The sequence below is a fragment of the Arachis hypogaea genome, chromosome 17 (genome assembly GCF_003086295.3).
Source record: "Arachis hypogaea cultivar Tifrunner chromosome 17, arahy.Tifrunner.gnm2.J5K5, whole genome shotgun sequence".
NCBI classification, from domain to species: domain Eukaryota; kingdom Viridiplantae; phylum Streptophyta; class Magnoliopsida; order Fabales; family Fabaceae; genus Arachis; species Arachis hypogaea.
The window spans coordinates 74,958,318-75,030,406 of NC_092052.1; the positions used below are offsets into that span (position 1 = coordinate 74,958,318).

Below are 72,089 nucleotides of genomic sequence, written 5' to 3' on the forward strand. Positions count from 1 at the left end.
TATTGCTTTAATTTACAATTATTTTAATTACTCATTATCAAAACTCAAACTTTCTGGAAACTCCTAGTTAATAAAATAGCACTCTTTCCTGCAACTCGTTGGGAGACGACCTGGGACTCATAATCCCAGTATTTCTATTTTGAAAATTTGTGACAACCCTTTTTAAATTGGTGAGGTGGATCTTAGCTGGTTAAGAGCTATACGTGCAATGCTGTTCTCTTATTTGAAATCTCTTAATTGGTTGACTTTTGCCACGCATCAATTTTTGGCGCCGTTGCCGGGGAGTTGCAATAGTATGCTAAATTATTAATTAGTGTACATATTTTTATTTTTATTTGCATATTTTATTTTTATTTCTATTACCATGAGCTACATGTCTTCCTCATTGAATGACGTGTTCATTGCCTGATCCGAGTTTAGTCCAATTTGATCCTGAAATTGAAAGAACTCTTTCACATATTAGACGAACTCGACGTCGGTTAGCCTCAGAGGGTGGTAAATTGATTATTATCGATTCACCAGTCTCATCTGAGGGTGAATCTAAACCGCCATCTGAGAGCGAGACAAGCTCATTTACTACTGATTCAGTTGATTCACGTGTAGGTGACATAGCAGAACCTAGGAGAATTACTCTCCAGGAAGCAGGAGTCCCGAACTTCACTCTGCAACTGTATCAAGTGCGTCATCCAAATATGCCTGCAGATTTTGAACTGAAGACTGCACTAATCAACTTGATGCCCAAGTTTCATGGCTTACCTGCTCAAGAGCCTATCAAGCACCTTAGGGATTTCCAGACAGCCTGTTCTACTGTTAGGCATCATGGTGCAGATGAAACTTCTATTCTGTTAACCGCTTTTCCGTTTTCTCTTGAGGGAAAGGCAAGAGAATGGTACTACACTCAACCGGAAGCGAATGTTACTAACTCGGATATGCTTAGAAGAGAATTTTTGGAAAAATACTTTCCAGCTGAAGTTACTGATAGATTGAGGAAAGAGATTTCAATGATTATTCAAGGTGAATCCGAGACTCTCTACGAATATTGGGAGCGCTTCAACAATCTCCTAAACGCATGTATCCATCACATGATTGATAGACTCATATTGATCAGCTACTTCACTCAAGGCATGAACCCCCAGGATAAGACTACACTAGAAGGTGCTAGTAATGGTTCTTTGAAAAAGTACAAAATCGCAGATGAAGCATGGCAGCTGATCAGTGACTTAGCTGAGTCCACCAGGAATCACAGACAGAGGCGCAACCATCCCAAGGCTGTTGCCAAAGTTTCTTCTAGCATTGAAACTACTGCTCTCATACAGAGTATATGTGAAATGACCAACCTACTAAAACAGAGGCAGTTGAATCAACAACAAGCACAACAAGCTCAGCCTCTCCCACCACAACAAGGCCAACAGTTGGTTCCACAAAGAGTATGCGGGATTTGTGCTGATTATAGTCATTATACTGATGAATGTCCGCAGCTCAAACAGGAAGATAACACTGTGGCAGCCACTCACAACTTCTATGACCGCCCGAATCAAGGATACAATCAACAAGGTGGCAACTATAACCATGGATGGCAGGACAACTCCAACCAAGGTTGGAGAGATAATTCTAACCATGGCTGGAGGGATAACTTTAACAGAGGAGGCAGAGACAGCAATGAAAACCAGAGGTGGAATAACAATAACAACAACAGACAGTAGAATCAGAACCAACCTTACAGGGCACCTCACCTAAGACAGTCCCAAAGACGCCAGCACAACCAACAACAGGTTTCTCAGACTACTTATTCCAATTCCTCATCAAATGATGAGATGCTCCGTTCTCTTGCGCAAGGACAACAAGACATGCAGGCACAACTGAATTCTACTTTGAATGGCTTGACTGCCACTTTACAAGCTCTCGTCTCCCGGATAAATTCATCACCTAATTCCACACATCAACCTTCAAGCTACAGTGGAATTCCTTCTCAACCACTGCCTAATCCCAAGGGTGGCATCAACGCCATTACTTTGAGGTCTGGAACCACATTACCGGAGAGGAACCATGAGGAGCCAAGCCCACAAGAACATGCCCCAGCAGAGGATGTGGTGGAAGTGGAAGATGCTGAAGAGGAAGAGGACGTACAAAACATAGTTGAAGAAGAAGAGGCTCAACCACAGAATGAAGCACCAAGAGATGCAGAAGCTGCAAATAGCGCCTTTCCTGTCCCATTTCCACAACTTGCAAGGAAGCCCAGAAAGCAGATAGAACTTGATCCCAAAATGGTAGAAATATTCAAAAAGGTCGAGGTAACTATTCCCCTTTTTGATGTTATTCAACAGGTGCCTAAATACGCAAAGTTTCTAAAGGATTTGTGCATACATAAAGATAAAATTAATGAATTGGAAACTATTCCTTTAGGTAGTTCTATATCTGCTTTAATAAGAGGTATACCTGAAAAATGTAGTGATCCAGGTCCATGTATGGTTTAACTGTACCATTGGAGGTGTGGTATTTTCTGACTGTATGTGTGATTTAGGAGTGTGTGTTAGTATAATGCCTTTGTCTATATATGATACTTTGAGGCTCCCTCCCTTAAAAAGGTCGGCAGCTCGTTTTGTGTTAGCAGATAAAAGGATTATTACAGTAGTTAGAATTGCTGAAGATGTATTAGTGAGCATTAAGGGGTTTACATTTCCCATTGACTTCTATATCCTGGAAATGCCCCCTAATGACTCAGGAAGACCATCATCAATCCTGCTTGGAAGACCATTCCTGAAGACTTCAAAGTTCAAGCTGGATGCATTCTCAGAAACTTACTCCTTTGAGATAGATGGCAAAACAGTGAGTTTTAGTTTAAATGAAGCTATGAAGCATCCTTCGGAAGATCATTCTATCTTCCAATGCGACATTATTAATGAAACTATAGCTGAAGTTCACCAGGAAGAATTAGAAGAGAATTACATGGAGCAAGGTCCAAGTGTGGGGACACTTTCTGAAAACAATGAGAACACTTTACCATTATCACTAGCCTCGGATGATCCAGAGCCCAGCTATGAGCAGAAATTAGAATTAAAGCCCCTTCCTCCACACCTCAAGTATGCTTACCTTGAGGACAAGCAGAAGTTTCCAGTTTTCATTTCAAAGGAACTCACTTCTCAACAAGAAGAACAGTTACTCAGTGTGCTGAGAAAACATAAGAAAGCAATTGGATGGAGCTTAGCGGATATAGTAGGCATCAGCCCTCAAGTTTGTTAGCACAGAATATTCTTAGAAGAGGGAGCAAAGCCTATTCGTTAACCTCAAAGAAGATTGAATCCCACCATCTTAGAAGTTGTCAAGAAAGAAGTGACCAGGCTACTTGAAGCAGATATCATTTACCCCATCTCAGATAGTGGTGTCCAAGAAGTCTGGAGTCACAACAGTAAGAAATGAGCACGGAGATCTCCTGACAACTAGAGTGCATAATTCATGGAGAGTTTGCATTGACTATAGGCGTCTCAACCAAGCCACTTGCAAGGATCATTGCCCCTTGCCATTCATTGATCAGATGCTTGATCGCCTGTCAGGTAAATCCCATTATTGTTTTTTAAATGGTTATTCAGGCTACTTTCAAATTCATATAGCTCCTGAAGATCAGAAAAAGACTACTTTTACATGTCCTTTTGGAACTTATGCTTACAAAAGAATTCCCTTTGGCTTATGCAATTGATGCGGAATTTCTAACCACAAACTAATCAGCAAGTGCACCGGGTCGTGCCAAGTAATACCTTACGTGAGTAAGGGTCGATCCCACGAGGATTGATGAATTAAGCAACAATAGTGTTTGATATGATTAGTTAGACAAGCAGAAAAGACTGTTTTGGTATTCAAAAAGCATTTATGAATTTCAGAAAGCAAGCAGCAAATGAGTTGTGAAATATATATGGGAAAACAGTTAAGGTTTCAGAGTTATCTATTTTCTGGATTGACTTTTCTTATTAACTAATTTTAATCATGTAAGATTTAATTCATAGCAAACTATTTGTGACTAGACCCTATTTCCTTAGACCTTCCCAGTCTCCTCTAAAATTCATCAACTGCCAATTCATTGGTCAATTAATTCCAATTAGAGGGTGATGATCAAATTCTAGTTTATATGCCACAAGAATCCTAATTATCCAAAAATAAAGGGATTATATGTCATGTATCCCATTAAATACAAACAATTAGAAATTCAGGATAATATGTTTTCAAGCTATTGTTCAAGTAAAGAGCTTTTCCAAGTTATACAAGAACTCAATTAGAACATGGGTCATACTTCCGTCCCACCCAAATTCATAAAATAAAGAATGAAAACAATTATTGAAATATAAATCAAAACATGAACTAAAATAGAAAAATAATATTACCAATCCATACAATAGATAGAGCTCCTAACCTTAACAGTGGAGGATTAGTTGCTCATGGTAGAATATTATGGAATACGGAATGTAAATTTGGAATAGGATGGGATTCTCCCCCAGGACCTCCTCCAAAGGAAGGAAAGTTTCTCCCTTTTATAACTAATCCTAATAAATTTAAAATCTAATTTTTAAAACTAAAATAATATCTTTTTCTAGAATTTAAATTTGAATTTAAATTCGAATTAATTTAAATAACCAAGTCTTCAATGGAAGGATAAGGACCACTTGTTTCGTCCATTCTGCAGCTTCTAATCTGTGTTTTCTGGGCTGAAAACTGGGTCAAAACAGCCCAGAAATTGCTCCCAGCATTTTTCTGCATTTTCTGCACGTGGCGCATGTCACGCGTATGCGTCAGTCATGCGTACGCGTCGATGGTCTTTTCTGTGAGTCACGCGGATGCGTCGGTCATGCGCACGCGTCGCTGAGCAAATCTTCAAATCAGGCGTACACATCAGTCTCACGCACGCGTCAGTCACGCGCACGCGTCGCCATGGAAAGCTCCAAATTCACGCGTACGCGTCAGTCACGCGTACGCGTCGCTCCTCGCTGCCATCTCCTTTGATTCTTGTGCTGCAGAAACTCCATCAAATTCTGCCGAATGCTACCTAAAATAAACAAAATTGTAAAAGACTCAAAGTAGCATCCATATTGGCTAAAAGATAATTAATTCTTTATTAAACTCAATAAATTAGATGCAATTTTACTAGGAAAAGATAGGAAAGATACTCACGCATCACGACACCAAACTTAAACTATTGCTTGTCCTCAAGCAACCAAAACTAATATAAGCTTAGGATGTGAATTTGCATGAGAATGAGAGTTCGATTAAGCCCATGTCTCTTCTTATAGTGGGGTTTACAACTGTAATCCTGAACAGTTTTGGCATCTCACTTTATCCTTTGAAGTTCAGAATGATTGGCATCCATAGGAACTCAGAATTCAGATAGTGTTATTGATTCTCCTAGTTCAGTATGTTGATTCTTGAACATAGCTACTTTATGAGTCTTGGTCGTGACCCTAAGCATTTTGTTTTCCAGTATTACCACCGGATACATAAATGCCACAGACACATAACTGGGTGAACCTTTTCAGATTGTGACTCAGCTTTACTAGAGTCCCCAGTTAGAGGTGCCCAGAGTTCTTAAGCACACTCGTTTTGCTTTGGACCACGACTTTAACTGCTCAGTCTCAAGCTTTTCACTTGACACCTTCACGCCACAAGCACATGGTTAGGGACAGCTTGATTTAGCCGCTTAGGCCAGGATTTTATTCATTTGGGCCCTCCTATCCATTAATGCTCAAAGCCTTGGATCCTTTGTACCCTTTGCCTTTTAGTTTAAAGGGTTATTGGCTTTTTCTGCTTACTTTTTCTCTTCTTTTTTTTTGTCATTTTTTTTGCAAGCTTCGTGTTTTTCACTGCTTTTTCTTGCTTCAAGAATCAATTTTATGATTTTTCAGATTATCAATAACATTTCTCTTTTTTCATCATTCTTTCAAGAGCCAACAATTTTAATATTCATAAACTTCACTATAAAAAATATGCACTGTTCAAGCATTCATTCAGAAAACAAAAAGTATTGCCACCACATCTAAGTAAATAAGACTACTCTTAAAATTAACTCAATTTCTCATGCAATACATCACTTCTGTATTTTTTATTTGAATTCAAGCTCAGTGAGTAATACATGAGACATCTTTTCAGAATTAAAGCAGTTAAGAGAAAACTAAACTAGACCTAGGATTCTAACTTATAAAGGATCATGCAACAAACAAAGCAAAAATAGCAGAAAACCGAAACATAATATAGAAAAAGGGGGTAGGAATAAAAAATGAAAGGAACTCAACCACCTTAGTTATTCTAGCGGCCGTTTTATTCTTCAAGTTGTGCTCCTCAGTGAAGATGATTTGTCTCCCTTTTGGTGCCATAGGAATAAACAGAAAACCCATAAGTGAAGCATCAACACCAAACTTAAAGGTTTGCTTGTCCTCAAGCAAAGAAGAACTGAAAACAAAAACAAATAGTAAGATGAAAGAAGAATAAAAGGATAAAAGAACAAGAGAGAATTAGGATTTGGGGGCTGGATGATTTGAAATCAGGCGGTGAGGTAGTTTAATTGGGCGTCGCATGCGACGGGGACGCGTAAGGCACGCGTAAGCGTGGATCGCATGAATTTCAAGTGACGCGTACGCGTCGGAGATGCGTATGCGTGGACGGCCAGGATGGAAAAACGATGCGAACGCATCAGGGACGCGTCCGTGTGGTGGGGCTTGTGCGCCCAGCACAGTTCCAGCCCCACACCAGGATAACTCTCTGGCCAAAACACCTTTTACGCCGATTTTACTCATCCACGTGTGCGCGTGCTTGACGCGTACGCGTGGAGTGCCAAAATTGCAAACGACGCGGACGCATCATAGACACGTATGCGTGAGCATATTTGTGCGCAAGACACCATTCCTACCACTCCTGCACAACTCTCTGTTCAATTTTATTTTTTTCACGAACACACACATGACGCGTACGCGTCAGCGATGCTTACGCGTCATGTGTTCATTTTTTTTTTAAACTTAAAATTGTCCGACCCTTTTCTAAGATAGCTGCATGATCTGAAAAATAGTAAAAACTTAGTAAAAATCAAATAAGTAATGAAAAGGAATAAAGCTAAGAATGAAAAGGAATGATCATACCACGGTGGGTTGTCTCCCACCTAGCACTTTTAGTTAAAGTCCTTAAGTTGGACATGTGGTGAGCTCCTTGTCATGGTGGCTTGTGCTTGTACTGATCTAGGAATCTCCACCAATGTTTGTAAATCCAATGGCCACCGTTATTCCAAACTAGGCGCATAACACCTTTAAGCAAGTTGAAGCAAAGTGACAAGGCCCCATGAGTGTTGATTGTGGGAATGAATTCCCGGGTCCCAAACCTTACTTTTATACCCGTCTCCTTGTGGATCACCATTGTTCCCACCGGGTGGCAAGTGATCTGAATTCTCACAGAAACATCTAAATAACCTTTTTGACCCATTCAATTGAGCTCTACACCGATCCTTGCACTTCAATTTAGAGTATGCAACCATATTGACCCTTGCTTGACAACTCTTACCACTAACCATCTTCCTCTTACTCTTAATGCCACAAAGAGCTCTAAGTTGACCATCCGTCTCCAGTAGCCCATATTCAAGTGGGAACGTAAAGGTTAAGGATAGGAATTTTACCCACTTGAATGTTGTATTGGATGGTGATGGCTTTGGGAGAGGTCTTGCAAGCTCCACTCCCTTGTGTTCTTCTTTGAATTCTTCCACTTCTTTGCAAGCTTCGTCAATTTCAACCTCTTCCTCTTGGTAGCTGTCTTCTAATTCAATCTCTTCTTCATTGCTTACCAAGGGCATGAGTGGTTGTGCATCTTCCTCCTTTGTGGGTGCATCTTCCTCCTTTGTTTTTGCATCTTCCTCTTCTTTCATGTGTGAGGATGGAAAGTTCTCTAGTTCACTGGAGTATGAACTCCTTTGATTGATTTCCTCACTTTTTTATATAGGATCTTGTATTATATCTCTTGGGAAGAAATTTGCTTGCTCCTCTTCCTATGGTTTGATAATCGACTGCACATGCTTCTCTACATTTTTGACACTTGTCTTTATATCATGTAAGAATTCTTTCATGAGAAGCTCAAGATCTGATGGTATTTGAGATGAATAAGGAGAAGGTGATGGTTCTTGATAAGTGTAAAATGAGGATGGTTCTTGGTATGAATAGGGAGATAGTGGCTCTTGATATGGGTAGAAAGATGATGGTTCTTGATATGGATAGAGAGGTGGTGGTTCTTGGTGTGGATATGAAGATGGTGGTTCTTGATATGAATATGGAGATGGTGGTTCTTGATAGTTGGAACATGGAGCATTGAAGTTTCTTTGGTTTTGACTTTGCCAACCAAAATTCGGGTGGTTCCTCCATTCACAATCATATGAATTACTACTTGGGTGGGAGTAGTAACCCATGTGATCTCTCTCTATTATTTTTCCTTAGCACAACACACCAAACAGAATTAAATGCACCATGTGGTAAACAGGAAAGTAAAGAAGACAGAACAGAATTCTAAAAATTAAAATAAGAAAAATTAAAATAAAACTAACTAGGAAACACCAAACTTAATTTCAGAAATTAAAAAAAATATTAGTGCTATTGTAAATATATATATATATATATATATATATATATATAAATTTTTTTATATTTTTATATTTTATATTTTTTTATTTTATATTTATTAAATAATAAAAAAAGGAAAGAAAACGAAACAGGGGAGGGGGTGCTAACGAAAGAACAAAGAAAGGAAATAAAATTTTTTTTACGGGAATTAAACAAAAATAAAAAATAAAAATTAATAATAATAAAATAAAACTAATTAAAATCAAAACGCCTAATCTAAGCAATCAAGCAACTAATAGTTGTTAATCACAGTCAATCCCCGGCAACGGCGCCAAAAACTTGATGTGGAATTTCTAACCACAAACTAATCGGCAAGTGCACTGGGTCGTGCCAAGTAATACCTTACGTGAGTAAGGTTCGATCCCACGAGGATTGATGAATTAAGCAACAATAGTGTTTGATATGATTAGTTAGACAAGAAGAAAAGAGTGTTTTGGTATTCAAAAAGCATTTATGAATTTCAGAAAGCAAGCAGCAAATGAGTTGTGAAATATATATGGGAAAACAGTTAAGGTTTCAGAGTTATCTATTTTCTGGATTGACTTTTCTTATTAACTAATTTTAATCATGTAAGATTTAATTCATAGCAAACTATTTGTGACTAGACCCTAATTCCTTAGACCTTCCTAGTCTCCTCTAAAATTCATCAACTGCCAATTCCTTGGTCAATTAATTTCAATTAGAGGGTGATGATCAAATTCTAGTTTATATGCCACAAGAATCCTAATTATCCAAAAATAAAGGGATTATATTTCACGTATCCCATTAAATACAAACAACTAGAAATTCAGGATAATATGTTTTCAAGCTATTGTTCAAGTAAAGAGCTTTTCCAAGTTTTCATTCTTTATTTTATGAATTTGGGTGGAACGGAAGTATGACCCATGTTTTAATTGAGTTCTTAACAGTGGAGGATTAGTTGCTCATGGTAGAATGTTATGAAATACGGAATGTAGATTTGGAATAGGATGGGATCCTCCCCCAGGACCTCCTCCAAAGGAAGGAAAGTTTTTCCCTTTTATAACTAATCCTAATAAATTTAAAATCTAATTTTTAAAATTAAAATAATATCTTTTCCTAGAATTCAAATTTGAATTTAAATTCGAATTAATTTAAATAATCATGTCTTCAATGGATGGATGGGGACCACTTGTTTCGTCCATTCTACAGCTTCTAATCTGTGTTTTCTGGGCTGAAAACTGGGTCAAAACAGCCCAGAAATCGCTCCGAGCATTTTTCTGCGTTTTCTGCACGTGGCGCATGTCACGCGTATGCGTCAGTCACGCGTATGCGTCGATGGTCTTTTCTGCGAGTCATGCAGACGCGTCGGTCACACGCACGCGTCGCTGAGAAAATCTTCAAATCACACGTACGCGTCAGTCACGCACACGCGTCGCTCCTCGCTGCCATCTCCTGTGATTCTTGTGCTGCAGAAACTCCATCAAATTCCGTCGAATGCTACCTAAAATAAACAAAATTGCAAAAGACTCAAAGTAGCATCTATATTGGCTCTAAGATAATTAATTCTTTATTAAACTCAATAAATTAGATGCAAATTTACTAGAAAAAGATAGGAAAGATGCTCACGCATCAGCAATGCACCAGCTACTTTCCAAAGATGCATTATGAGTCTTTTCTCTGACCTTGTTGAGAACTGTATGGAGATTTTTATGGGCGATTTTAGCATATATGGTGATTCATTTAGCCTTTGCTTGGATAGTTTATCTAGAGTGTTAGACAGGTGTGTTAGTACAAACCTTGTATTAAATTTTGAAAAATGTCACTTTATGGTAAAACAAGGAATTGTGCTAGGACATGTTGTGTCTAATACTGGCATTTCTGTAGATCCAGCAAAGGTTGATGTTATTTTTAGTTTACCTTACCCCTCCTCCGTGAGGGAAGTCCGTTCGTTCCTTGGCCATGTAGGTTTTTACAGGAGATTTATTAAGGACTTCAGTAAGGTAGCATTGCCTTTATCCAGATTGCTGCAGAAAGAAATTGAGTTCGAGTTCAGTAAGAGCTGTATGCAAGCATTTGATAAGCTGAAGATTGCCCTAATTCAAGCTCCAATTGTGAGAGGACCAGACTGGAGCCAGCCATTTAAAATTATGTGTGATGCTTCCAACCACGCAGTAGGAGTGGCACTGGCTCAGCGCGAAGGTAAGGATCCTTCTGTAATTGCCTATGCATCTAAGACTTTAGATGCTGCTCAGTCTAATTATACTACTACTGAAAAAGAGCTTCTAGCTATTGTTTTTGCTCTGGATAAATTTCGAGCCTATTTACTTGGTACTAAGGTAGTAGTGTACTCAGACCATGCAGCTCTAAAATATTTATTAGCTAAAAAGGAGTCCAAACCAAAGCTAATACGTTGGATACTGCTGTTGCAAGAATTTGATTTAGAAATTATGGACAGGAGTGGTAACCAGAATTTAGTGGCAGACCACTTGAGTCGCCTTGAGCACATTAAGGATGACTCCACTCCTATAAATGATAATTTTCCATTTGATAGCTTACAAGCAGTATCTGAAGTAGTTCCTTGGTATGCACCTGTAGCTAATTATCTAGTTAGCCACACTTTTCCCCCAAATTTTACTAAGCATCAAAGAGACAAGCTGAAAAGTGAGTCCAAATATTATATATGGGATGATCCATATCTATGGAGATGTGGTGCTGACCAGATAATTAGACGGTGTGTACCTCAATCAGAATTCCAGTCCATTTTAGAGGCCTGCCACTCATCTGAGAGTGGAGGACATTTTGGCCCTCAAAGAACAGCTAGAAAAATTCTAGACTGTAGATTCTGGTGGCCTACTCTTTTTAAAGACGCTGCTGAATTTTGTAAATCTTGTTCCCCATGCCAAAGGTTTGGTAATATATCCAAGAGGGATGAGATGCCTCAACAGATTATGCTTTTCTGTGAAATTTTTTATGTTTGGGGCATTGACTTCATGGGTCCATTTCCAAATTCTAATGGTTACCTTTATATACTGTTAGCTGTAGATTATGTTTCTAAATGGGTGGAAGCAATTCCTACCCGAACTGATGATGATAACCCTGTTGTTTCCTTTGTTAGAAACCATATTATCTGTCGCTTTGGATCACCACGAGCAATCGTGAGCGATCAAGGCACCCATTTTTGTAACAGGAGACTAACAGGATTACTCAAGAAGCATGGGATAATTCACAAAGTAGCAACAGCTTATCATCCCTAGACCAATGGGCAAGCAGAAGTCTCTAACAGAGAAATTAAGCGTATTCTGGAAAAGATAGTAAAACCTCATAGGAATGACTGGAGTGCCAGGCTACAAGATGCACTCTATAGAACAGCGTACAAGACACCCATTGGGATGAGCCCCTTCCGCTTGGTATACGGAAAGGCTTGTCACCTTCCAGTAGAGGTGGAACACAAGGCTTTTTAGGCTGTGAGGGAGTGCAACATGAATCTTAAGAAAGCTAGTGCTGAAAGAAAGCTACAACTAGCAGAACTAGAGAACCTTCGCCTAGAAGCATATGACAACTCCAGGTGTTACAAGGAGAAAATGAAGGCTGTCCATGACAAGCATATAAAAAGGAGATAATTCAGACCAAAGGAGTTAGTTCTTCTATATAACTCCAGACTGAGGCTCATGCCAGGCAAACTGAGATCAAGATGGGAAGGCCCCTACAGAGTAGAAAAGGTAGAGCCATATGGAGTTTTTCACCTACGTCATCCTACTAGCTCCAAATTTCTAAAGGTCAATAGACATCGCCTAAAGCTTTATCATGGCAAGAAAATGAAGGATCAAAAAGAACTAGAGGTTTTCCTCTTGGAAGACCCACCGATAGAAGCAGAATAAGCCTAACGAGTGTCCAACTTAAGGACGTAAAAGCAAATTGCTAGGTGGGAGACAACCCATCATGGTATGATCGTTCCGTTTCAGTCATAGTTTTATTTTTAATTTATTTTATTTTTATAATGTTAATGACTCTTCTCATCATCCCTGCATATAGTTTGCATTAGCATTCTGCATATCAAAAAAAAAAAAACATGCACGCGACGCGTAAGCGTCGTTGACGCATCCGCGTCCGCGTCGCAAGTGCATTGGGAAGAAGATCAAATTGAACAGAAAGTCACGCGAGAGCGTGGCTGGAGGCGTGCCTTAGGCACAAACATGCCCACGCGACCGCGTCGCGGATGCGGCCGCGTCATTTTGAACAATAAGCCTCCCACGCATCCGCGTCAGGCCCTACAAAATCGATGTAGAGAGGTGTATGGCAGAAAGTTATGATAGAGCCGGGCTAGAATGATGCTAGAAGCACCAGCCCCATCACGCGACTGCGTGCCCCACGCGTCCGCGTCATTTTTCAAAGTATGGCCATTCACGCGATCGAGTCACCCACGCGATTGCATCACCTTAAATTTTGGCAAAATAAGTTCCAAACAGAGAGTTGCGCGAACGCGAGGCTACTCTCGCGCCAATATCACAAATCAACTCACGCGACCGCGTGACCTACGCGTTCGCATAACTTGAAAACACCGCACACTACGCGACCACGTCACTCACGCGTCCGCGTCACATGCGGCGCACAGCTTATCCAGATCAGCCAAAATATCTTATCTTTTCTTCCCCAAATCCTAATTTTTCTTATTCCTTCTTACTTCCTTCTTCTCTCTTCTTCCTTCTCTATTCTTTCTCACTTTTTACTTTCTCCCTTTTTTTTCTCTTTCACATCCATTATCAAGGTTCTTTTCTTCTTCCTTCTTTACTTTTTCATTCTCATTCTTTTTCTTTTATTCATGTTTTCTTATTTATTTTTCTTTTTACTTTTATTATCTATATTTTCTTTTTCCTTCTTTTCATTCCTTTAATTGGTGTTAGAAAATTACTTTGGGTCATTATTTATTTCTATATTTTTCTTGTGGATTATTATGGAATTGTTTGACAATTAATATTACCTTTTAAAGGGTTGCTTGCATGTTCTATCTTATATTTTCAACAACATATTTACCATGCATGCTAAGTGTTTGTGAAAAAGCCCGTATGGCATTGTGCATTATTTTAAATTACTCGATTCTACTACTTTAATGCCTGTTTTTCACAAATCTCCTTTTATATTTTATTAATTTAATTTAATTGTCAATACAAACAGATTATTAGTTTGAAAGGCTTGGTAATCTAACTTGGACATTGAATGCTTGATCTATGCTACTCATGCCTTTGCCAGCATGCCAATAAACATCTTGCATTTAATTGCCATCATATGCACTTGCTATGTTACCTTTGATGAACTTTCCACATGTAGTCTAGACAATGTGTTAACGACATCCTTCTTTACCGTGCATTGATTACCACCCATAATATTCGCTCCCTTGCTCGAACCCTTAACTTTACATATTACTCTCTCTTTCCTTTTCAGGATGGCCACCAAGAAAGGAAAGGAGAAAGCTATTCCCAAACCACCAACAAGGAGAGGAACAAAAAAAGCATTAGTGGCAGAGCCATCTTTAACAGCGGTGAAACCATCAACAAAACGAATCAAGAGGATCATTAAGGTCGATGAAAAAGAAAAAGCCTTCCCAGCAAAGGACACTACGCGGTTTTCTAACCACTACTGTGAGCAGATGTTCCCCATCCTAGCAGCAAGGAACTATAACAATGAGCACCTTTTCATCCTCCCAACCCACATTTCTGACTTTGTTGAGCCCCGCATTGAGCGAAGACAATGGGAATTCCTACGGAAACAGCCACGGCAGGTTAATCTTTCATGGGTAGTAGAATTCTACTCCAATTTTCACATGCCAACCATGCAGTCTGTCTATGTCCATCAGAAGCAAGTCCCCATAACTGAAGAGGCCATTCAACAAGCTTTAGATCTTCCCCCTGCTCCAGAAGGATTGGACGCATTCCAAGAAGCCTCACTCCAGCACCAGACATACCAATTTGACTGGGACGCCATTCTCAGAGTTATAGCACAACCTGGCAGCAGATGGATCTACGGATACCATCGTTCCTGACCTAAGGGCATATCGGCTTCAGTACTTACCATGGAGGCTCGAGTATGGGCACAGATTATGTCTCATTACGTCTTTTCGAGCACTCACGAGTCTTCCTTCACTATAGACATGGCTGTTTTACTCTGGTGTATCCTTACAGACCAGCCTCTAAACCTACCAAGACACATTCAGGATGCTATGGGACATGTACAAATTGCGGACAACCTACCTTTTCCTACCTTGGTTTCAGATCTCGTCTCAGCAACCGGAGTCTCCTACAGGGCTGGAGACACCAAAGCCATGATTTCTCGGGATGATCAGCACGACCCTAACGGAAAATATATCAGACCTCCAGCAGCCACTACCAGCCAGCCTACAGAACCGGCTGACGACATTCTCCCCTCAACGCCACAAGCACCTACAACAAACCAACTGCTCCATCAAATACTCGAAAGGTTGGATTGGCAGGAACACAAGGCAAAGCTAAGAGAGCGCCGTAACTAACGCAAATTCACATACCTCAAGGAGCTACTTATGGGATACTACAGACCTGACAAAGACCCAAACACCCCGGACTCCACTTTATTTACCAGTACAGAGAGCCATGACGGTCCCGATGGTGGAGATACTGCTACCAGCCCCCCCTTTGTTCCTAACAGATGGCACCGAGGATGGTGCAAAGCCTTAAGTGTGGGATGTCGGTCAGTACCTGACTTCCGGAGGTAATTTCTCTTCCTTAACACCAATAAAATAGGATATTTAGTTAGTTTTTCTTTTGTAGAATAGGATAGATTGCATAGAAATAGGTTAATTGCATGCATGTTGGTGCACGGAATTGTGATCTCTGATAATGACGCTAAAAACTTGGTATGCGCGATCGTGATTTACACTTTTATTCACAACTCCGATGCAACTAACCAGCAAGTGCAATGGGTCGTCTAAGTAATACCTTACGTGAGTAAGGGTCGATCCCACGGAGATTGTCGGCTTGAAGCAAGCTATGGTCATCTTGTAAATCTCAGTCAGGCGGATTCAAATGGTTACGGAGAATTGATAATTAAATGATAAATAAAATATAAAAAAAGATAGGATAGAGATACTTATGCAATTCATTGGTAGGAATTTCAGATAAGCGTATGAAGATGCTTTATTCCTCCTGAACCTCTGCTTTCCTACTGCCTTCATCCAATCATTCATACTCCTTTCCATGGCAAGCTGTATGTTGGGGGATCATCGTTGTCAATGGCTACCGTCCGTCCTCTCAGTGAAAATGGTCCAAAATGCGCTGTCACCGCACGGCTAATCATCTGTCGGTTCCCACTCCTGTCGGAATAGGATCCATTGATCCTTTTGCGTCTGTCTCTACACCCAACACTCGTGAGTTTGAAGCTCGTCACAGTCATCCCATCCCAGATCCTACTCGGAATACCACAGACAAGGTTTAGACTTTCCGGATTTCAAGAATGCTGCCCATGGAGTCTAGCTTATACCACGAAGACTCTAATATCTCGGACTCGGTCCCCTGTATTAGATATCCAAGAGATATGCATTCAAGCTTATTTTCATGTAGAACGGAAGTGTTTGTCAGGCACTCGTTCATAAGTGAGAATGGTGATGAGTGTCACATAATCATCACATTCATCATGTTCTTAGGTGCGTATGAATATCTTAGAACAAGAATAAGCATGAGATGAATAGAAAAACAGTAGTACTTTGCATTAATTCATGAGGAACAGCAGAGCTCCACACCTTAATCTATGGGGTGTAGAAACACCACCGTGGAAAATACATAAGAACAAAAGGTCTAGGCATGGCTGTGAGGCCAGCCCTCAAAACGTGATCAATTGATGAAAAGATGAACTAAAGATGAAAATACAATAGCAAAAGGTCCTATTTATAATGAACTAGTAGCCTAGGGTTTAAAGAAATGAGTAAATGATGCAGAAATCCACTTCCGGGCCCACTTGTTGTGTGTTTGGGCTGAGCATTGAAGCTTCCACGTGCATAGGCTTCTCTTGGAGTTAAACGCCAGCTTTTGTGCCAGTTTGGGCGTTTAACTCCATCTTTTCTGCCAGTTTTGGTGTTTAACGCCAGAAAAGGGTCTCTGACCAGCGTTTTGACGCCAATTTGGGCCATCAAATCTTGGGCAAAGTATGGACTATTAAATATTGCTGGAAATCCCAGGATGTCTACTTTCCAACGCAATTGAGAGCGCTCCAATTGGGTTTCTGTAGCTCCAAAAAGTATACTTCGAGTGCAGGGAGGTCAAAATCCAACAGCATCTGCAGTCCTTTTTTAGCCTCTGAATCAGATTTTTGCTCAGGTCCCTCAATTTCAGCCAGAAAATACCTAAAATCATAGAAAAACACACAAACTCATAGTAAAGTCCAGAAATGTTATTTTTATTTAAAAACTAATAGAAATATAATAAAAACTAACTAAAACATACTAAAAACTACCTATAAATAGTGCCAAAAAGCGTATAAATTATCCGCTCATCACAACAACAAACTTAAATTGCTGCTTGTCCCCAAGTAACTAAAAACAAAATAGGATAAAAAGAAGAGAATATACAATGAATTCCAAAAACATTTATGAAGATCAGTCTTAATTAGATGGGCGGGGCTTTTAGCTTTTTGCTTCCGAACAGTTTTGGCATCTCACTTTATCCTTTGAAGTTCAGAATGATTGGCATCTATAGGAACTCAGAATTCAGATAGTGTTATTGATTCTCCTAGTTCAGTATGTTGATTCTTGAACACAGCTACTTTATGAGTCTTGGCCGTGGCCCTAAGCACTTTGTTTTCCAGTTTTACCACCGGATACATAAATGCCACAGACACATAACTGGGTGAACCTTTTCAGATTGTGACTCAGCTTTGCTAAAGTCCCTAATTAGAGGTGTCCAGAGCTCTTAAGCACACTCTTTTTTCTTTGGACCACGACTTTAACCGCTCAGTCTCAAGCTTTTCACTTGACACCTTCACGCCACAAGCACATGGTTAGGGACAGCTTGGTTTAGCCGCTTAGGCCAGGATTTTATTCCTTTGGGCCCTCCTATCCATTGATGCTCAAATCCTTGGATGGTTTAAAGGGTTATTGACTTTTTGCTCTCGCCTTTTGGTTTAAAGGGCTTTTGGCTTTTTCTGCTTGCTTTTTCTTTTTCTTTTTTTTTTTCACATTTTTTATTTTTTATTTTTTTTCGCAAGCTTTGCATTCACTGCTTTTTCTTGCTTCAAGAATCAATTTTATGATTTTTCAGATTATCAATAACATTTTTCCTTTTTCATTATTCTTTCAAGAGCCAACAAATTTAACATTCATAAACATCAATATAAAAAATATGCACTATTCAAGCATTCATTCAGAAAACAAAAAGTATTGCCACCAGATCAAAATAATTAAACTATTTTAAAATTCGAAATTCATGTACTTCTTTTTCTTTTTCAATTAAGACATTTTTTTATTTAAGAAAGGTGAAGGATTCATAGGACATTCATAGCTTTAAGGCATAGACACTTAGACACTAGTGATCATGTAATAAGACACAAACATAAATAAAACATAAGGCATAATTTTCGAAAAACAGAAAAATAAGAGCAAGGAAATTAAAGAACGGGTCCACCTTAGTGATGGCGGCTTGTTCTTCCTCTTGAAGATCTTATGGAGTGCTTGAGCTCCTCAATGTCTCTTCCTTGCCTTTGATGCTCCTCCCTCATGACTCTTTGGTCTTCTCTAATTTTATGGAGGAGGATGGAATGTTCTTGGTGCTCCACCCTTAGTTGTCCTATATTGGAACTTAATTCTCCTAGGGAGGTGTTGATTTGTTCCCAATAGTTTTGTGGAGGAAAGTGCATCCTTTGAGGCATCTCAGGGATTTCATGATGAGGAATTTCCTCATGCTCTTGTCCATGAGTGGGCTCTCTTGTTTGCTCCATCCTTTTCTTAGTGATGGGCTTGTCCTCATCAATGAGGGTGTCTTCCTCTATGTCAATTCCAGCTGAATTGCAGAGGTGACAAATGAGATGAGGGAAGGCTAACCTTGCCAAAGTAGAGGACTTGTCCGCCACCTTGTAGAGTTCTAGGGATATAACCTCATAAACTTCTACTTCCTCTCCAATCATGATGCTATGGATCATGATAGCCCAATCTATAGTAGCTTCAGACCGGTTGCTAGTAAGAATGATTGAGCGTTGGATGAACTCCAACCATCCCCTAGCCACGGGCTTGAGGTCATGCCTTCTTAGTTGAATCGGCTTCCCTCTTGAATCTCTCTTCCATTGAGCGCCCTCTTCACAAATATCTATAAGGACTTGGTCCAACCTTTGATCAAAGTTGACCCTTCTAGTGTAGGGGCGTGCATCTCCTTGCATCACGGGCAAGTTGAATGCCAACCTTACATTTTCTGGACTGAAATCTAAGCATTTCCCCCGGACCATTGTAAGCCAATTCTTCGGATCCTGGTTCACACTTTGATCATGGTTCTTGGTGATCCATGCATTGGCAAAGAACTCTTGAACTATTAAGATCCCGACTTGTTGAATGGGGTTGGTAAGAATTTCCCAACCTCTTCTTCGAATCTCATGTCGGATCTCCGGATATTCACCATTTTTGAGTTTGAAAGGGACCTCAGGGATCACCTTCTTCTTGGCCACAACTTCATAGAAGTGGTCTTGATGGACCTTTGAGATGAATCTCTCCATCTTCCATGACTCGGAGGTGGAAGCTTTTGCCTTCCCGTTCCTCTTTCTAGAGGTTTTTCCGGTCTTAGGTTCCATAAGTGGTTATGGAAAAACAAAAAGCAACGCTTTTACCACACCAAACTTAGAAGATTTTCTCGTCCTCGAGCAAAAGAAGAAAGAAAAGAATAGAAGAAGAAGAATTAGGGGAGATGTAGGGTAGTGAAGGTTTCAGCCAAGGGGGGTAGTAGTGTGTATATTGTGTGAAAAAGAAGGTGGTGAGTAGGGGTATATATAGAGTAAGGGGGAGAAAGGGTTCAGCTATGTAGGGGAGGGTTTGGGAGGGAAATGGTTTGAATTTGAATGGTGAGGTAGTGGGGTTTAATGATGAATGGATGTGGATTGGTGAAGAGAGTATGGAGAAGATGGTATGATTTGATAGGTGAGGGGTTTTGGGGAAGAGGAATGGAGGTGATTGGTGAGGGGTATTTGGGGAAGGGTGTTATGGGAAGGTGTGAAGAAGAAGAGAGAGTTGAGGTAGGTGGGGATCCTGTGGGGTCTACAGATCCTGAGGTGTCAAGGATTTCTCATCCCTGCACCATTTTGGCGTCTAAACGCCCCCTTGATTGCCAATCCTGGTGTTAAATACCAGGTTGCTGCCCATTTCTGGCGTTTAACGCCAGCTTTTCTCCCTTTTCTGGCGTTTAAACGCCAGCTTTTCTTCCTTTTTAGGCGTTAAACGCCAGCTCTGTGCCCCTTTCTGGCGTTAAACGCCAGTCTGGTGCCCATTTCTGGCGTTGAACGCCCAGAATGGTGCCAGACTGGGCGTTCAACGCCCATTCTGCTACCCTTACTGGCGTTTAAATGCCAGTAACCTCCTCTAGGGTGTGCTATTTTTAATACTGTTTTTCATTCTATTTTTGCTTTTTCAGTTGTTTTTGTGACTTCACATGATCATCAACCTACAGAAAACATAAAATAACAATGGAAAATAAATAGATATAATTAAATAAAATTAGGTTGCCTCCCAACAAGCACTTCTTTAATGTCAATAGCTTAACAGTGAGCTCTTAGAGAGCCTCACAGAGAATCAGAGCATGATGATGGACTCCCAACACCAAACATAGAGTTTGAATGTGGGGGCTTTGTTTGACTCTGCATTGAGAGAAGGTTTTCATGCTTCCTCTCCATTGTTACAGAGGGAGATCCTTGAGCCTTAAACACAAAGGAGTCCTCATTCACGTGAAGGACCAATTCTCCTTTGTCAACATCAATCACAGCTTTTGCTGTGGCTAGGAAGGGTCTGCCAAGGATGATGGATTCATCCATACTATTCTCAGTGTCTAGGATTATGAAATCAGCTGGGATGTAGTGGCCTTCAACCATCACCAGAACATCCTCTACAAGTCTATAAGCCTATTTCCTTGAATTGTCTGCCATCTCTAGTGAGATTTTTGCAGCTTGTACCTCAAGGATCCCTAGTTTCTCCATCACAGAGAGTGGCACGAGGTTTTTACTTGACCCTAGGTCACACAGAGCCTTCTCAAAGGTCATGGTGCCTATGGTACAAGGTATTGAGAACTTTTCAGGATCCTGCTTCTTCTGAGGTAATGTCTGCCTAGTTAAGTCATTCAGTTCTTTGGTGAGTAAGGGGGATTCATCCTCCCAAGTCTCATTACCAAATAACTTGGCATTTAGCTTCATGATTACTCCAAGGTACTTAGCAACTTGCTCTTCAGTAACATCTTCATCCTCTTCAGAGGAAGAATACTCATCAGAGCTCATGAATGGCAAAAGTAAATTCAATGGAATCTCTATGGGCTCTATATGAGCCTCAGATTCCCATGGTTCCTCATTAGGGAACTCCTTTGAGGCCAGTGGATGTCCATTGAGGTCTTCCTCGGTGGAAATCACTGCCTTTCCCTCTTCTATGCATTCGGCCATGTGGGACATGTTTATGGCCTTGCACTCTCTCTTTGGATTCTCTTCTGTATTGCTTGGGAGAGTACTAGGAGGGAGTTCAGTAACTTTCTTGCTCAGTTGACCCACTTGTGCCTCCAAATTTCTAATGGAGGACCTTGTTTCAGTCATGAAACTTTGAGTGATCTTAGATAGATCAGAGACTATGGTTGCTAAGCTAGAGAGACTCTGCTCAGAATTCTCTGTCTGTTACTGAGATGATGATGGAAAAGGCTTACTATTGCTAAACCTATTTCTTCCACCCTTATTACTGTTGAAGCCTTGTTGAGGCTTCTGTTGGTCCTTCCATGAGAGATTTGGATGATTTCTCCATGAAGGATTATAGGTGTTTCCATAAGGTTCTCCCATGTAATTCACCTCTTCCATTGCTAGATTCTCAGGATCATAAGCTTCTTCTTTAGATGAAACTTCTTTGGTACTGCCTGTTGCTGCTTGCATTCCAGACAGACTCTGAGAAATCATATTGACTTGCTGAGTCAATATTTTGTTCTGAGCCAATATGGCATTCAGAGTGTCAATCTCAAGAACTCCTTTCTTCTGATTTGTCCCATTATTCACAGGATTCCTTTCAGAAGTGTACATGAATTGGTTATTTGCAACCATTTCAATGAGTTCCTGAGCTTTTGCAGGCGTCTTCTTTCGATGAAGAGATGCTCCAGCAGAGCTGTCCAATGACATCTTGGACAGTTCAGACAGACCATCATAGAAGATACCTATGATGCTCCATTTTGAAAGCATGTCAGAAGGACACCTTCTGATCAATTGCTTGTATCTTTCCCAAGCTTCATAGAGGGATTCACCTTCCTTCTGTCTGAAGGTTTGGACTTCCACTCTAAGCTTACTCATCTTCTGAGGTGGAAAGAATTTGGCCAGAAAAGCACTGACCAGCTTTTCCCAAGAGTTCAGGCTTTCCTTGGGTTGTGAGTCCAACCATATTCTAGCTCTGCCTCTTACAGCAAAGGGGAAAAGTAATAGCCTGTAGACCTTGGGATCAACCCCATTGATCTTGACAGTGTCATAGATTTGCAAAAAGTCAGCCAAAAACTGATGAGGATCTTCCAATAGAAGTCCGTGAAACTTGCAATTCTGTTGCATCAGAGAAACTAATTGAGGCTTAAGCTCAAAGTTGTTTGCTCCAATGGCAGGGATAGAGATGCTTTTCCCATAGAAGTCGGGAGTAGGTGCAGTAAAGTCACCAAGCACCTTCCTTGCATTGTTGGCATTATTGTTGTTTTCGGCTGACATGGCTTCTTCTTGTTTGAAAATTTCTGTTAGGTTCTCTCCAGAGAGTTGTGCTTTAGCTTCTCTTAGCTTTCTCTTCAAGGTCCTTTTAGGTTTAGGATCAGCTTCAACAAGAATGCCTTTGTCTTTGTTCCTGCTCATATGAAAGAGAAGAGAACAAGAAAGTATAGAATCCTCTATGTCACACTATAGAGATTCCTTGAGGTGTTAGAGGAAAAGAAGAATGGAAGGATGAGGTAGAGAAGAGAGAATTCGAACGTATCAAGAGGGAGAGAGTTCGAATTGCACATTGAGGAGGAGTGTTAGTCCCTTACATAGAAGAATGTGAGAAGGAGGGGGGAAGAATTTTTTAAATTAAATTTAAAAATTTTTTGAATTAATTAAAAGAAATTTTGAAAAATTGGTTGATGATTTTTGAAAATTAAAATTGAGAAAGTAGTTAAGTGATTTTGAAAAAGATTTTGAAATCAGAAATAAAAAAGATATGATTGAAAATCATTTTTGAAAAAGATGTGGTTGAGAAGATATGATTGAAAAGATATGGTTTTAAAAAGATATGATTGAAAGGATATGATTGACAAACAATTAAAAAGATTTGATTTTTAAAATTAATGACTTGGCTAACAAGAAATTTAAAAGATATGATTCTAAAATTCAATTATTGAACCTTTCTTAACAAGAAAGTAACAAACTTGAAAATTTTGAATCAAATCATTAAAGATTTTCGAAAATAGTGAGAGAAAACTGAAAAAGATTTTATTTGAAAAATAATAAAAATTTGAAAAAGATTTGAATTGAAAACAAAATCTCCTCTCCTGTGCCATCCTGGCGTTAAACGCCTAGAATGGTATCCATTCTGGCGTTTAAGGCCGAAAATACTACCCTTTTGGGTGTTTAACGCCCAGCCAGGTACCCTGGCTGGCGTTTGAACGCCAGTTTTCCTTTCTCACTGGGCGTTTTAAATGCCCAGATTTTTCTCTGTAATTTCTCTGCTGTATGTTCTGAATCTTTAATTCTCTGTATTATTGTCTTGAAAAGACATAATTTTGAATTTTTTTTGTGAATTTTTAATGATGAGGAACAACAAAATGGAACTACTCATGGAAAACTAAGGTCAGATAAGCAATGCATGCAAGACACCAAACTTAAAGATTTTCATATTAGAGACACTAACAAACTAAGAATGCACATGAGAAACAATAAAAGATACAAAACAAGAGAATTTAAAGATTAGAGCAAGAAAATCATCAAGAACAACTTGAAGATTAATGAAGAACATAATTCATATATTCAAAAAAAGCAAGGAAATAAATAAAACATGCAGGACACCAAACTTAAAAATTGACACTAGACTTAAACAAGAAACACAAATTATTTTTTATTTTCATGATTTTATAAATTTTTTTGTATTTTTTTGTATTTTTTTATCTTTTCTTTCGAAAATTATTTGGAAAAAGAAAATAAGGAATTCAAAATTCTTAATGAGAATTCCAGGAATCATGCAATGTTAGTCTAAAACTCCGATCCAGGAATTAGACATGGCTTACTAGCCAGCCAAGCTTTCAGTGAAAGCTTCGGTCCAAAACACTAGACATGGCCAACGGCCAGCCAAGCTTTAGCAGATCATTACATTCAACAGCAAAATTGATAGAAATCAACAAGCTCTTGTGATGATAAGTTGAAACCTCGGTCCAAAAGATTAGACATGGCTTCACAGCCAGCCAGACTTCAACAGATCATCATGAAACTTTGGAATTCATTCTTAAAAACTCTGAAGAACGGAATAGAAATTTTTTTGAAATTTTTTGAAATAAAAGTAAAAAGCTTAAACATAAAATAATATTACCTAATCTGAGCAACAAGACGAACCGTCAGTTGTCCAAACTCGAACAATCCCCGGCAACGGCGCCAAAAACTTGGTGCACGGAATTGTGATCTCTGATAATGGCGCTGAAAAATTGGTATGCTCAATCGTGATTCACACTTTTATTCACAACTCCGATGCAACTAACCAGCAAGTGCACTGGGTCATCCAAGTAATACCTTACGTGAGTAAGGGTCGATCCCACGGAGATTGTCGGCTTGAAGCAAGCTATGGTCATCTTGTAAATCTCAGTCAGATGGATTCAAATGGTTATGGAGAATTAATAATTAAAAGATAAATAAAATATAAAATAAGATAGGATAGAGATACTTATGCAATTCATTGGTAGGAATTTCAGATAAGCATATGAAGATGCTTTGTTCCTCCTGAACCTCTGCTTTCTTACTGCCTTCATCCAATCATTCATACTCCTTTCCATGGCAAGCTGTATGTTGGGGGATCACCATTGTCAATGGCTACCATCCGTCCTCTAAGTGAAAATGGTCCAAAATGCACTGTCAGCGCATGGCTAATCATCTGTCGGTTCCCACTCATGTCGGAATAGGATCCATTGATCCTTTTGCGTCTGTCACTACGCCCAACACTCGTGAGTTTGAAGCTCGTCACAGTCATCCCATCCCAGATCCTACTCGGGATACCACAGACAAGGTTTAGACTTTCTGGATCTCAAGAATGCTGCCCATGGAGTCTAGCTTATACCACGAAGGCTCTAATATCTCAGACTCGGTCCCCTGTATTAGATATCCAAGAGATATGCATTCAAGCTTGTTTTCATGTAGAACGGAAGTATTTGTCAGGCATGCGTTCATAAGTGAAAATGGTGATGAGTATCACATAATCATCACATTCATCATGTTCTTGGGTGCGAAAGAATATCTTAGAGCAAGAATAAGCATGAATTGAAAAGAAAAGCAGTAGTACTTTGCATTAATTCATGAGGAACAACAGAGCTCCACACCTTAATCTATGGGTGTAGAAACACCACCGTGGAAAATACATAAGAACAAAAGGTCTAGGCATGGCTGTGAGGCCAGCCCTCAAAACGTGATCAAGAGATCAAAAGATGAACTAAAGATGAAAATATAATAGCAAAAGGTCCTATTTATAATGAACTAGTAGCCTAGGGTTTACAAAAATGAGTAAATGATGCAGAAATTCACTTCTGGGCCCACTTGGTGTGTGCTTGAGCTGAGCATTGAAGCTTCCACGTGCATAGGCTTCTCTTGGAGTTAAACGCCAGCTTTTGTGCCAGTTTGGGCATTTAACTCCAGCTTTTCTGCCAGTTCTGGCGTTTAACGCCAGAAAAGGGTCTCTGACCGGCGTTTTGACGCTAATTTGGGCCATCAAATCTCAGGAAAAGTATGGTTTATTATATATTTCTGGAAAGCCCAGGATGTCTACTTTTCAACGCAATTGAGAGCGCTCTAATTAGGCTTCTGTAGCTCCAAAAAATCCACTTCGAGTGCAGGGAGGTCAGAATCCAATAGCATCTGCAGTCCTTTTTCAGCCTCTGAATCAGATTTTTGCTCATGTCCCTCAATTTTAGCCAGAAAATATCTAAAATCACAGAAAAACACACAAACTCATAGTAAAGTCCAGAAATGTGATTTTTATTTAAAAACTAATAGAAATATAATAAAAACTAACTAAAACATACTAAAAACTACCTAAAAATATTGCCAAAAAGCGTATAAATTATCCGCTCATCACATGTTCTACTTGATTGAAAAATAATAAGTTTCTTCTAAGACCCTACTTTTTGAAAAATTTCACTAATTTAAATCAAAATTTTTGTGTTAAATTTGCTTGAAGTTGTATTTGGAACATAGTTTAAAAAGCTAAGAACACACAACCTGTAAGATTTTGAACCTAATTACATAGTTACATTATTTAACCATAAATATTTTATTTTTGTGTGTTTACTTCTCTATGATTGTAATCCTTATTTTGTTTCATCCTATATGTCCAATATTTAGTGTATTTACATGTTTGCATATGATTGAGGCCATTATTTGATTTCAGCTCACTTATCCCAAATGAGCCTACCCTTTCAATCACCTTTGTTAGCCACTTTGAGCCTATTAATCCCATTTGTTCTATATTTTACCACATTACTAGCCTTAAACGAAAAAACAATTAAATATCCCAATTGAATCTTTGGTTAGCTTAAGATAGAAATTATATGTTAATTAAGTATGGGAGAATTATGGGAACAAGGGTTAATAAGGGAATGTGTCATGATAAAATAATGGGAATTTGGGTACCTACTCATGTGAAACTATAAAAATTAAAAATCTATGTGCATTGATAAGCTATGTTTATTTTCATGTTCAGATAAAAAAATAAAAAAAAAATCCAAAAATATTCAATAAATATTTAAATAAATAAGGGGAAAAAATTACCCCGATTCTAAGTTAAGTTAAGTTCAAAGATCAATGCATATATGATAAAAATTAAAAGAAAGTTAATACATGAGTATATAATGCAAAAGTGAAAATTATGGGTCGCTAGGCATGATTCTAGAGTTATATAGAGTATATGTATGTTAGGTGAGAGCTTAGGTTAATTAAAGATTCAATTTATAGCTCACTTAGTCACACACACACACACACACACACACACACACACACACACACACACACACACACACACACACACACATATATATATATATATATATATATATATATATATATATATATATACCCTTACCCTTACCTTAGCCCGATTACAACCTTGAAAAGACCTCATGATGTTTGCATTAGTATATTAAATATTGTTGATTGGTTAGGTGAAGAACAAAATTTAGAAAGCATGATTAGAGAAGAGTAGAGTGAATTACCCTATACACTTGAGAGATTAGAGTGCACATACACTACCAGTGAGGGTTCAATGCTTAATTTCTATATTCCCTACTTTCATGAGCTATCTTCTTGCATTTTTATCTGTTCTTACTGTATAAATTGAATTAGTGGAATTTGATTTATGTTTGTCTTGAGGAGCTTATTTACTTTTAACCAAGTGGACAAGAATCATATAGTTGTATTCATGCTAATGTTTAAGTGTGGGAAGGTTGATAAACTATTATTTTATGATTTATATTGTGTTTAATTGTGTGGTTTTATCAAATCTTTACCCACTTATTCATATGATTAGCATGTATTTACAATTCCTTCCCAAAATTGTTCCATGGTTGAAAACTTGCTTCCTAGAAATCTTTTAATTACGTATTTTTATCCTCCTTTATACCATTCAATGCCGTGATCTGTGTGTTAAGTGTTTCAGGTTTCATAGGATAGGAATGGCTTAGAGAATGGAGAGGAAGCTTGCAAAAATGGAAGGAACACAAGAAACTAAGGAGATGACCAGCGAACACTGATGCGAGCGCATGGCTCACGCGAACGCGCGAAATTGAGAAATCGCAGCGACGCAAACGCGTGCCTGACACAAACGCGTGGATTGGAGTTTGCACGAATGACGCGAATGCGTGGATGACGCAAACGCGTGGCAAGGAAAATCGTTGAATGACGCGAACGCGTGGACGACGCGTACGCGTGACCTACGCGATCTGCAAAAATTACAGGATACACTGGAGAGGATTTCGGGCTGCGTTTTATCTTAATTTTCGGCCCGGAAACACAGAATAAAGCGAGGGAATATGTAGAGACTCAGGAGACGCATCCACACACATTCAGATACATTGATATTAGGATTACTCTTAGTTTTAGATCTGAATCTAGATTTGCATTGCATTCATAGTTTATGCTTTTGCTTGGATTTCGGATGTTGAGAGTCATTACCTCCGTTGAAGACAATTATGTTGTATTTTGAATTTATTAATATATAGAGTTATTTTTATTTTTAATTAATTCTAATTCTCTATTTTATTTTATTTAATTATGTCTTCTTATATTTTTATGATTATTAAATCCATGTCAATGGAGTAGAAATTCTACTTGACATGGGGTTGATTAAGAGGAGACACTTGAGTTGGAATGCTCAAGTGCTTAGTTAAATTGGACGTTGTAGGCTAATTCTGTACCTACTAACGCTAGACCTCCCCAAGGGAGAGGGCTAGGAATTGCGGGTCAGAGTTAGTTCAATCACTATACTTTCCCTTATTTAGAAAGGGTTGACCAAGTGAAAACAACAACCTCTTTACACTACACTTGAGAAGATTCCAACAAGGATAGAACTTCCAATTAATTATTCCCCCAGTCAAGGCCTTTTATTTAGAATATCAATAATTATTCTTAGTTCATTTTTATTGCTTTAATTTACAATTATTTTAATTACTCATTATCAAAACTCAAACTTTCTGGAAACTCCTAGTTAATAAAATAGCACTCTTTCCTGCAACTCGTTGGGAGACGACCTGGGACTCATACTCCCAGTATTTCTATTTTTAAAATTTGTGACAACCCTTTTTAAATTCGTGAGGCGGATCTTAGCTGGTTAAGAGCTATACGTGCAACGCTGTTCTCCTATGAAACCTCTTTGCCTGGAAAGCCGCAGACATGCCGGGCATAGATCCTAAGTTAATGTGCCACAAGTTGGCAGTTTATCCAGGATCTCGGCCAGTACAGCAGAGACGTAGAAAGCTTGGACCAGAACGATCCCAAGCTGTGGAAGAGCAGGTACAAGCCCTACTGGAGGCAGGATTCATAAGAGAAGTCAAATACCCACTATGGCTAGCTAACGTCGTCTTGGTGAAAAAATCAAATGGGAAGTGGCGGATGTGCACCGACTACACTGATCTCAACAAAGCCTGCCCAAAAGATCCTTATCCCCTCCCAAGTATCGATGCTCTGGTGGATGCCTCCTCCAGATACAAATATCTCTCGTTTTTGGACGCCTATTCGGGATACAATCAAATCCTGATGTGCCCACCTGATCAAGAAAAAACCTCATTCTTAACCCCAAAGGCAAACTACTGTTACATCGTCATGCCATTTGGACTCAAAAACGCAGGAGCCACTTATCAAAGATTAATGAATAAGGTCTTCGCAGACCACATCGGGAAAGTCATGGAAGTCTACGTGGACGACATGTTAATAAAGACACAAAGTAAAGAGTCATTATTGTCCGACCTCACCCAAGTATTAGACACTATAAGAAGGAATGGCATGCGACTTAACCCTGTAAAATGCACTTTCGCAGTAGAAGCTGGCAAATTCTTAGGTTTTATGCTCACACAAAGAGGAATTGAGGCAAATCCGGATAAATGTCGGGCCATACTCGACATGAAGAGTCCGACTTATGTCAAAGAGGTACAACAACTCAATGGAAGATTGGCAGCCTTGTCCAGATTTCTAGCTGGATCGGCAATAAGATCTCTCCCCTTCTACGCCACTCTATGGAAGGGAAATAGGTTTGCATGGACAACGGAGTGCGAACAGTCCTTCAAAGACTTCAAAAGGTTCCTGGGGCAACCATCTATTCTAACTCGGCCACGGGAAGGAGAACCACTTGTATTGTACCTCGCAGTAGAAAATTGGGCAGTAGCCTCAGCACTAGTCTGAGAAGACGACAGTGGACAACAACCTATATACTTCATCATCAAAGCACTACAAGGGTCCGAACTAAACTACCAAAAAATAGAAAAATTTTCCTATGCTCTCATACTAACATCTCGATGACTTCGCCTATATTTCCAAGCCCACATCATCAGGGTTCGGACCAACTAGCCCATAAAAAGCATCTTACAGAAAACAGACTTAGCAGGAAGAATCTTGCAATGGGAAGTCGAGTTTTCCAAATTTGACCTTCAATATGAAGCTCGAACAGCCATCAAATCACAGTATCTGGCTGAATTCATTGATGAGTTTACGGACACCTCGAAAATCCCTACAGAATGGAATCTCTACGTAGACGGTTCCTCAAACAAAACCGGAAGTGGTACAGCCATGATAATAGAAATCGATCAAGGAACCCAAATCGAACTTTCCCTTAAATTTGGGTTCCCTGCTTCAAACAACCAGGCCAAATATGAGGCACTACTAGCTGGTTTGAAGCTGGCTAAAGAGGTTGGAGCTCAAAAGCTTATCATCTTCAGCGACTCACAAGTAGTCACCTCACAAATAGTAGGGAGCTACCAAGCCAAAGATCCCACCATGAAAAAGTACTTGGACAAAACCAGGGAACAGCTCGGACAACTCGGGGAATATGAGGTCCGCCACATACCTCGGGAACAGAATGCTCGAGCTGATACGCTCTCAAAACTAGCCAGCACTAAACCAGGGGGCAACAATAGAAGCCTCATTCAGGAAATGCTGCAGAACCCGTCCATCTCGGAAGAAGAAAAGGTCCTAGCTATAACAGGTTCGGATCAAGGATAGATGACTCCCATAATTAACTACCTCAAAACAGAAACACTCCCTACAGATAAGAAGGAGGCAAAGAGGTTAAAACGGGAGGCACAATACTACACCATCATAAACAATACTCTATATAAGAGAGGGATCTCAACACCACTGTTAAAATGTGTGCCGACTTCCAACACAAAGGAAGTTTTAGAAGAAGTACACAGTGGCATCTGTGGCAACCACCTCGGAGCGCAAGCTCTCACTAAAAGAGGACTCTGGGCCGGATTTTATTGGCCGACTTTACAAAAAGAAGCAACAGAATTCGTAAAGACATGTCCACCATGTCAGAAACATGCCAACTTTCACATCGCCCCACCAGAGGAGCTTATCAGCGTAACCTCACCCTGGCCATTTGCAAAATGGGGACTCGATCTTCTCGGTCCTTGATGAGCGGATAATTTATACGCTTTTTGGCATTATTTTTAGTATGTTTTTAGTAGAATCTAGTTACTTTTAGGGATGTTTTTATTAGTTTTTATGTTAAATTCACATTTCTGGACTTTACTATGAGTTTGTGTGTTTTTCTGTGATTTCAGGTATTTTCTGGCTGAAATTCAGGGACTTGAGCAAAAATCAGATTCAGAGATAGAAGAAGGACTGCTGATGCTGTTGGATTCTGACCTCCCTGCACTCAAAGTGGATTTTCTGGAGCTACAGAACTCAAAATGGTGCGCTTCCAATTGCGTTGGAAAGTAGACATCTAGGACTTTCCATCAATATATAATAGTCCATACTTTGGCCGAGTTTAGATGACGCAAAAGGGCGTTGAATGCCAGTTCTACGCTGCAGTCTGGAGTTAAACGCCAGAAACACGTCACAAACCAGAGTTGAACGCCAGAAACACGTTACAAACTGGCGTTCAACTCCAAGAATGACCTCTCCACGTGTAAACTTCAAGCTCAGCCCAAGCACACACCAAGTGGGCCCCGGAAGTGGATTTATGCATCAACTACTTACTTCTGTAAACCCTAGTAACTAGTTTAGTATAAATAGGACTTTTTACTATTGTATTGGGGATCTTTGATCAGTTTTATGGTATCTTAGAATTTCATGGGGGCTGGCCATTCGGCCATGCCTGGAACATTATCACTTATGTATCTTCAAACGGTAGAGTTTCTGCACTCCATAGATTAAGGTGTGGAGCTCTGCTGTTCCTCATGATTTAATGCAAAGTACTACTGTTTTATATTCAATTCAACTTATTCCGCTTCTAAGATATCCATTCGCACCCAAGAACATGATGAATGTGATGATTATGTGACGCTCATCATCATTCTCACTTATGAACGCGTACCTGACAAACACTTCCGTTCTACATGCAAATAAGCTAGAATGAATATCTCTTAGATATCTAATATAGGGGACCGAGTCCGAGTTATTAGTATCTTCGTGGTATAAGTTAGAACCCATGGATGGCCATTCCTGAGATCCGGAAAGTCTAAACCTTGTCTGTGGTATTCCGAGTAGGATCTGGGAAGGGATGGCTGTGACGAACTTCAAACTCGCGAGTGCTGGGCGTAGTGACAGACGCAAAAGGAGGGTAAATCCTATTCCAGTATGATCGAGAACCTCCAGATGATTAGCCATGCCGTGACAGAGCATTTGGACCATTTTCACAAGAGAGGACGGGATGTAGCCATTGACAACGGTGATGCCCTTATAGAAAGCTTGCCATGGAAAGGGGTAAGACTGATTGGATGAAGACAGCGGGAAAGCAGAGAGTCAGAGGAACGAAAGCATCTCTATACGCTTATCTGAAATTCTCACCAATGATATACATAAGTAATTATATCTTTATTTTCTATTTATTTATTATTATTATTCGAAAACTCCATAACCATTTGATATCCGCCTGACTGAGATATACAAGATGACCATAGCTTGCTTCATACCAACAATCTCCGTGGGATCGACCCTTACTCACGTAAGGTTTTATTACTTGGACAACCCAGTGCACTTGCTGGTTAGTTGTGCGAAGTTGTGAAGTTATGTTTGGACCATGGTATTGTGCACCAGTTATTGGCACCATTGCCAGGGAGAGAACGAACAACAAATTTTACAACCTCAGAGTAACAATTTCGCATACCAAGTTTTTGGCGCCGTTGCCGGGGATTGTTCGAGTTTGGACAACTGACGGTTCATCGTGTTGCTCAGATTAGGTAATTTTCTTTTTGTTTTATTTTCAAAAAAAAAAATTCGAAAAAAAATTATTTCTTCAAAATTTTTTCAAAAATCTTTCAAAAATTTCTCATCTATTTTCGAAAATTATTTCAGAAATTTTAAGAATGAATTCTAGAGTTTCATGAAGCATGTTGAAGCCTGGCTGGCTGTAAAGCCATGTCTGAATTCATTTAGACTGAGGCTTCCAAGTCATCATTACAAGAGCAAGCTAGTTGTTGCTAATAAAATTTATTATTGTATGACTGATTTGTATCTTCTAAAGCTTGGCTGGCTATTAAGCCATGTCTAACCCTTGGATTGGAGCTTTAGGCTAACATTGAAAGATTCCTGGAATTCTTATTAAAAATTTTGAATTTCTTATTTTCTTTTTCCGATATGTTTTTCGAAAAAATTTAAAAGAAAATAAAAAAAATTCATAAAATCATAAAAATAAAAAAATATTTTGTTTTTCTTGTTTGAGTCTTGAGTCAATTTTTAAGTTTGGTATCAATTGCATTTTTTCTAAAAAAAATTTATGCATTTTTTGAAAATTCATGCATTCATAGTGTTCTTCATGATCTTCAAGTTGTTCTTGGCCATTCTTCTTGTTTGATCTTCATATTTTCTTGTTTTGTGTCTTTTCTTGTTTTTCATATGCATTCTTGCATTCATAGTGTCTATACATGAAAAATTTCTAAGTTTGGTGTCTTGCATGTTTTCTTTTCTTGAAAACTTTTCAAAAAAATAAGTTCTTGATGTTCATCTTGACATTCATAGTGTTCTTGCATTCATCACATGTTTTGATCCAAAAATTTTCATGCATTGAGTCTTTTTCATGTTTTTCTCTTTCTTCATTAAAAATTCAAAAAATCAAAAAAATATCTTTCCCTTTTTCACTCATAAATTTCGAAAATTTGGATTGACTTTTTCAAAAATTTTTAAAATCTAGTTGTTTCTTATGAGTCAAATCAAATTTTCAATTTAAAAATCTTATCTTTTTCAAAATCTTTTTCAAAAATCATATCTTTTTCATTTTTCTTATTTATTTTCGAAAATTTTAAAAATATTTTTCAAAAATCTTTTTCTTAATTTTATATCATAATTTTCGAAAATATCATCAACAATTAATGTTTTGATTCAAAAATTTTAAGTTTGTTACTTACTTGTTAAGAAAGATTCAAACTTTAAGTTCTAGAATCATATCTTGTGATTTCTTGTGAATCAAGTCATTAATTGTGATTTTAAAAATTAAATCTTTTTCAAAATTAATTTTAATCATATCTTTCTATCATATCTTTTTAAATTATATCTTTTTAAAAAAAAAAATTAAAATATCTTTTCTAGTTTCTTATTTTCTTATCTTTTCAAAATTGATTTTCAAATCTTTTTCAACTAACTAATTGACTTTTTGTTTGTTTCTTATCTTTTTCAAAACTACCTAACTAATTCTCCCTCTCTAATTTTCGAAAATTACCTCCCTCTTTTTCAAAAATTATTTTTAGTTAATTAATTGTTTAAATTTTAATTTTAATTTTATTTCGCCTTTAATTTTCGAAAATCATCAACTCCTTTCCAAAAATTAATTTTCTAAATTCCCTCTCTCTCATCTTCTTCTATTTATTTAATTACTTACTAACACTTCTCTTCATCTCATATCTCTGCTCCTATCCTCAACCTTGTGTTTGGATTATCCATTCTTCTTTACATTACATTCTTTTCTTCTTCTACTCACACAAAGGAATCTCTATACTGTGACATAGAGGATTCCATATTTTCTTTGTTATTCCCTTCTTTGTCATATGAGCAGGAGCAAGGACAAGAACATTCTTGTTGAAGCAGACCCTGAACCTGAAAGGACTCTGAAGAGGAAACTAAGAGAAGCTAAAATACAACAATCCAGAGACAACCTTACAAAAATTTTTGAACAGGAAGAAGAGATGGCAGCCGAAAATAATAATAATGCAAGGAGGATGCTTGGTGACTTCGCTGCACCTAATTCCAATTTACATGGAAGAAGCATCTCCATCCCTACCATTGGAGCAAACAATTTTGAGCTTAAGCCTTAACTAGTTTCATAGACTTCCATCTGAAGATCCCTTTCAGTTCTTAACTGAATTCTTACATATCTGTGATACTGTTAAGACTAATGGAGTAGATCCTGAAGTCTATAGGCTCATACTTTTCCCTTTTGCTGTGAGAGACAGAGCTAGAATATGGTTGGACTATCAACCTAAGGATAGCCTGAACTCTTGGGATAAGCTGGTCAAGGCTTTCTTATCCAAGTTCTTTCCTCCTCAAAAGCTGAGTAAGCTTAGAGTGGATGTTCAAACTTTCAGACAGAAAGAAGGTGAATCCCTCTATAAAGCTTGGGAGAGATACAAGGAACTGACCAAAAAGTGTCCCTCTGACATGCTTTCAGAATGGACCATCCTGGATATATTCTATGATGGTCTGTCTGAATTAGCTAAGATGTCATTGGATACTTCTGTAGGTGGATCCATTCACCTAAAGAAAACGCCTGCAGAAGCTCAAGAACTCATTGACATGGTTGCTAATAACCAGTTCATGTACACTTCTGAGAGGAATCTTGTAAGTAATAAGACGCCTCAGAAGAAGGGAGTTCTTGAAATTGATACTCTGAATGCCATATTGGCTCAGAATAAAATATTGACTCAGCAAGTCAATATGATTTCTCAGAGTCTAAATGGAATGCAAGCTGCATCCAACAGTACTCAAGAGGCATCTTCTGAAGAAGAAGCTTATTATCCTGAGAACCCTGCAATAGCAGAGGTAAACTATATGGGTGAACCTTATGGGAACACCTATAACCCCTCATGGAGAAATCACCCAAATCTCTCATGGAAGGATCAACAAAAGCCTCAACAAGGCTTTAATAATGGTGGAAGAAACAGGTTTAGCCATAGCAAGCCATTTCCATCATCCACTCAGCAACAGACAGAGAACTCTGAACAAAGTACCTCTAATTTAGCAAACTTAGTCTCTGATCTATCTAAGGCCACTGTGAGTTTCATGAATGAAACAAGGTCCTCCATTAGAAATTTGGAAGCACAAGTGGGCCAGCTGAGTAAGAAGATCACTGATACCCCTCCTAGTGCTCTCCCAAGCAATACAGAAGAAAATCCAAAAGGAGAGTGCAAGGCCATTGAATTGACCATCATGGCCGAACCCACAAGAGAAGGGGAGGACGTGAATCCCAAGGAGGAAGACCTCCTGAGACGTCCAGTGATCAATAAGGAGTTTCCCTCTGAGGAACCAAATGAATCTGAAACTCATCTAGAGACCATAGAGATTCCATTGAACCTCCTTATGCCATTCATGAACTCTGAAGAGTATTCTTCTTCTGAAGAGAATGAAGATGTTACTGAAGAGCAAGTTGCCAAGTTCCTTGGTGCAATCATGAAGTTGAATGCCAATTTATTTGGTAATGAGACTTGGGGAGATGAACCTCCCCTGTTCACTAATGAACTAAATGCATTAGATCAACTGAGATTACCTTAGAAGAAACAGGATCCTGGAAAGTTCCTAATACCTTGTACCATAGGCACCATAACCTTTGAGAAGGCTCTATGTGACCTTGGGTCAGGAATAAACCTCATGCCACTCTCTGTAATGGAGAAACTGGGAATCTTTGAGGTACAAGCTGCTAAAATCTCATTAGAGATGGCAGACAATTCCAGAAAACAGGCTTATGGACAAGTAGAGGACATATTAGTAAAGGTTGAAGGCCATTACATCCCTGCTGATTTCATAATCCTCGATACTGGGAAGGATAAGGATGAATCCATCATCCTTGAAAGACCATTCCTAGCCACAGCAAGAGCTGTGATTAATGTTGACAGAGGTGAACTAGTCCTTCAATTGAATGAGGACTCCCTTGTGTTTAAAACTCAAGGACATCCTTCTGTAAACATGGAAAAGAGGCACAGTAAGCTTCTCTCAGTACAGAGTCAACTAAAGCCCCCACAGTCAAACTCTAAGTTTGGTGTTGGGAGGCCTCAGCCAAACTCTAAGTTTGGTGTTGAACTCCCATATCCAAACTCTAAGTTTGGTGTTGGGAGTCTATAAAATTGACCTGATCACCTGTGTGGAGCCATGAGAGCCCACTGTCAAGCTATTGACATTAAAGAAGCGCTTGTTAGGAGGCAAACCAATTTTTATTTATCTAATTTTATTTTTATTTTATTGTTCTTTCATGTTTTATTAGGTTCATGATCATGTGTAGTCACAAAATAAATCAAAAAATTAAAAACAGAATAAAAAACAGCAGAAGAAAAATCACACCCTGGAGGAAGCACTTACTGGCGTTTAAACGCCAGTAAGGAGCATCTGGCTGGCGTTCAACGCCAGAACAGAGCATGGATCTGGCGTTGAATGCCCAAAACAAGCAGCATCCTGGCGTTCAGACGCCAGGAATGCACACTGAGGAAAGCTGGAGCTGAACGCCAGAAACAAGCATAGAACTGGCGTTCAACGCCAGAAACATGCTGCATCTGGGCGCTGAACACCCAGAACAAGCATCCATTCGGCGTTTAAACGCCAGAATTGCATGCAAAGGCATTTTACATGCCTAATTGGTGCAGGGATGTAAATCCTTGATACCTCAGGATCTGTGGACCCCACATGATCTCCACATACCTCCTCATAATCCTATATCACCCTCTCTCTCCATTCACAGTCATCCCTTCTATTCTCCATTCACCACTCACATCCATACACCCCACCTACCTTCAAAATTCAAAATCTCTTTCCCACCCAAGCCCACCCATATAGCTGAATACACACATCCCTCCATCTCCTCCATATCTTCTTCTTCTTTTACTATTCTTTCTTCTTTTGCTCGAGGACGAGCAACATTCTAAGTTTGGTATGGTAAAAGCATAGCTTTTTTGTTTTTCCATAACCATTGATGGCACCTAAGGCCAGAGAAACCTCTAGAAAGAGGAAAGGGAAGACAAAAGCTTCCACCTCCGAGTCATAGGAGATGGAGAGATTCATTTCAAGGGTCTATAGCTCAGTGGTAGAACATTTGACTGCAAATCAAGAGATCCCTGAGATACCTCAGGGGATACATTTTCCTCCACACAATTATTGGGAGCAACTAAGGGTGGAACATCAAGAGCACTCCATCACCCTCCAGGAAATTAGAGAAGATCAAAGAGCTATGAGGGAGGAGCAACAAAGACAAGGAAGAGACATAGAAGAGCTCAAGGACATTATTGGTTCCTCAAGAAGGAAACGCCACCATCACTAAGGTGGACTCATTCCTTGTTCTTAAATTTTCTATTTTTCATTTTCTTATGTTAAATGTTTATCTATGCTTGTGTCTTTATTACATGATCATTAGTGTCTAAGTGTCTATGCCTTAAAGTAGTGAATATGAATCCATTACCTCTCTTAAATGAAAAATGTTTTAATTACAAAAGAACAAGAAGTACATGAGTTTCGAATTTATCCTTGAACTTAGTTTAATTATATTGATGTGGTGACAATACTTTTTGTTTTCTGAATGAATGCTTGAATAGTGCATATGTCTTTTGAAGTTGTTGTTTATGAATGTTAAATATGTTGGCTCTTGAAAGAATGATGAACAAGAGACATGTTATTTGATAATCTGAAAAATCATAAAAATGATTCTTGAAGCAAGAAAAAGCAGTGAATACAAAAGCTTGCAGAAAAAAAATATAAAAGAAAAATTGCGAAAAAAATATAAAAAGAAAAAGAAAAAGCACGCAGAAAAGCCAAAAGCTCTTAAAACCAAAAGGCAAGAGCAAAAAGCCAATAACCCTTAAAACCAAAAGGCAAGGGTAATAAAAAGGATCCTAAGGCATTGAGCATCAGTGGATAGGAGGGCCTAAAGGAATAAAATCCCGGCCTAAGCGGCTAAACCAAGCTGTCCCTAACCATGTGCTTGTGGCGTGAAGGTGTCAAGTGAAACTTGAGACTGAGCGGTTAAAGTCAAGGTCCAAAGAAAAAGAAGACTGTGCTTAAGAACCCTGGACACCTCTAATTGGGGACTTTAGCAAAGCTGAGTCACAATCTAAAAAGGTTCACCCAGTTATGTGTCTGTGGCATTTATGTATCCGGTGGTAATACTGGAAAACAAAGTGCTTAGGGCCACGGCCAAGACTCATAAAGTAGCTGTGTTCAAGAATCAACATACTGAACTAGGAGAATCAATAACACTATCTGAATTCTGTGTTCCTATAGATGCCAATCATTCTGAACTTCAATGGATAAAGCGAGATGCCAAAACTATTCAAGAGGCAAAAAGCTACAAGTCCCGCTTATCTGATTGGAGCTATGTTTCATTGATAGTTTGGAATTTATAGTATATTCTCTTCTTTTTATCCTATTTGATTTTGAGTTGCTTGGGGACAAGCAACAATTTAAGTTTGGTGTTGTGATGAGCGGATAATTTATACGCTTTTTGGCATTGATTTAGTATGTTTTTAGTAGGATCTAGTTACTTTTAGGGATGTTTTTATTAGTTTTTATGTTAAATTCACATTTCTGGACTTTACTATGAGTTTGTGTGTTTTTCTATGATTTCAAGTATTTTCTGGCTGAAATTGAGGGACTTGAGCAAAAATCAGATTCAGAGGTAGAAGAAAGACTGCTGATGCTGTTGGATTCTGACCTCCCTGCACTCAAAATGGCGCTACAAAACTCAAAATGGCACACTTCCAATTGCATTGGAAAGTAGACATCCAAGGCTTTCCAGCAATATATAATAGTCTATACTTTGGCCGAGTTTAGATGATGTAAAAGGGCGTTGAACGCCAGTTCTACACTGCAGTCTGGAGTTAAACACCAGAAACACGTCACAAACCAGAGTTGAACGCCAGAAACATGTTACAAACTGGCGTTCAACTCCAAGAATGACCTCTCCACGTGTAAACTTCAAGCTCAGCCCAAGCACACACCAAGTGGGCCCGTGAAGTGGATTTATGCATCAATTACTTACTTCTGTAAACCCTAGTAACTAGTTTAGTATAAATAGGACTTTTTACTATTGTATTGGGGATATTTGATCAGTTTTATGCTATCTTAGACTTTCATGGGGGCTGGTCATTCAGCCATGCCTGGACCATTATCACTTATGTATCTTCAAACGGTAGAGTTTCTGCACTCCATAGATTAAGGTGTGGAGCTCTCCTGTTCCTCATGATTTAATGCAAAGTACTACTATTTTATATTCAATTCAACTTATTCCGCTTCTAAGATATCCATTCGCACCCAAGAACATGATGAATGTGATGATTATGTGACGCTCATCATCATTCTCACTTATGAACGTGTACCTGACAAACACTTCCGTTCTACATGCAAACAAGCTAGAATGAATATCTCTTAGATATCTAATACAGGGGACCGAGTCCGAGTTATTAGTATCTTCGTGGTATAAGTTAGAACCCATGGATGGCCATTCCTGAGATCCGGAAAGTCTAAACGTTGTCTGTGGTATTCCGAGTAGGATCTAGGAAGGGATGGCTGTGATGAATTTCAAACTCGCGAGTGCTGGGCGTAGTGACAGACGCAAAAGGAGGGTGAATCCTATTCTAGTATGATCGAGAACCTCCAGATGATTTGCCATGCTGTGACAGAGCATTTGGACCATTTTCACAAGAGAGGACAGGATGTAGCCATTGACAATGGTGATGCCCTTACAGAAAGCTTGCCATGGAAAGGGGTAAGACTGATTGGATGAAGACGGCGAAAAAGCAGAGAGTCAAAGGAACAAAAGCATCTCTATACGCTTATCTGAAATTCTCACCAATGATATACATAAGTAATTTTATCTTTATTTTCTATTTATTTATTATTATTATTCAAAAACTCCATAACCATTTGATATCCGCCTGACTGAGATATACAAGATGACCATAGCTTGCTTCATACCAACAATCTCCGTGGGATCGACCCTTACTCACGTAAGGTTTTATTACTTGGACGACCCAGTGCACTTGCTGGTTAGTTGTGCGAAGTTGTGAAGTTATGTTTGGACCATGGTATTGTGCACCAGTTATTGGCGCCATTGCCAGGGAGAGAACAAACAACAAATTTTACAACCTCAGAGTAACAATTTCGCATACCAGTCCTTTTCCTCAAGGATCTGGACAAGTCAAATTCCTCATCGTGGGAGTAGACTATTTCACAAAATGGATTGAGGCGGAACCCCTAGCTAACGCCACTTCTCAAAGAAGTCAAAAATTCCTATCTAGAAACATTGTCACAAGGTTTGGGGTTCCATATTCCATCACCACAGAAAATTGCACTCAATTTACAGATGTAGGCTTCAGAAAATTGGTGGCCAATCTGAACATAAAATACCAATTCACATCCGTAGAACACCTCGATGCCAATGAACAAGCTGAAGCTGCTAACAAAGTCATATTAGCCGGGTTAAAATGGAGATTACAGGATGCAAAGGGAGCCTGGGCTGAAGAGCTCCCGCAAGTCCTATGGGCATATCGGACAACTCCACACTCCACCACAAAGGAGTCACCTTTCCGATTTGCTTACGAAATAGAGGCAATAATCCCAGTGGAGGTTGAAGAAGGATCGCCCAGAGTGATCCACTACAGTGAAGAGGCCAACTCCCAACTTCAAAGGGAAGAACTCGACCTACTTCCAGAAATCCGAGAAAGAGCTCGGATCAGGGAAGAAGAATTAAAACGTCGAATGGCTTCAAGATACAATCAAAAGGTAGTGCCACGAGGTTTTGCCGAGAACAACCTCGTCCTAATCCGAAATGACATCAGAACAACTCGACCTAGAGAAGGAAAGCTGGCAGCAAACTAGAAGGGACCCTACCGAGTCATAGAAGTATTCGGAAGAGGCTACTACAAGCTATCCGAACTCGAAGGGCGAGAGCTCCCAAGGTCATGGCACACCTGCCACTTAAGGAGGTACTACAGTTAGGAGGTAATAAAGATCTTAGGATGAGGTGCACTCTTTTTCCTTAAAATGGTTTTTTAACGAGGCACCAAGCCAAGATCCATGAAATACCCAACTTAGAGGGGGTAAAACTCCCACATGTATATATTTGCATATTTTCTATTTTAAATAAAGTTTTTTAGATTTTCTACAAATCCTTTATCAAGACGCATTAATTTGAAACGCAAAATTTCATCGCCCGATTATAAAGCTATAGATCGGCAAAAGTGAAAACCGAATTCGCTGCCTGATCATGATACAGACCAACAAAGATAAAAACCGAATTTATCAAAGGTCGACCAAGCAAGGATCAATCTCAATTTCTACGAAATCGGCAAAGATGAAAAGCGACAAAACAGATTAAATGCAAGAAGTTATCAAAAGTGATCCATAAGAAAAGACCCGACGAGGTCTTAATAAAAATGGATTGCTATAAATAACTTAAAGACGGACCAACATAAAGAAGTCGGACCAGTCGACTATACAAAAGTTATAAAAAGTAAATCCCTAAGAAAGAGGCTTGGCCAGCCCTGAAAAAGAGGATTACTAAAAATAACTTAGAAGGGACTGACATGATGAAGTCGTCCCAAAAAAATCCCACAAGTTATAAAAAGTAATCTATAGAAGAGACCTAACAAAGGTCCAAATAATATGGATTACTAGAAATAACTTAGAAGGGACCGACATGATGAAGTCATCCCAACAAAATCCCACAAGTTATAAAAAGTAATCCATAGAAGAGACCTAACAAAGGTCCAAATAATGGATTACTAGAAATAACTTAGAAGAGAACAGCATAATGAAGTCGGCCCAACAAAACTACAAAAGTTATAAAAAAGGTAAATCCATAGAAGAGACCTGACCAAGGTCCAAGTAATACGGATTACTAAAAAATAACTTAGAAGGGGCCAAGACGGCTCGACAAAGCTACAAAAAGTTATAAATAAAGTAATCCATATAAAGAGACCTGACAAGGCCCAAACAAAATGGATTACTAGAAATAACTTCGGGCAGACCAAGATGAAAAAGCTGGCCAACAGAAGGCATGCGCTATAAGGGACTTCAAGTCGAACCCAGAAAGCCATGACCCCAAAAGAATCAAGCTACAAGTATGAACGTACAAAAGGCAATCAAAAGAGGTCGGAAAACAAGATTCCAACACCCTGAAGATGCCTGAAAAATATTAAGCAAGCAATCAACAAGCAAGAACAAAGTTGCTATAATAAACAAAGACCCAAGAGGCCACCTGAAGTCGACCTCAAGAGTCTTGAAAAGCTACCTTTGATTTTTCAAAATAAAGTTGCTAAAAAAGCAACTAAAAGTATCAAGAAGTCAGAACCACAAACTACAAAATAAAAAGAGTTCAAAGCCCACAAGCCGGTTCTGCATCCCGAGGTGAAGGAGGACGAGTCTGAAGAGGTACCGCATCTACCGTCCCATCATCCCGGTTCAGGATCTGGATGTCAGGATCAGACTCAGGCTGACCGACTTCAACTTCCGGAGTTGAGGAAGGTGGACCAAACAGAGACCTTGGCAGAAGCTGCAGGAGGAGGGTCGACATCATCATCATCATCAGGGTCATCAGGGACAATCTTACCATCTTTCACAATATTGTCCAAGCTAAAAAGAGTAAGGTCAAGCTCGGGTGCAAGAACTCGAACTTGATCCTTCAAATTCTCATAAGCAGCATTTACACTGCCCACAAGATGACCTTGAAGTTCGGCATAGTCAGCTCGGACAGACTCCAAACTCTACCTGAGACCCATCATCTCTCTATAAGTTGTGACATAGCTTTCCTTATGCCTCAACGCCATATCCTCAGACAACTTTGCAGAAGCCGCTAAGGCAATAGCCCGAGCCTTCTCATCTTCCAACTCTTTTCCCAATTTGGTCACTTTCACCTCGAGCTCCTCCTTCAAACCCTTGATCCGGTCGAACTCCGATTTAGCCTCCTCCATAAAGGTCTTTGTTGCATGGATAGGAAGATCCTGGGCAGTCCGGTATAAAGCTGCTCCTATATGTGCCATCTTAATACTACTCCGAGTAATAAAATCCAAATGACGAAGAAGAGAAACATCATCAGTAGGAATGGTACCATAGAGACCAATTTGTTGATCAACAAACCCGACAGCATCGAAGTCGGGGGCATCCAGGTCGAAGGGCTCAGCTGTCTTCTGTCTTTTTAGAGGAGGAGCAACAGTAAGAGAAGAGGTAGTAGCAGAAGTCTGGGGAGGATCGATCAAATGAACTCGAGGGGTAGGAATCATCCTCCTCGGTCCAGGAGAGCTCGGTACTGGCTGTTTTGTTAGAGCATGAGAGGATCCTTCCCCAACTGCTTTGGCCGAGATGTTCTGGGCAGCTGTAGCCTTCCTCACCTTTTTAAAGGCTTTCATGGAATCATTATTCTTGGCCATCTCTGAAAAAACAAAATCAACCAAAGAAGCAAGTTACAAACTAGAAGGAAAGAAAGCAAAGTAAAACAAAGCAAAAATAAGTCGGTCAACACCCAACACAGTTCGGACTAGGGAGGGGTCCCCAAAAATCTCTTGGTATCGAGATGGGGAGGTTCCCTCCAAATATCTTCCAAAACATTCACAACAGCCTGCTTAACCTCGTCAAGCATCTCCCACGAGTATCGAGACACCACAATATTCTTTTGCCAACACAAGGGGAAGGCAGGCTCATTATTTGATTCTAAGAAAAAGGGTCGAGCTCTCTCAACAGCTCGGACTTTAAAGAAGTAATTCTTAAAGTCCCTAAAGGACTCGTCATACATAGCAAACACTTTATGTCCTTGGGCAGATCGAAAGGAAATCCAATAGGCTTTCTTTTTTGAGGAAATCCCAGGCTTAGTCAAAACAAAAAGATAAAGAATGAGAGTTTGAGAAGGTGTGATGTCCAACTCTTGGCAAAGCAACTGAAAGATCTTGATAAAACCCCAGGAGTTCGGATGGAGCTGGGATGGAGCTACGTTACACGACCACAACAAGTCGATTTCAAAGGAAGTGAAAGGAAAAGTAATGTTCAGCTGGCTGAAAAAATAGTCATAAGCATAAAAGAAGGGACGTTCCCCCCGGGTCAAAGCAGGAAAGCAAACCCGTTCATCAGAATCAGGCGCTACCAATTCATAGTTCTTTTCCTGATCTCTATTTTTACAGATTCGGTGATGTTTTCTAAGCTCCGCATAGAACTCAGCATTTACCACGGAGACACACATCAACACAAGGGAGTCCAACCAGTCGGACATCCCCTCAGGAACCTTAGAAGACGTCTCAACAATATTTTTGCGAGAAGATATGGCCAACTAATCCTACAGCAAAAAGAAAATGGATTACTAACCAAAGCAGCTCGGGTGAAATCAAAGAAAACAGCTCGGACAAACATGACTCAGAGCAACACAAACAGTAAAAGAAAAACCCCAAGACACATACCAAGGTCCAGGGATATCCTTTGGAGGTAGGGATAGAGTAAGGACTCAAAAAAGAGTCTACAAAGCTACACGCCAACTAAACTCTTAGCAAAATCATCCCCTTCCAAATAAGCATCGACACGAATCAAAACAAGACACCAGAAAATCGTTATGTTCTACCAGTTTATCAAAAAGAAAACTACCAACATGGCAAAAGTCATCAAAGGAGCAATCTTTCTTAAAAAGCAAACAGTAGTTCATAAACCCTCAAAATCAAAAGTACAATCAGAAAAGCAGCGACAACATGCAAAGCCCTAAAAGTGTCAAACTACTAGGGAATCCACCCAAGAGCATACATAAGGTCGAAAAAAAAACTAGAAAACATACATCACAGTGACAACCAAGCATGGTAATGTGAGAATGTTCAAGCTTTCCAACATAAATTCAAGCAAGATCAAAACTTCAGCAAGAATATAACAATGCAAGTACAAAAGAAGAACCAACCTAAAAGAGGAGGAAGCGCCGAAAAAGTTGAAGGCGAAGAGGCAAAAATCCGGAAATGCCTTTTGAAGAAAAGGAAACTCCAGTAATCACCAATGACGCCACAAAGGGAAGCGTGAAAAAAGGCTCAGGCAAAAAAAGAAGAACGAAGGAAAAAGGGTGAAGTTACAGTGACCAAAAGAGAAGAAGAAACGGAAGCCAAATCTTTAACTAAATTCAAAATGAAGAAAGGGGGAAAAACAGCAAAGAGAAGAATTAATAGGTTATTAAACCCTCGTACATTCCCAAGGCAAAGAGACGCGCATTTCAAAAGAACAAAGGAAAGCCTGTTTCAAAAAATTAAAAAAAAGAAAAACTTTTCTCATTCAGAGGGATCTGTACAAAAAAAATCGACAATGCTCGAGCTCAACTTCTCCAGAGAAGGATTGAAGTCCTGAAACTAGGGACTCTACCTCAAAAGGAAGATCACGCTCAAGCAGGGGCACTGTTCATACCCTGGGTCGAACTGTCCGACCCGAGATGTTTAAACGACAAAGTCGACCGACCTCTTCAGGTCAGGACTATCCGACCTCTTCTCAAAGAGCTCGGCCAAATCACTAGGAAAGCCCAACAAGGGCCCAAACAGAGGAACATGACCCAAATCCAAAGGCAGCTCAAGCCTATAGAGATAAGGGCGGTTCCCTTGAAGATAAGATGACTTCACTCAAAGATAAGATAAGATAATTATCTTATCTCCAAAGAAGTCATTCCTCACCATTATAAATACACTGGAGCACCCAGGTATAACTCATACTTTAATTCTACTAAAAACCTGCTTAATACCCTTGCTAACTTAAGCATCGGAGTCCCTTGCAGGTACCACCACCCTCTAGTGAACAAAGGATCAGCAGCGTAGCCAGTCCAATGAGTTGGACGCGACAGCTCCGGCCACCACCCACCAGCCAGACACGTCAGCTCCAATCAGTACAGAAGATCTCATCCAAGATCGACCTACAGTTTTAGGTAACCCTCGGAACAGTCCTCCTTCCAATTTGGAAATTGTGGGAAGCAGATGGGTATATGATGAGCGGATAATTTATACGCTTTTTGGCATTATTTTTAGGTAGTTTTTAGTATGTTTTAATTAATGTTTAGTGTATTTTTATTAGTTTTTATTCAAAAATCACATTTTTGGACTTTACTATGAGTTTATGTGTTTTTCTGTGATTTCAGGTATTTTCTGGCTGAAATTGAGGGACCTGAGCAAAAATATGATTTAGAGGCTGAAAAAGGACTGCAGATGCTGTTAGATTCTGACCTCCCTGCACTCAAAGTGGATTTTCTGGAGCTACAGAAGCCCATTTTGCACGCTCTTAATTGAGTTGGAAAGTAGACATCTTGGACTTTCCAGAAATATATAATAGTCCATACTTTGCCTGATATTTGATGGCCCAAACCGGCGTTCTATGTCAGCATAAAATTTCTGGCGTAAAAACGCCATAACTGGCATAAAAACGCTAGAACTGGCATAAAAGCTGGAGTTAAACACCCAAACTGGCACAAAAGCTGGCGTTTAACTCCAAGAGAAGCCTCTACATGTGAAAGCTTCAATGCTCAGCCCAAGCACACACCAAGTGGGCCCGGAAATGGATTTCTGCATCATTTACTTATTTCTGTAAACCCTAGGCTACTAGTTCTCTATAAATAGGACCTTTTGCTATTGTATTTTCATCGGGGAAATCTTTAGTTCATCTTTTGATCTCTTGATCACGCTTTGGGGGCTGGCCATTCGGCCATGCCTGAACCTTCATTACTTTTGTATTTTCAATGGTGGAGTTTCTACACACCATAGATTAAGGTGTGGAGCTCTGTTGTTCCTCATGAATTAATGCAAAGTACTATTGTTTTTCTATTCAACTCAAGCCTATTTCTTCTCCAAGATATTCATTCGCACTCAAGAACATGATGAATGTGATGATTATGTGACACTCATCACCATTCTCACCTATGAATGCGTGCCTGACAACCACTTCCGTTCTACATGCAAACAAGCTTGAATGTGTATCTCTTGGATTTTTAATCTAAGATTAAAACCTTCGTGGTATAGGCTAGAATTATTGGTGGCCATTCCTGAGATTTGGAAAGTCTAAACCTTGTCTGTGGTATTCCGAGTAGGATCTAGGAAGGGATGACTGTGACGAGCTTCAAACTCGCGAGTGTTGGGCGTAGTGACAGATGCAAAAGGATCAATGGTCCTATTCCAACATGATCGAGAACCAACAGATGATTAGCCGTGCGGTGACAGCGCATTTGGACCATTTTTACTGAGAGGACGGGAGGTAGCCATTGACAATGTTGAAACCCAATATACAGCTTGCCATGGAAAGGAGTATGAATGATTGGATGAAGGCAATAGGAAAGCAGAAGTTCAAAAGGAACGAAGCATCTTCATACGCTTATCTGAAATTCTCATCAATGAATTACATAAGTATCTCTATCTTATTTTATGTTTTATTCATCTTTTAATTATCAATTCTCTATAACCATTTGAATCCACCTGACTGAGATTTACAAGATGACCATAGCTTGCTTCAAGCCGACAATCTCCGTAGGATCAACCCTTACTCACGTAAGGTTTATTACTTGGACGACCCAGTGCACTTGCTGGTTAGTTGTACGGAATTGTGAAAAAGAGTTGAGATTACAATTGTGCGTACCAAGTTGTTGGCGCCATTGATGATCACAATTTAGTGCACCAAGTTTTTGTCGCCGTTGCCGGGGATTATTCGAGTTTGGACAACTGACGGTTCATCTTGTTGCTTAGATTAGGTAACTTTATTTTATTTTTATTCTTCAAAATTTTTAAGAATGAATTCTAGAGTTTCAGATGATGTTTTTATCATCACAAAAGCTGATTGATTCTCATCAATTTAGCTGTTGTATGTAATGTCCTGCTGAAGTTTGGCTAGCCATGTGTAATCTTTTTAGACTGAAGCTTTAGACTAACATTGCATGATTCCTGGAATTCTTATTAAGAATTTTGAAATCTTTATTTTCTTTTCCAAATAATTTTCGAAAAACTACAAAAAAAATTATAAAATCATAAAAACCAAAAATAATTTATGTTTCTTGTTTGAGTCTAGTGTCAATTTTTAAGTTTGGTGTTCTGCATGTTTTATTTAATTCCCTGCATTTTTCGAATGTATGAATTTTGTTCTTCAGTAATCTTCAATATTGTTCTTGATGATTTCCTTGCTCTGATCTTTAATTTCTCTTGTTTTGTGTGTTTTGTTGTTTTTCATATGCATTCTCAATTTGTTAGTATTTCTAATATGAAAATTTCTAAGTTTGGTGTCCTGCATGCATTGTTTATTTGATCTTAGTTTTACATGATTAGTTTTATTTTGTTGTTTTTCATCATTAAAAATTCAAAAATTCTTTTCAAAATTATGTCTTTTTAAGTCAATAATACAGAGAAATAAAGATTCAGAACATGCAGCAGAGGAATTACACAGAAAAAGATGGGCGTTCAAAACGCCCAGTGAGGAAGGAAAACTGGCGTTTAAACGTCAGCCAGGGTACCTGGCTGGGCATTAAATGCCCAAAAGGGTAGTATTTTGGGCGTTAAACGCATGAATGTATACCATTCTGGGCGTTTAACGCCAGGATGGCACAAGAGGGAAGATTTTGTTTTCAATTCAAATCTTTTTCAAATTTTCATAATTTTTCAAAATCAAATCTTTTTCAGATCATATCTTTTCAATCATATGTTTTCAAAATCAAATCCTTTCCATTTTTTTAGTATTTTCAAAAATCCTTACTACAATTAATGATTTAATTCAAAATTTTTAAGTTGTTACTTGCCTATTAAGAAATGATCAAATTTTAAATTCTAGAATCATATCTTTTAAATTTCTTGTTAGCCAAGACATTAATTTTAAAAATCAAATATTTCTAATTGTTTATCAATTATATCTTTTTAAAAAACCATATTTTTTCAATCATATCTTTTCAATCACATCTTTTTCAAAATAATTTTCAATCATATCTTTTTTATTTCTAATTTCAAAATCTTTTTCAAAATCACTTAACTACTTTCTCAATTTTAATTTTCGAAAATGATCAACCAAATTTTCAAAATTTCTTTTAATTATTTCAAAATCTTTCTAAATTTAATTTCGAAAAAATTCTTTCCCCCTTCTCACATCCTTCTATTTAAGGGACTAACATTCCTCCTCAATGTGCAATTCGAACTCTCTCCCTCTCCATAAGTTCGAATTCTCTCCTTTCTACCTCCTCCTTCTATTCTTCTTTTCCTCTGACATCTCAAGGAATCTCTATACCGTGACATAGAGGATTCTATACTTTCTCCTTCTCTCTTTCATATGAGCAGGAGCAAAGACAAAGGAATTCTTGTTGAAGCTGATCCTGAACCTGAAAGGACCTTGAAGAGAAAGCTAAGAGAAGCTAATGCACAACTCTCTGTAGAGGACCTAACAGAAATTTTCAAACAAGAAGAAGCCATGGCAGCCGAAAATAACAACAATGCCAACATTGCAAGGAAGGTGCTTGGTGACTTTACTGCAGCTACTCCCGACTTCTATGGGAGAAGCATCTCTATCCCTGCCATTGGAACAAACAACTTTGAGCTAAAGCCTCAATTAGTTTCTCTAATGCAACAGAATTGCAAGTTTTATGGACTTCCATTGGAAGATTCTCATCAGTTCTTAGTTGAATTCTTGCAAATCTGTGACACTGTCAAGACCAATGGGTTGACCCTGAGGTCTACAGACTTATGCTCTTCCCTTTTGCTGTAAGAGACAGAGCTAGGATATAGTTGGATTCACAACCTAAGGAAAGCCTGAACTCTTGGGAAAAGCTGGTCAGTGCTTTTCTGGCCAAATTCTTTCTACCTCAAAAATTGAGTAAGCTAAGAGTGGAGGTCCAGACCTTCAGACAGAAGGAAGGTGAACCCCTCTATGAAGCTTGGGAAAGATACAAGCAATTGATCAGAAGGTGTCCTTCTAACATGCTTTCTGAATGGAGCATCATGGGTATCTTCTATGATGGTCTGTCTGAACTGTCCAAGATGTCATTGGATAGCTCTGCTAGAGGATCTCTTCATCTGAAGAAGATGCCTGCAGAAGCTCAAGAACTCATTGAGATGGTTGCAAATAACCAATTCATGTACACTTCTGAAAGGAATCCTGTGAATAATGGGACAAATCAGAAGAAAGGAGTTCTTGAGATTGATACTCTGAATGCCATATTGGCTCAGAACAAAATATTGACTCAGTAAATCAATATGATTTCTCAGAGTCTGTCTGGCATGCAAGCAGTAACAGGCAGTACGAAAGAAGCTTCATCTGAAGGAGAAGCTTATGATCCTGAGAACCCAGCAATGAAAGAGGTGAATTACATGGGAGAACCCTATGGAAACACCTATAATCCTTCATGGAGAAATCACCCAAATCTCTCATGGAAGGACCAACAGAGGCCTCAACAAGGCTTCAACAGCAGTAATGGTGAAAGAAATAGGTTTAGCAATAGCAAGCCTTTTCCATCATCTTCTCAGCAACAGATAGAGAATTCTAAGCAGAGCCACTCTGACTTAGCAACTGTAGTCTCTGATCTATTTAAGACCACTCAAAGTTTCATGACTGAAACAAGGTCCTCTATTAGAAATTTGGAGGCACAAGTGGGTCAGCTGAGTAAGAAAATTACTGAACTCCCTCCTAGTAATCTCCCAAGCAATACAGAAGAAAACCCAAAGAGAGAATGCAAGGCCATAAACACGTCCCACATGGCCGAATGCATAGAAAAGGGAAAGACAGTGATTTCCACTAAAGAAGACCTCAATAGACGTCCACTTGCCTCCAAGGAGTTCCCTAATAAGGAACCATGGGAATCTGAGGCTCATACAGAGACCATAGAGGTTCCATTAAATTTACTTCTGCCATTCATGAACTCTGATGAGTATTCTTCCTCTGAAGAGGATGAAGATGTTACTAAAGAGCAAGTTGCTAAGTACCTTGGAGAAATCATGAAGCTAAATGCCAAGTTATTTGGTAATGAGACTTGGGAGGATGAACCCCCCTTGCTCACCAAAGAACTGGATGACTTGACTAGGCAGAGATTACTTCAGAAGAGACAGGATCCTGGAAAGTTCTCAATACCTTGTACCATACGCACCATGACCTTTGAGAAGGCTCTGTGTGACCTGGGGTCAAGTATAAACCTCATGCCACTCTCTGTGATGGAGAAGCTAGGGATCCGTGAGGTACAAGCTGCAAGAATCTCACTAGAAATGGCAGACAATTCAAGGAAATAGGCTTATGGACTTGTAGAGGATGTCTTGGTAAAGGTTGAAGGCCACTACATCCCTGCTGATTTCATAATCCTAGATACTGGGAAGTGTAAGGATGAATCCATCATCCTTGGTAGATCCTTCCTAGCCACAGCAAAAGCTGTGATTGATGTTGACAGAGGAGAATTGGTCCTTCAAGTGAATGAGGACTCCCTTGTGTTTAAAGATCAAGGATCTCCCTCTGTAACCGTGGAGAGGAAGCATGAAAAGCTTCTCTCAATGCAGAGTCAATTAGAGCCCCCACATTCAAACTCTAAGTTTGGTGTTGGGAGGCCATCATCATGCTCTGAGTATCTGTGAGGCTCCATGAGAGCCCACTGTCAAGCGATTGACATTAAAGAAGCGCTTCTTGGGAGGCAACCCAATTTTATTTAATCATATCTATTTATTTTCCATTGTTATTTTATGTTTTTTGTAGGTTGATGATCATGTGAAGTCACAAAAATAACTGAAAAAGCAAAAACAGAATGAAAAACAGTATTAAAAACAGCACACCCTGGAGGAGATGCTTACTGGCGTTTAAGGGTAGCAGAATGGGCGTTAAACACCCAGTCTGGCACGATTCTGGGCATTTAATGCCAGAAATGGGCACAGAGCTGGCGTTTAAATGCCATAAAGGGGAGAAAAGCTGGCGTTTAACGCCAGAAATGGGCACAGAGCTGGCGTTTAGACACTAGAAAGGGGAGAAAAGCTGGCGTTAAACGCCAGAAATGGGCAGGAACCTGGCATTTAACACCAGGATTGGCAATCAAGGGGGCATTTACACGCCAACATGGTGCAAGGATGAGAAATCCTTGATAGCTCAGGATCTATGGACCCTACAAGATCTCCACCTACCTCGTCTCTCTCTCTCTTCTTCACACCTCCCCATAACACCCTTCCCCAAATACCCTTCACCAATCACCTCAATACCTCTTCCCCAAAAACCCCTCACCTATCAAATCCTACTCTCTTCTCTAAAATCTCTTCACCAATCCACATCCATCCACCATAGATCCTCACCTACCTCACCATTCAAATTCAAACCACTTTCCCTCCCAAACCCACCCATACATGGCCGAACCCTACCCCCTCTCTCCACTCCTATATAAACCCATCTTCACTCATTCATTTTCACACATCATACACACTACTTCTCCCCCTTGGCCGAACCACAAAACCCCCTCCATCTCCTCCATTTTCTTCATCTACTCTTTTCTTTCTTCTTTTGCTCGAGGAAGAGCAAACCTTCTAAGTTTGGTGTGGTAAAAGATAAAGCTTTTTGTTTTTCCATAACCATTTATGGCACCTAAGGCTGGAGAAACCTCTAGAAAGAGGAAAGGGAAGGCAAAAGCTTTCGCCTCCGAGTCATAGGAGATGGAGAGATTCATCTCAAAGATCCATCAAGACCACTTCTATGAAGTTGTGGCCAAGAAGAAGATGATCCCCGAGGTCCCTTTCAAACTCAAAAAGGGTGAATATCCAGAGATCCGACATGAGATTCGAAGAAGAGGTTGGGAAGTTCTCACCAACCCCATTCAACAAGTCAGAATCTTAATGGTTTAAGAGTTTTCTGCCAATGCATGGATCACTAAGAACCATGATCAAAGTGTGAACTTGGACCCAAAGAATTGGCTTACAATGGTCCGGGGAAAATGCTTAGATTTTAGTCCAGAAAATATACAGTTGGCATTCAACTTGCCCATGATGCAAGGAGATGCACGCCCCTATACTAGAAGGGTCAACTTTGATCAAAGGTTGGACCAAGTCCTCATAGACATTTGTGAAGAGGGCACTCAATGGAAGAGAGATTCAAGAGGGAAACCAGTTCAACTAAAAAGGCATGACCTCAAGCCCGCGGCTAGGGGATGGTTGGAGTTCATCCAACGCTCAATCATTCCTACTAGCAACCGATCTGAAGTTACTATAGACCGGGCTATCATGATCCATAGCATCATGATTGGAGAGGAAGTCGAAGTTCATGAGGTTATATCCCTAGAACTATACAAGGTGGCGGACAAGTCCTCTACTTTGGCAAGGTTAGCCTTCCCTCATCTCATTTGTCACCTCTGCATTTCAGCTGGAATTGACATAGAGTAAGACATCCTCATTGATGAGGACAAGCCCATCACTAAGAAAAGGATTGAGCAAACAAGAGAGCCCACTCATGGACAAGAGCATGAGGAAATTCCTCATCATAAAATCCCTGAGATGCCTCAAGGGATGCATTTTTCTCCACAAAACTATTGGGAGCAAATCAACACATCCCTAGGAGAATTAAGTTCCAACATGGGACAACTAAGGGTGGAGCACCAAGAGCATTCCATCCTCCTCTATGAAATTGGAGAAGACCAAAGAGTCATGAGGGAGGAGCAACAAAGTCAAGGAAGACACATTGAGGAGCTCAAACACTCCAAAAGATTTTCAAGAGGAAGAACAAGCCGCCATCACTAAGGTGGACCCGTTCTTTAATTTCCTTGTTCTTATTTTTCTGTTTTTCGAAAATTATGCTTTATGTTTTATTTATGTTTGTGTCTTATTACATGATCACTAGTGTCTAAGTGTCTATGCCTTAAAGCTATGAATGTCCTATGAATCCATCACCTTTCTTAAATAAAAAGTGTTTTTAATTGCAAAAAGAAAAAGAAGTACATGAATTTCGAATTTTAAAACAGATTAATTATTTTGATGTGGTGGCAATACTTTTTGTTTTTTTGAATGAATGATTGAACAGTGCATATTTTTGAATTCGTTGTTCATGAATGTTAAAATTGTTGGCTCTTAAAAGAATGATGAAAAAAGGAGAAATGTTATTGATAATCTGAAAAATCATAAAAATGATTCTTGAAGCAAGAAAAAGTAGTGAAAAGCTTGCAAAAAAAAAGAGAGTAAAAAGAGAAAGAAAAAGCAAGCAGAAAAAGCCAATAGCCCTTTAAACCAAAAGGCAAGGGTAAAATAAAAAGGATCCAAGGCTTTGAGCATCAGTGGATAGGACGTACCACAGGAATAAAATTCTGGCCTAAGCGGCTAAACCAAGCTGTCCCTAACCATGTGCTTGTGGCGTGAAGGTGTCAAGTGAAAAGCTTGAGACTGAGCGGTTAATGTCGTGGTCCAAAATAATAAGAGTGTGCTTAAGAGCTCTGGACACCTCTAATTGGGGACTCTAGCAAAGCTGAGTCACAATCTGAAAAGGTTTACCCAGTTATGTGTCTGTGGCATTTATGTATCCGGTGGTAATACTGGAAAACAAAATGCTTAGGGTCACGGCCAAGACTCATAAAGTAACTGTGTTCAAGAATCAACATACTGAACTAGGAGAATCAATAACACTATCTAAATTCTGAGTTCCTATAGATGCCAATCATTCTAAGCTTCAAAGGATAAAGTGAGATGCCGAAACTGTTCAGAAGCAAAAAGCTAATAGCCCCGCTCATCTAATTAAGACTGAACTTCATAGATGTTTTTGGAATTCATTGTATACTCTCTTCTTTTTATCCTATTTGATTTTCAGTTGCTTGGGGACAAGCAACAATTTAAGTTTGGTGTTGTGATGAGCGGATAATTTATACGTTTTTGGCATTATTTTTAGGTAGTTTTCAGTATGTTTTAATTACTTTTTAGTATATTTTTATTAGTTTTTATTCAAAAATCACATTTCTGGACTTTACTATGAGTTTGTGTGTTTTTCCGTGATTTCAGGTATTTTCTGGCTGAAATTGAGGGACCTGAGCAAAAATCTTATTCAAAGGCTGAAAAAGAACTGCAGATGCTGCTGGATTCTGACCTCCCTGCACTCGAAATGGATTTTCTGGAGTTATAGAAGCCCAATTGGCGTGCTCTCATATGCGTTGGAAAGTAGACATCCTGGGCTTTCCAGCAATATATAAAAGTCTATACTTTTCCGGAGATTTGATGGCCCAAACCGGCATTTCAAGTCAGCATAAAATTTCTGGCGTCAAAACGCCAGAACTGGCATAAAAGCTGGAGTTAAACGCCTAAACTGGCACAAAAGCTGGCATTTAACTCCAAGAGAAGCCTCTACACGTGAAATCTTCAATGCTCAGCCGAAGCACACACCAAGTGGGCCCGGAAGTGGATTTCTGCATCATTTACTTATTTCTGTAAACCCTAGGCTACTAGTTCTCTATAAATAGGACCTTTTGCTATTGTATTTTCATCGGAGAAATCTTTAGTTCATCTTTTGATCTCTTGATCACGCTTTGGGGGCTGGCCATTCGGCCATGCCTGAACCTTCATTACTTTTGTATTTTCAACGGTGGAGTTTCTACACACCATAGATTTAAGTGTGGAGCTCTGTTGTTCCTCATGAATTAATGCAAAGTACTATTATTTTTCTATTCAACTCAAGCCTATTTCTTCTCCAAGATATTCATTCGCACTCAAGAACATGATGAATATGATGATTATGTGACACTCATCACCATTCTCACCTATGAACGCGTGCTGACAACCACTTCCGTTCTACATGCAAACAAGCTTGAATGTGTATCTCTTGGGTTTCTAATCTAAGATTAAAACCTTTGTGGCATAGGCTAGAATTATTGGCGGCCATTCCTGAGATCTGGACAGTCTAAACCTTGTCTCTGGTATTCCGAGTAGGATCTGGGAAGGGATGACTGTGACGAGCTTCAAACTCGCAAGTGTTGGGCGTAGTGACAGACGCAAAAGGATCAATGGATCCTATTCCAACATGATCGAGAACCGACAGATGATTAGACGTACGGTGACAGCACATTTGGACCATTTGCACTGAGAGGACGGGAGGTAGCCATTGACAACGGTGAAACCCAACATACAGCTTGCCATGGAACAGAGTATGAATGATTGGATAAAGGCAATAGGAAAGCAGAAGTTCAGGAGTAAAAAAGCATCTTCATACACTTATCTAAAATTCTCATCAATGAATTAGATAAGTATCTCTATCTTATTTTATATTTTATTCATCTTTTAATTATCAATTCTCCATAACCATTTGAATCCGCCTGACTGAGATTTACAAGATGACCATAGCTTGCTTCAAGCCGACAATCTCCGCGGGATCGACCCTTACTCACGTAAGGTTTATTACTTGGACGACCCAGTGCACTTGCTGGTTAGTTGTGCGGAATTGTAAAAAAGAGTTGAGATTACAATTGTGCGTACCAAGTTGTTGGCTCCATTGATGATCACAATTTCGTGCACCAGTATACAAGATCAAGACTCACTCTGATGGTTCTATTGACCATTATAAGGCACAATTGGTTGCTCAGGGTTGTACGCAAGAGTATAGTATTGACTATGAAGAGACTTTTGCTCCTGTTTCTCGTCTCACATCTGTTCGACCTCTTCTTGCCAATGCTGCGGTCAAAAAATGGTCTCTCAGTTAGATGGATGTGAAGAATACATTTCTTAATGGAGATTTGAAAAAGAAGGTCTATATGAAACCCCCTCCGGGTTATCCTTGTCCTTCTAGAAAAGTTTTTCTCCTTCACAAGGCACTCTATGGACTTAAGCAAGCTCCTCGTGAATGGTTTGACAAGTTCAGTACTACCAAATGCAGTCTTGGTTTCACTTGCAGCCCTCATGAGAATGCTCTCTTCATTCGTAAAAGTGAACGTGGAATTGTTCTTCTACTTCTGTATGTTGTTGACATGATCATTACTGGAGATGATGTTGATGGTATCTCTAATCTCAAGGTGTCCCTTCAGCCTACTTTTGAGATGAAAGATCTTGGTTCTCTCAGCTATTTTCTTGGTCTAGAAGTCATATCCACCGATAATGGCATCTATCTCTCTCAAGCTAAATATGCTTCAGATCTTCTTGCTTGAGCCAGAATTATAGATAGTCGCACAGAGTCTACTCCTCTTGAGCTTAATGTTCGATTTACTCCTATGGATGGCACTGTTTTGGATAATCCTACTATTTATCGACAGCTAGTTGGAGGACTCGTCTACTTAACTGTCACCCTACCAGACATCGCCTATCCAGTTCATGTTCGTAGCCAGTTCTTGTCAGCTCCTCGTACTACTCATTATGCGGTAGTTCTTCATATTCTTTGCAACATCAAAGGCACCCTATTCCATGGCCTTTATTTTTCTGCCCATTCATCTTTATCCCTTCAGGCATACTCAGATGTTGATTGGGCTAGTGATCCCACTGATCGTCGTTCCACTACTGGTTATTGTTTGTTTCTTGGAAACTCTCTCATTTCCTGGCGAGCTAGAAAGCAAATATTCACTGCTTGATCAAGCACAGAAGCTGAATACCGTGCTCTCGCTAACACCACTACTGAAGTTATCTTGATTCGTTGGCTTCTCGAAGACTTGAGTGCTCCTTAGTCATCCCCAACTGATGTTTTTTGTGACAACCACAGTCCTATTCAGATTGCCCATATTGATGTGTTTCATGAATGCACCAAACACATTGAGAATGATTGTCACTTTGTTCGGCAACGTATCCTTATTGGTGCTGTTCGTCTCATTGATGACAAGTCATCGTCTTAGCCTAGTTTTACTAGTCTTTTTCTTTATTTTATTAGAATTTATGCACTTTCTTGCATTACAAGTAAGTAATTTGGAGTGAAATTGCATGGTTTCCTTGAATCAATCAACCACCATTTAATTGATACTAAATCATGAGGTTCAAGCTAAATTTAATTGATTTTTATTGATTTATAAACCTTGTGAATTTGGTGATACTTTGATTGGTTGTTTTGATTACTTGTAGGTGAAGAAAAGAAGAAAATAAGAAAGCGTGGCCTAAGAAAGCGTGGCCCAAGGGAAAGAAGAATATGGCAAAGGAAACTAGGAAGCTTGGCACATGGAAGAAGGAAGTACAATGCTCTCTTCAGGAGCAGAGCACTCTCTCAAGGGAGCCAAACTATGAGCCAAAAAGAGCAAAGTATGATGCTATGCTCCCATTGAGAGCGGAGCACAATTTGGGGCCAAGAAATAAAGAAGAGAAGAATGATGCTCTGCTCTCCTTGAGAGCATTATCGGGCTCCAATCACAAATAATTCCAAGGAAATATTTTGCCAATGCTTGCTCCTAGGTTCGAACTCATGAGCAAAGGGTAGTGGGAGAGCACTACTCACAAGGAAAATAAGCCAAAAATTGGCCAAAAGCATCCCCAAGTTTCGAACCCAAGGCACTCCCACTCAACCCTTATTTCCTTCACAAAGAAAAAGAGCCAGCATGCCTTCCCAAGGTTTCGAACTTGGGACCTCACCCAAGAACAAGGAATGCTACGCTCCCAAGGAGAGCAGAGCGCTACTCCTTGGTGCAACACATACAACATGACACGGCCAGGGAGCATGAGGCGCGCAACATTGACACGGGCAGGGAGGCAAGGCAAGGCGCACAAGACACACACCAAGGAAGCCAATGCTCCGCTCCCCACAAGAGCGGAGCGCTATCCTGATTCCCTCCAAGCCTTGGCACGCAACAAGGAGCCCCAAGACAAGCTTCAATGCTCCGCTCCCCACAAGAGCAGAGCATCCTCCTAGGAGCAACACATGGGCTAAAATTCAACTAAAAATCCAATTAAATTCAAATCTTCACCAAATTAAAAAGCCCACCCAAATTCTAAAATCCAATAATAGAAAATGTATAAATAGAAGCTAGTTTGATTTAGAGAGGACTTTACTTTGATTTTGAACTTTTACCTTTTTGCTTCTTTTAATTTTTATTTTTGTAATTTTGAGGTTTTTACTTGGAATTTGGATCTTGGAGAATTGGGAAGGAGAATTGATCTCTCTTCTTCCTTGTTCTTTCTTGAGCACTCTTTACTTTTCATCTTGGATCTTGGGTGGAGAATTGAAGAACTTCTGTTTCAATCTCACCTTGAGATCTCTTGTTTACTTTCTGCATAATTTTAGAATCTGAGATTTGAATTCCAATTCTGTTTACTGCTTCCATCCTTCTACTTCTTCTGTAATTTACTTTTTCATTTTTCTTTTGCAATTGTTCTTGTTAGATCAAGGAAGGATTTGAGATCTAGACTTGTTTTCTAGTCTCTTCCACTCCTGAGGTCTTCAACCTTCTTTTAAATTGCTGCAACTAAGCATCAGTCACTTTCTGTTTTAATTCTTCAAGCATTTTTACTCTTCTGATTGAGATCTACTTAAATTCAATTCATCTTTTGCTCTTCTGTTTATTGCAAATTACTTCTGCTTGTTTAAATTCCTGTAATCCCAGTTCCCAATCCCCTTTATAATTCAAGCAATTTATCTTTCTTTCACTTTAAGATTCAGTCATTTACATTTCTTGCAATCTAAGTTTCTGTAATTTAATTTACTTGTTCTTTAAGATTCATCACTTTTACTTTCTGTTATCTTTAATTTACTACAATTCTGCCCTCTCTCTTTACATTTCATGCAATTTAGCTTCTGTCAATTACAAACCACTCAAACCAATACTTGACTCGCTTGACTAAATCAACCACTAAACTAAAATTGCTCAATCCTTCAATCCCTGTGGGATCGACCTCACTCATGTGAGTTATTATTACTTGATGCGACCTGGTACACTTGCCGGTTAGTTTTAGGTGTTTGGAAATTCGTTTCGTTTTCCAAAATACACCATCAAGTTTTTGGCGCCGTTGCCGGGGATTGATTAGATTGACAATGATTAAGTGAAGTGGAGATCTTGATCAAGCACTTTTTCTTTTCTGTTTCTTTAATTCTTAACTAACACACTAACTGTTTGAATCTTTGCTTAAGCTAACTAAAATTTCACTCTAGCAATGGGTTGAAGTGTTATTGTCTTTCTGGGTTTTGTGTGATTCTTTTTGTTTTGGGTGTATGTCAGGTACAAGGAGAGTTATACCCACTTTTTGTGAACAAGACGAAAGAACCCTCAGGAGATTAAGAAGAGCTGAAAGAGGGAAAAACATTGTTGGAGAAGAGGATTCAGAAGAAGAATTCCAGGACATCGAGGAACACTTAACAAATCCACCAAATCCACCAAAAGGAGTAGTGGTATGCAAAAATTACTTCACAATATGTAATTCCGCACAACTAACCAGCAAGTGCACTAGGTCGTCCAAGTAATACCTTACGTGAGTAAGGGTCGAATCCCACGGAGATTGTTGGTTTGAAGCAATCTATGGCTATCTTGTAAATCTTAGTCAGGGAATCAATTATAATTATCAGTATGAATTTTGAAGAATAAAAGAGCATGGATTAAATACTTGTTCTGCAGTAATGGAGAATATGTTGGAGTTTTGGAGATGCTTTGTCTTCTGAATCTCTGATTTCTCCCTGTCTTCTTCTTCACGCTCGCAAGGTTCTTCCTATGGCAAGCTGTGTGTTGGTGGATCACCGTTGTCAATGGCTACCATCCGTCCTCTCAGTGAAAAAGGTCCAGGTGCGCTGTCACCACACGGCTAATCATCTGTCGGTTCCCACTCATGCTGGAATATCCATTGATCCTTTTGCGTCTGTCACTACGCCCAGCCCTTGTGAGTTTGAAGCTCGTCACAGTCATTCAATCCCTGAATCCTACTCGGAATACCACAGACAAGGTTTAGACTTTCCGGATTCTCATGAATGCTGCCAATGGATTCTAGCTTATACCACGAAGATTCTGATTAAGGAATCCAAGAGATGTTCATTCAATCGAAGGTAGAACAGAGGTGGTTGTCAGGCACGCGTTCATAGATTGAGGATGATGATGAGTGTCACGGATCATCACATCCATCATATTGAAGTGCGAATAAACATCTTAGATAGAAACAAGCGTGTTTGAATAGAAAACAGAAATAGTTGCATTAATTCATCGAAACACAACAGAGCTCCTCACCCCCAACAATGGAGTTTAGAGACTCATGCCGTCAAAGAGTACAAAGTTCAAATCTAAAAATGTCATCAGGTCCAAAATAAATCCCCAAAAGTTGTTTAAATACTAAACTAGTAACCTAGGTTTACAGAAAATGAGTAAATTATAACAGATATTGCAGAAATCCACTTCTGGGACCCACTTGGTGTGTGCTGGGGCTGAGACTAAAGCTTTCACGTGCCTGGGGCTTTTTTGGGCGTTCAACGCCAGCTTTGGATCCTTTTCTGGCGTTGAACTCCAACTTGCAGCTTGTTTCTGGCGCTGGACGCCAGAATTGGGCAGAGAGCTGGCGTTGAACGCCAGTTTACGTCATCTAACCTTGAGCAAAGTATGGACTATTATATATTTATGGAAAGCTCTGGATGTCTACTTTCCAACACAATTGGAAGCGCGCCATTTGGAGTTTTGTAGCTCCAGAAATTCCATTTTGAGTGCAGGGAGGTCAGAATCCAACAACATCAGCAGTCCTTTTTCAGCCTGAATCAGATTTTTGCTCAGCTCCCTCAATTTCAGCCAGAAAATATCTGAAATCATAGAAAAACATACAACTCATAGTAAAGTCCAGAAATATTAATTTTTCCTAAAAACTAATGAAAATAAACTAAAAATTAACTAGAACATACTAAAAACTATATGAAATTAACCCCAAAAAGCGTATAAAATATCCGCTCATCACAACACCAAACTTAAACTGTTGCTTGTTCTCAAGCAACTAGACAAATAAAATAGAAGACTAATAGGTTGAGAAGCAATAATATCTTAGAGTTTTTGAGTGAAGCTCAGATTCTAATTAGATGAGCGGGACTAGTAGCTTTTTGCTTCCGAACAGTTTTGGTATCTCACTTTATCCATTGAAGCTCAGAGTGATTGGCATCTATAGGAACTTAGAATTCAGATAGTGTTATTGATTCTCCTATTTCATTATGATGATTCTTGAACACAGCTATTTTATGAGTCTTGGCCGTGGCCCTAAGCACTTTGTTTTCCAGTGTTACTACCGGATACATAAATGCCACAGACACATAATTGGGTGAACCTTTTAGATTGTGACTCAGCTTTGCTAAAGTCCCCAATTAGAGGTGTCCAGAGTTCTTAAGCACACTCTTCTTTTTGCTTTGGACCTTGACTTTAACCGCTCAGTCTCAAGTTTTCACTTGACACCTTCACGCCACAAGTACATGGTTAGGGACAGCTTGGTTTAGCCACTTAGGCCAGGATTTTATTCCCTTAGGCCCTCCTATCCACTGATGCTCAAAGCCTTGGGATCCTTTTTATTACCCTTGACTTTTGGTTTTAAGGGCTATTGGCTTTTTCTGCTTGCTTTCTCTTTTTCTTTCTCTATTTTTTTTTTCTGCAAGCTTTGTTCTTTGCTGCTTTTTCTTGCTTCAAGAATCATTTTTATGATTTTTCAGATTATCAATAACATGTCTCATGTTCATCATTCTTTCAAGAGCCAACATATTTAACAGTCTTAAATAATAAATTCAAAAGACATATGCACTGTTCAAGCATTCATTCAGAAGATAGAAAGCATTACCACCACATGTAACTAATTAGAATTTTTATTATTAAAAACTCGAAATTTTATTGCCTCTCATTCAAAAGATCTACTATTTTATTCATGTTTGCTGATGATGAGAAAAATAGACTATAACTTAATTGGAGATAAAATCAAAACAGATACTAATTACTACTATATGACTCCTAAGGTAAACTCCTATAACGACAACTATCACAGAGTTAAAGCAGAAATTAGAATTTAACAACCTTTGTTCTGGGAAGTGGATGTTCCTCGGATCTGTGGGGTGCTTGGTCCTTCAAGAGATAACTTCTGGTGCTTCAATTCCCTCAAGTCACGCCCTTGCTCCTCTTGTTCTTTAATCAAATAGCAAAGAATTTGACTTTGTTCCTTCTGTTCTTTTATTATTTGTTCTATAGCTTCTTGCATTTTGGTAACTGATGTTTCAAGATACTCCCAGTATTCAGATTGAGGGATTTCTGGGAGAAATTCCTGTGTTTTCTTCTTGATGGGATCATCCTGTGCTTGTTGTTTTTCCATTGATGCTTTGGTGATTGGTTTCTCGACTGAGATATACTCAGTTATTCCCATCCTTACTCCAGCGTCCTTGCAGAGCAGAGAAATCAAGCTTGGGTAAGCCAACCTGGCCTCTTTAGAATTTTTGTTAGCAATTTTGTAGAATTCAGTTGAAATCAGTTGATGAACTTCCACTTCTTTTCCCATCATGATCCAATGGATCATCACTGCTCTTCTAACAGTGACTTCAGAACGGTTGCTGGTGGGCAGCAGAGAATGCCCAATGAAGTCCAGCCATCCTCTGGCGACTGGTTTGAGATCTTCTCTTTTGAGTTGATTTGGGACACCCTTCGTGCTGGTGGTCCACCTGGCTCCAGGGATACATATATCCTCTAGAATCTTATCCAGGCCCTTGTCTATTCTCATCATTCTCCTGTTGAAAGAGTCTGGATCATCTATCAGCTGAGGTAGCTTTAAGATCTCCCTGATCTTGTCAGGGTTGGTATGAACAATCTTTCCTCTGACCACGGTCCGATATTCATAGAAAGCAGTTCCAGATAGTTTTTGCTTGTCTTTCTGCCACATATTAGCATAGAACTCCTGGACCATATTCCTTCCCACTTTTGTTTCAGGATTAGCTAGGACCTCCCAGTTCCTAATTCGAATTTACTCCTGGATCTCCAGATATTCGTCTTCTTTCAGATCGAATCTAACTTCCGGGATCACTGATCTTAGACCCATTATTTTGTAGTAATGGTCTGAATGTTCTTTAGATAAGAACTTCCCTTGATTCCAAAGTAGTTTTGGAACACTCTCTTTCTTGCCTCTTGAAGTGGGTTGTTTTCCCTTAGGAGCCATGATCTTAGTGATCACGGATAAACACACCAAACTTAGAGGTTTGCTTGTCCTCAAGCAAAAGAAAAGAAAGGAGAGGGATAGAAGGAGAGCTAGGTGCAATTGTTGATGGAAGGGGAGGGAGGCCGAACCCATATTTAAAGGGAGGGGGGGTGGGTTCAAAAAATTAGAAGAGATATGATAAAAAAGATTGATTTGGAAAAGATAGGATAGAAGATATGATAAGAGATGATGTAGTTTAAAAAAAGATATAAAAGATTTTTGAAAAAGATAAATCTAAATTTTGAAAAAGATAATGTGGAGATTTGAAAAAGATATTAATTAGTTGAAAAGATTTTTGAATGAGAAGAGATGGATTTGTTTTGAAAATTTTGAAAAACAGTTGAATTGGATAAAAAGGGTTGGTGCTTATGGATTAAGATACATTTGATATTTTTAAAATAGGGTTTTTTGAAATTAGGAATTTTAGAAATTAGGGTTCTTAACATGTTTATGTGAGAAATCATGAATTGAAGCGTGAAAATAAAAAATATGATGAAAAAATGAATTTACCTCCTCCCCACCATCCTGGCGTTTGAACGCCCAAACGCTGCATGTTTTGGGCGTTCAATGCCCAAATGCTGCCTCTCTTGGGCGTTCAACGCCCAGCTGCTGCTTCTTTCTGGCGTTGAACGCCAGGAAGTCCTTTGTTACTGGGCGTTTTTCTGAACGCCCAGAATGCTGTAAATCTGGAGTTAAACGCCCAGAAAGAGCTTCTTTCTGGCGTTTAACGCCCAGATGGCTATCCTCACTGGCGTTCAACGCCCAATGGATGCTTCTTTTGGGCGTTGAACGCCCAAAACAGACTTTTACTGGCGTTTTCTTGCCAGTGAGCTCTTTTTTCTTTGTTTTGTGTGCAGAATCCTTCTGTAACCCTGTAAACTTATACAATTGACTCTTTACCTTAGGATCAGTGAACTTTATATAAACAAATAAAATCAAGAATAGGGCAAAATGCTTAGAGGAAGTGATGCCCTATGGCTGGGTTGCCTCCCAGCAAGCGCTTCTTTATTGTCTTTAGCTGGACTTTGCTGAGCTTTTAATCTAGCTTCAGCCTTGAGCACTCTTGCTCAACATTGCCTTCAAGATAGTGCTTGATTCTCTGTCCATTAACAATGAACTTTTTATCAGAATCAATATCTTGAAGCTCCACATAACCATATGGTGATACACTTGTGATCACATATGGTCCCCTCCACCGGGACTTCAGTTTCCCGGGGAATAGCCTGAGCCTAGAGTTAAACAACAGAACTTTTTGTCCTGGTTCAAAAATTATAGATGACAGCTTCTTGTCATGCCATTATTTTTATTTTTCTTTATAGAGCTTGGCATTTTCGAAAGCAGTGAATCTGAATTCCTCTAGCTCATTTAGCTGGAGCAATCTTTTTCTCCAGCTAATTTGGCATCAAAGTTTAAGAATCTGGTTGCCCAGTAGGCTTTATGTTCCAGTTCCACGGGCAGGTGACATGCCTTACCATACACAAGTTGGTATGGAGAGGTCCCTATAGGAGTCTTGAATGCTGTTCTGTATGCCCACAGAGCATCATCCAAGATTCTTCCCCAATCCTTTCTATGGGTACTTACAGTCCGTTCTAGGATTCTTTTTAGCTCTCTGTTAGAGACTTCAGCTTGTCCATTAGTCTATGGATGATATGGAGTCGCCACCTTGTGGCGAATCCCATACCGGACCATGGCAGAGTAAAGCTGTTTGTTGCAGAAGTGAGTGCCCCCATCATTGATTAGTACTCTAGGGACACCAAACCTGCTAAAGATATGTTTCTGGAGGAACTTCAGCACTGTTTTAGTATCATTAGTGGGTGTGGCAATGGCCTCAACCCATTTTGATACATAGTCAACTGCCACCAAAATATAAGTGTTTGAGAATGATGGTGGGAAAGGTCCCATGAAGTCAATTCCCCATACGTCAAACAACTCAATCTCCAAGATTCCTTGTTGAGGTATGGCGTAACCATGAGGTAGATTACCAGCTCTTTAGCAACTGTCATAGTTACGTACAAACTCTCGGGAATCTCTATAGAGTGTGGGCCAATAGAAGCCACATTGGAGGACCTTGGTGGCTGTTCGCTCACCTCCGAAATGGCCTCCATATTGAGATCCATGGCAATGCCATAGGATCCTCTGTACTTCTTCTCTAGGAACACACCTACGGATTATTCCGTCTGCACATCTCTTAAAGAGATAGGGTTCATCCCACAAGTAGTACTTTGCATCCGTGATTAATTTTTTCTTTTGTTGCCTGTTGTACTCTTTCGGTATGAACCTTGCAGCTTTATAGTTTGCAATATCGACAAACCATGGTGTTTCCTGAATGGCAAATAAATGCTCATCCGGAAAAGTCTCAGAGATCTCAAGAGAGGGGAGGGACGTCCCTTCTACTGGCTCTATCCGGGACAGGTGATTAGCCACTTGGTTCTCTGTCCTTTTTCTGTCTCTTATTTCTATATCAAACTCTTGCAGAAGCAACACCCATCTGATGAGCCTGGGTTTTGAATCCTGCTTTGTGAGTAGATATTTAAGAGCAGCATGGTCAGTATACACAATCACTTTTGATCCCACTAAGTATGATCTGAACTTGTCAATGGCATAAACCACTGTAAGTAATTCTTTTTCTGTGGTTGTGTAATTTTTCTGGGCATCATTTAAAATGCGACTAGCATAATAAATGACATGCAGAAGCTTGTCATGCCTCTATCCCAATACTGCACCAATGGCGTGATCACTGGCATCACACATTAGCTCAAATGGTAATGTCCAGTCTGGTGCAGAAATAACTGGCGCTGTGACCAGCTTAGCTTTCAGCGTTTCAAACGCCTGCAGACACTCTGTGTCAAACACAAATGGCATGTCAGTAGCTAGCAGATTGCTTAGAGGGTTTGCGATTTTTGAAAAATCCTTTATAAATTTCCTATAGAATCCTGCATGCCCCAGAAAGCTTCTGATTGCCTTAACATTGGCAGGTGGTGGTAATTTTTCTATTACCTCTATTTTTGCTTGATCCACCTCTATTCCCTTGTTTGAGATTTTATGCCCAAGGACAATCCCTTCAGTCACCATGAAGTGACATTTTTCCCAGTTCAAAACTAGGTTGGTCTCTTGGCATCTCTTCAGAACAAGTTTCAGGTGATCAAGACAGGAGCTAAATGAGTCTCCATATACTGAGAAGTCATCCATGAAGACTTCTAGAAATTTTTCCACCATATCAGAGAAAATAGAGAGCATGCATCTCTGGAAGGTTGCAGGCACATTACATAGCCCAAATGGCATCCTTCTATAAGAAAACACTCCAGATGGACATGTGAATGCTGTTTTCTCTTGATCCTGGGGATCTACTGTGATCTGATTATAGCCTGAGTAGCCATCCAAAAAGCAGTAGTAATCATGACCTGCCAGTCTTTCTAGCATCTGGTCTATGAATGGTAAAGGAAAATGATCCTTTCTGGTGGCTGTATTGAGCCTTCTGTAGTCAATACACATGCGCCACCCTGTAACTGTTCTTGTAGGAACCAGTTCATTTTTTTCATTATGAATCATTGTCATGCCTCCCTTTTTTGGGGCGACTTGGACAGGGCTCACCTAGGGGCTATCAGAAATAGGATAAATAATCCCAGCCTCTAGTAATTTGGTGACCTCTTTCTGCACCACTTCCTTCATGGCTGGATTTAGCCGCCTCTGTGGTTGAACCACTGGTTTAGCATTATCCTCCAATAGGATTTTGTGCATGCATCTAGCTGGGCTTATGCCCTTAAGGTCACCTATGGACCACCCAAGAGCTGTCTTGTGTGTCCTTACCACTTGAATAAGTGCTTCCTCTTCCTGTGGATTTAAGGCAGAGCTTATGATCACTGGAAAAGTATCACCTTCACCCAGAAATACATATTTCAGGGATGGTGGTAATGGTTTGAGCTCGGGTTTAGGAGGTCTTTCCTCTTCCAGAGGAAATTTCAGAAGCTCCTTCATCTCCTCTGAATCCTCCAAATCAGGTTAAACATCTTTAAAGATGTCTTCCAACTCTGATTCGAGACTCTCAGCCATGTTGATCTCTTCTACCAAAGAGTCAATAAGATCAGCTTTCATGCAGTCTTTTGATGTGTCTGGATGCTGCATGGCTTTGACAGCATTCAACTTAAACTCATCATCATTGACTCTCAGGGTTATTTCCCCTTGTTGGACATCAATGAGAGTTCGTCCAGTTGCTAGGAAGGGTCTTCCTAAGATGAGAGTAGCACTCTTGTGCTCCTCTATTTCCAGCACTACAAAGTCATTGGGAAAGGCAAATGGCCCAACTCTGACAATCATGTCTTCAATCACGCCTGATGGGTATTTAATGGAGCCATCAGCAAGTTGGAGACATATCCGGGTTGGTTTAACTTCTTCAGTTAAGCCGAGCTTTCTGATAGTGGATGTAGGTATTAGGTTGATGCTTGCCCCAAGATCACATAAAGTTGTCTTGGTGTAATTACCTTCTAATGTGCATGGTATCAGAAAACTCCCAGGGTCTTTAAGCTTTTCAGGAAAGCTTTTTAGAATGACTGCACTGCATTCTTCAGTGAGGAGAACTCTTTCAGTTTCTCTCCAATCCTTTTTATGACTCAAGATCTCTTTCATGAACTTGGCATAAGAAGGTATTTGCTCAAATGCCTCTGCAAATGGAATCTTTATTTCAAGAGTCCTGAGATAATCTGCAAAGCGAGCAAATTGCTTATCCTACTCCTCTTGGCGGAGTTTTTGAGGATAAGGTATATTGGCTTTATATTCCTCAACCTTAGTTGCTGTAAGTTTATTTCCTACAGAAGTGGTTGAAGAAGCCTTTTTAGATGGGTCGTTATCAGGACTTGTGTGTGTCTGATCCCTCACTGGCAATTGAGTGCTAGAGTTAGAAGTTGGAGTGACGTTAGACGCCAACTTCTTGTCTGTTCCTGGCGTCTGAACGCCAGAACTATGCCCATTTTGGGCGTTCAACGCCAGATCCTTGCTTGTTTCTGGCGTTGAACGCCAGTTCTTGCTTGTTACTGGCGTTGAACGCCAGTCTTGGGCATGGTCTGGGCATTCAGCGCCAGCCTTCCACCAGATTTCTGGCATTTTAGCGCCAGAATTACTTTTCTCTGGGCTCTTACTGTCCTCAAGTGAATTTTGGGTGGTTTGCTCATTCCTTAGCTCTTTGCTGCCTTGAGGTGGGGTATTTAATGCTTTCCCACTTCTTAATTGAACTGCTTGGCATTCTTCTGTTATTTGTCTTAATAGCTGCTGCTTTGTTTGCTTCAATTGTTCTTCCATATTTATATTAGCCATCCTTGTCTCTTGTAGTTTATCCTTGAATTCGGCTAACTGCTTTGTTAGAAAGTCCAATTGCTGATTGAATTCAGCAGCTTGTTTTACAGGGCTGAGTTCAGCAGTTACTGTTTTAACCTCTTCTTTCATGGAAGGGTCACTGCTTAGGTACAGATGCTGATTCCTGGCAACTGTATCAATGAGCTCTTGAGCCTCTTCAATTGTCTTTCTCATGTGGATAGATCCACCAGCTGAGTAATCTAGAGACATCTGAGCTCCTTCTGCAAGCCCATAATAGAAGATGTCTAACTGAACCTTCTCTGAAAATATTTCAGAGGGGCATTTTCGTAGCATCTCTCTGTATCTCTCCCAAGCATAATAAAGAGATTCATTATCTCCTTGTTTAAAGCCTTGGATGTCCAGCCTTAGCTGTGTCATCCGTTTTGGGGGAAAGTATTGATTCAGGAATTTTTCTGTCAGCTGTTTCCATGTCCTTATGTTGGCCTTAGGTTGGTTATTTAACCACCTCTTAGCCTGATCTTTTACAGCAAATGGAAACAGTAATAGTCTGTAGACATCCTGATCTATTTCCTTATCATGTACTGTGTCAGTAATTTGTAAAAATTGTGCCAGAAACTCTGTAGGTTCTTCCTGTGGAAGACCGGAATACTGGCAACTTTGCTGCACCATGATAATGAGCTGAGGATTCAACTCAAAGCTACTGGCTCCAATGGAGGGTATGCAGATACTACTCCCATATGAAGCAGTAGAGGTGTTAGCATATGACCCCAGAGTCCTCCTGGACTGTTCATTTCCACTTAGATCCATGATGGAGAAAGGGAGATGATGTAAAAAAAATTTTATTTATTTATTTATTTCGAAAATGAAATAAATTAAAATAAAATAAATAAAAATGATTGAAAATTTTTGAAAAAATTGAGGAGAGAGGAAGTGGTTAGGAAGTTTTGAAAAGGATATGATGATTTTTTTGAAAAAGGTTTTAGATTTTGAAATAAAAATCTGAATTTTAAAGGTAAATTTCGAAAATTTGCTTTAAAATAAAGAAAAAAGATATTTTTGAATTTAGAGAGGAGAGAGAAAAACAATAAGATAGCACAGGATTTAAAATTTTTAGATCTAATGCTCCTTGTTTTTGAAAATTTTGGAGGAAAAACACCAAGGAACACCAAACTTAAAATTTTTAGAAAACCAAACCAAAATTTTCGAAAACTAAAGGGGAATCAACAAGAAAACACCAAACTTACAGTTTGGCACAAAATTTAATTGAGAAATTATTATTTTTGAAAAAATTTTTTTTTTGAAAAGAAAATAAAAGACTTTGACTCAAAAGACAAAAATTTCCTAATCTAAGCAACAAGATTCACCGTCAGTTGTTCAAACACTAACAATCCCTGGCAACGGCGCCAAAAACTTGGTATGCGAAAATTACTTCACAATATGTAATTCTGCACAACTAACCAGCAAGTGCACTGGGTCGTCCAAGTAATACCTTACGTGAGTAAGGGTCGAATCCCACGGAGATTGTTGGTTTGAAGCAATCTATGGTTATCTTGTAAATCTTAGTCAGGGAATCAATTATAATTATCAGTATGAATTTTGAAGAATAAAAGAGCATGGATTAAATACTTGTTCTGTAGTAATGGAGAATATGTTGGAGTTTTGGAGATGCTTTGTCTTCTGAATCTCTGCTTTCTCCCTGCCTTCTTCTTCACGCAGCAAAGGTTCTTCCTATGGCAAGCTGTGTGTTGGTGGGTCACCGTTGTCAATGGCTACCATCCGTCCTCTCAGTGAAAAAGGTCCAGGTGCGCTATCACCACACGGCTAATCATCTGTCGGTTCCCACTCATGCTGGAATAGGATCCATTGATCCTTTTGCGTCTGTCACTACGCCCAGCCCTTGTGA

General features: G+C 39.5%; 3 non-coding genes across 3 annotated transcripts; 1 reads left to right on the forward strand and 2 right to left on the reverse strand.

Moving 5' to 3' along the window:
• The first annotated feature begins 21,998 nt into the window (after nucleotides 1–21,998).
• LOC112767966 (small nucleolar RNA R71) lies at nucleotides 21,999–22,106 on the forward strand. Its single transcript, XR_003185405.1, has one exon. It is a non-coding gene; the product is annotated as a small nucleolar RNA R71 (small nucleolar RNA).
• Nucleotides 22,107–35,225: 13,119 nt separating this feature from the next.
• On the reverse strand, nucleotides 35,226–35,333 carry LOC112768789 (small nucleolar RNA R71). Its single transcript, XR_003186178.1, has one exon. It is a non-coding gene; the product is annotated as a small nucleolar RNA R71 (small nucleolar RNA).
• Nucleotides 35,334–50,692: 15,359 nt separating this feature from the next.
• On the reverse strand, nucleotides 50,693–50,800 carry LOC112768244 (small nucleolar RNA R71). The gene has a single exon (XR_003185680.1). It is a non-coding gene; the product is annotated as a small nucleolar RNA R71 (small nucleolar RNA).
• Nucleotides 50,801–72,089: the final 21,289 nt, after the last annotated feature.